Source organism: Bombina bombina, chromosome 4 (genome assembly GCF_027579735.1).
Source record: "Bombina bombina isolate aBomBom1 chromosome 4, aBomBom1.pri, whole genome shotgun sequence".
Taxonomy (NCBI): Eukaryota; Metazoa; Chordata; class Amphibia; order Anura; family Bombinatoridae; genus Bombina; species Bombina bombina.
The window spans coordinates 898,910,442-898,982,530 of NC_069502.1; positions in this window are offsets into that span (position 1 = coordinate 898,910,442).

Genomic DNA, 72,089 nt, shown 5'->3' on the forward strand with positions numbered 1-72,089 from the left:
GCGAACAGGGCAACTGCGTGAGGCACCAGTGGCACTTAGGGTTTGGGCTGGTTCTCATCGGAAAGCAGGAGCATTCAAAATAAGTAGATATATATATATATATATTGTGACACATCACTTTACTATAATAAAATAACTGCACACTTTCCCATCTGTATCCCTAAGGCTGATGGTAAAATAAATAAGACTTGCTGGCGCACTTATTTAACATTAATAGGACAGGAAAGGGTTAAGACAAAGGAAAATTACAATATTTGCATGAATAGCAGAACAACAATGAAGTGCAATGCCAGTAACTTTACAATGGGAAATGGCTGAAATCACAACTAATTACCTGTAATTGTGCTTTGTAAGTAGTAGTGAATATATTATAAAGGATGTCTCTTAACAGGAGGAGGTCACTCTTGGTCCTATGTAGTCAGAGAAAAATAATATTGGTGGGGGAGAAAATCAAACAGATTTAAGCTAGGGTTTCATGAGTGGGAACATAAAAAGCAATTCAATTCTCTATCCAGATAAGAAAAGCTGAAACCCATTTATGCAATATAGTAGGGTTATAAATCCCTATTCATGTATTTATGGGCCTTAATGGGACATTAAAGGGACAGTCAACGCAAAAAATTGTTATTGTTTAAAAAGATAGATAATGCCTTTACTACCTTTTCCCTAGCTTTGCACAATCAACATTGTTATATTAATATATTTTATAACCTTATAACCTCTAAATTTCTCTCTGTCTCTAAGTCACTAAAGACAGCCCCATAATCACATGCTTTTTTATTAGCTGTTCACAACAGGGAGTGCTAGTTCATGTAAACCATATAGACAACATTGTGCTCACGCCTGTGGATTCTAACAACATAGCACTAATTGGCTTAAATGCAAGTCACTAGATAATAAATAAAAAGTCATGTAATCAGGGGGCTGTAAGACGATGCTTAGATACAAGGTAATCACAGAGGTAAAAAGTATATTAATATAACCATGTTTTCTGTGCAAAACTGGGGAATGGGTAATAATAGGAGTATCTAGATTTTTAAACAATAAAAAATTTGAGTTGACTGTCCCTTTAAACACTAAGGCCTAGATTTAGAGTTCGGCGGTAGCCGTCAAAACCAGCGTTAGAGGCTCCTAACGCTGGTTTTGGCCGCCCGCTGGTATTTGGAGTCAGTGATTAAAGGGTCTAACGCTCACTTTGCAGCCGCGACTTTTCCATACCGCAGATCCCCCTACGCCATTTGCGTAGCCTATCTTTTCAATGGGATCTTTCTAACGCCGGTATTTAGAGTCGTTTCTGCAGTGAGCGTTAGAGCTCTAACGACAAGATTCCAGCCGCCTGAAAATAGCAGGAGTTAAGAGCTTTCTGGCTAACGCCGGTTTATAAAGCTCTTAACTACTGTACCCTAAAGTACACTAACACCCATAAACTACCTATGTACCCCTAAACCGAGCTCCCCCCACATCGCCGCCACTCGATTAAAATTTTTAACCCCTAATCTGCCGACCGCCACCTACGTTATACTTATGTACCCCTAATCTGCTGCCCCTAACCCCGCCGACCCCTATATTACATTTATTAACCCCTAATCTGCCCCCCACAACATCGCCGCCAGCTACTTAAAATAATTAACCCCTAATCTTCCGACCGCAAAGCGCCGCCACCTACGTTATCCCTATGTACCCCTAATCTGCTGCCCCTAACACCGCCGACCCCTATATTATATTTATTAACCCCTAATCTGCCCCCCTCAACGTCGCCGACACCTACCTACACTTATTAACCCCTAATCTGCCGAGCGGACCTGAGCGCTACTATAATAAAGTTATTAGCCCCTAATCCGCCTCACTAACCCTATCATAAATAGTATTAACCCCTAATCTGCCCTCCCTAACATCGCCGACACCTACCTTCAATTATTAACCCCTAATCTTCCGATCGGAGCTCACCGCTATTCTAATAAATGTATTAACCCCTAAAGCTAAGTCTAACCCTAACACTAACACCCCCCTAACTTAAATATAATTTACATCTAACGAAATAAATTAACTCTTATTAAATAAATGATTCCTATTTAAAGCTAAATACTTACCTGTAAAATAAACCCTAATATAGCTACAATATAAATTATAATTATATTATAGCTATTTTAGGATTAATATTTATTTTACAGGCAACTTTGTATTTATTTTAACTAGGTACAATAGCTATTAAATAGTTAAGAACTATTTAATAGTTACCTAGTTAAAATAATTACAAATTTACCTGTAAAATAAATCCTAACCTAAGATATAATTAAACCTAACACTACCCTATCAATAAAATAATTAAATAAACTACCTACAATTACCTACAATTAACCTAACACTACACTATCAATAAATTAATTAAACACAATTCCTACAAATAAATACAATTAAATAAACTAGCTAAAGTACAAAAAATAAAAAAGAACTAAGTTACAGAAAATAAAAAAATATTTACAAACATAAGAAAAATATTACAACAATTTTAAACTAATTACACCTACTCTAAGCCCCCTAATAAAATAACAAAGCCCCCCAAAATAAAAAATTCCCTACCCTATTCTAAATTAAAAAAGTTACAAGCTCTTTTACCTTACCAGCCCTGAACAGGGCCCTTTGCGGGGCATGCCCCAAGAAGTTCAGCTCTTTTGCCTGTAAAAAAAAACATACAATACCCCCCCCCCAACATTACAACCCACCACCCACATACCCCTAATCTTACCCAAACCCCCCTTAAATAAACCTAACACTAATCCCCTGAAGATCTTCCTACCTTGTCTTCACCATCCAGGTATCACCGATCGGTCCTGGCTCCGATATCTTCATCCAACCCAAGCGGGGGCTAGACATCCACTGAAGAAGTCTAGAAGAGGGTCCAAAGTCTTCCTCCTATCCGGCAAGAAGAGGACATCCGGACCGGCAAACATCTTCTCCAAGCGGCATCTTCGATCTTCTTCCATCCGGTGCGGAGCGGTATGTGGGTGGTGTGGTTGGTGGGTTGTAATGTTGGGGGGGGGGTATTGTATGTTTTTTTTTACAGGCAAAAGAGCTGAACTTCTTGGGGCATGCCCCGCAAAGGGCCCTGTTCAGGGCTGGTAAGGTAAAAGAGCTTGTAACTTTTTTAATTTAGAATAGGGTAGGGAATTTATTATTTTGGGGGCTTTGTTATTTTATTAGGGGGCTTAGAGTAGGTGTAATTAGTTTAAAATTGTTGTAATATTTTTCTTATGTTTGTAAATATTATTTTATTTTCTGTAACTTAGTTCTTTTTTATTTTTTGTACTTTAGCTAGTTTATTTAATTGTATTTATTTGTAGCAATTGTGTTTATTTAATTTATTGATAGTGTAGTGTTAGGTTAATTGTAGGTAATTGTAGGTAGTTTATTTAATTAATTTATTGATAGGGTAGTGTTAGGTTTAATTATATCTTAGGTTAGGATTTATTTTACAGGTAAATTTGTAATTATTTTAACTAGGTAACTATTAAATAGTTCTTAACTATTTAATAGCTATTGTACCTAGTTAAAATAAATACAAAGTTGCCTGTAAAATAAATATTAATCCTAAAATAGCTATAATATAATTATAATTTATATTGTAGCTATATTAGGGTTTATTTTACAGGTAAGTATTTAGCTTTAAATAGGAATCATTTATTTAATAAGAGTTAATTTATTTCGTTAGATGTAAATTATATTTAAGTTAGGGGGGTGTTAGTGTTAGGGTTAGACTTAGCTTTAGGGGTTAATACATTTATTAGAATAGCGGTGAGCTCCGATCGGAAGATTAGGGGTTAATAATTGAAGGTAGGTGTCGGCGATGTTAGGGAGGGCAGATTAGGGGTTAATACTATTTATGATAGGGTTAGTGAGGCGGATTAGGGGCTAATAACTTTATTATAGTAGCGCTCATGTCCGCTCGGCAGATTAGGGGTTAATAAGTGTAGGCAGGTGTCGGCGACGTTGTGGGGGGCAGATTAGGGGTTAATAAATATAATATAGGGGTCGGCGATGTTAGGGCAGCAGATTAGGGGTACATAGGGATAACGTAGGTTGCGGCGGTTTACGGAGCGGCAGATTAGGGGTTAAAAGTGTAATGCAGGGGTCAGCGATAGCGGGGGCGGCAGAATAGGGGTTAATAAGTGTAAGGTTAGGGGTGTTTAGACTCGGGGTACATGTTAGGGTGTTAGGTGTAGACGTAGGAAGTGTTTCCCCATAGGAAACAATGGGGCTGCGTTAGGAGCTGAACGCTGCTTTTTTGCAGGTGTTAGGTTTTTTTTCAGCTCAAACAGCCCCATTGTTTCCTATGGGGGAATCGTGCACGAGCACGTTTTTGATGCCGGCCGCGTCCGTAAGCAACTCTGGTATCGAGAGTTGCATTTGCGGTACAAATGCTCTACGCTCCTTTTTTAGAGCCTAACGCAGCATTTGTTTGAACTCTCGATACCAGAGTTAAATTTATGGTGCGGCCAGAAAAAAGCCCGCGGAGCGTTAACAGCCCTTTTACCGCCGAACTCCAAATCTAGGCCTAAATAACTCTAGATAGAATGATGCATTCAAAGAAAATAATTGTCTGAGAATAACATGTAACTGTATTTTTAAAAGTTTAATTAGCGGGGGCGGAGCCTGGAGGAGCACAGTGATGGACGCCTAATCACTGAGCTCCGTGTATACAAGGCAGGAAAAGTGTTTACTACAGCTTTACAATTAGACAAGCTGACCTAAAACATAGAGGAGAAATCCCTTAACTTACTGGCACCAAAGTTGAGCTGAAACAAACTGGGAAAATAGAGAGCCGCGTGAGACACTCAGAGCATACACGCAGCTCATAGCGTGGCAGATCCGCCATCTTAACAGAAGCCTGTTGCAGTCAGCAGAGGAGACTAAAAAGCAGATGCCGTAAAGGAGCAGTGGAACACACAAGCCTGTACATCGCAACTGCATCCACACTCGGTAAGCAACAGGGCAATTCTGTCTTAACTTAACACGCTGCCGATGGCCGTGAAGAGGAGAGGTGATGATACACTGTTCACTGAGACGCCATTTTTACAGACGCTCACTACGACTACCTCAGCAAATGAAACAGTCTGCTTCACAAAACCACAGCAACAAGACAAAATAAAGAACACCCCATATTAAGAACCTGCACTTATAAGCAGCGGGAAAACTGTGATAAATAGATGTATCGCCAAACTTTAAGGCAAACTAGAGCAGGGACTTCACACAATACTTGAAATATAATGGCATGACGCGCCCCATACACAAAAGAGCAATGCAACTAATCTGGGTACTTTATAAGGATGTTCAGAGTTGAAAAACTCACAAAAGTTAATTGAACTACAAAATTAAGGGGACATTGAGCTAACGTTTTTTCTATCGCCATTTTATTATGGAGTTCATAACGCGTCTATTAAATGATTTGGCCATCCAACTTGATCTCCACCATGCGGACTGTGTGGATTCGTTGAAATCTGCAATGAGCTCACCCCTGGTTGCGGTGGCTACCGAAGCTCTACTTACCACCAACAAAGATGCACTGATTGTACGGGAAGACGCTGTAGGGCCCCAGCGTCAACCTTAAGCTGTGGCATGTACAAATATCTATCACAAATCACAGAGCAGAGAGTCTGAGCTTAGCGAAAATGTGACAGAGAGGAAGGCAATAATACCAGTAGGTCTTCAACTTGTCAGCTCCATGAAAGCATCACCAGATCTCGAAGTTTCTCAGTTGCCCACAGAGACATATTCCCCATATCAATCATCCAGACCACACAGGCGCTGATGTCTCAGCGCGAGCCGTGGTTTCCCCTCATTGGGCAAGAGCCTTTCTCCCTTCCTTACTCCAGATCTATTTAACAGTAAGTGACCCAGGCAAGGGTTGCTGATTGGAGTTCCAGAGCTACAGGATATCACGATGGGGATTGCCTTATACAGCCAGCTGGTTTGCTGTTAGAATACCAGCCTGTATCTACAGGCACAATAGAGTGCCTTCACGTTTGTGAGTACCCTGTATCTTGTCTCGTTTGGTTACTCTTGGTCCTTATTGATCTACACATGTGGCGCCTCTGTTTCTGTTTCCATTACAGTTTTCCATCATAATTGTGTGCTGTCTCTGAATTGAGGTATGTGTAGTCTTGGACTCTATCGGCTATGATGGTCTGCTATTGCACATACACATCTGGGACTCTAGTATATAGAGACTTTATATACTTAATATTTTCCAAACACATGACATAAGCTAGTAGACTTTCCAAATGATGACCTGATGGTCAGAGAAAAAGGGAAGACCTTTGGCTCAAGTTGAGTCCGTCTCCGCTGACCTGCCTGGTATTTATACTATTCAGAACATTTACATAACCCGCTATATTGGCAGATGCCAGTCCTTCTGCAAACTCGTCTACATACTTCTGGAGGAGCAGATTGCGCCTCGGAAAACTGGTATAGGCTAAGAACTAAGGATACCAATATAATATGGGACATTGCCTAGCTTTAAACAGGCTATAAGCCTTCCTACATTGTTAAATATAGTATGGTTATAGTGTTGCCTAATATTTACACATATATTACCATCTTACTGAGGTCTACAAGGCATGATAGTTTATTACTTATTTAAAGGCAACTAGATTGTTTAATGGTATCCTTTTGTTCACTGATATATATCAGAGACCCCATTATAACAATTATAGCCTAGGCATTTGCATAACTTACTATACACTCTCATTCTGTAACACATAAGTGATCAGATTTTTGTCTGCTCTTCTGTATGCAAAGGATCTATAGAATCTGCAAAGTCCTATTTGCTGGTTTTAATTATTGTCTAACCATTTTCCCCTGTACTTAGTCCTCATTACTGGATGTTCGATACAGGTTACACAGTGTTTAATAGCTCAGGGGTTTATATTCACTGCAAATCAGTTGTTGCTATATATCTGATATTGTATTTAGTACTACCTGTATAACCATTTAAGCTAAGACTCATTAGCATATATGTTTTTATATTACACCACAATCAAATTGACTTAACAGTATTGTTCTATATTTTACCTATTATTATCCTAACACCTACTGATCCTGAACTGAGATAAAGAGAGTCACATCCTTTATACCAGTGTCCTGATATACACCTTTTCAATGCCTACAGCAAGGACCTCATTAAGTAAAATTTCACATGTACCATACATATTTCCCAGGTAGGTTATATATATGCTTTAATACAAATGATTTTAGGAGAGTCGTATTGTTTTACATAGCAACCTGTATTATATATAAACCTTTTGTGCTGTTACTGTTCACAGGAATTACCTAGTTAGATAGACATATTTCCTACCTCTTCTAGGATTTGGGTTCTAGATTTAGGCTATAATATTCATGTCTTTCTCAAATGTGTAACATAGTAATATGTTAAACTTGACATGATTGGCTTTGAAAGAGTTATGCACATTGTGAACCCCCTATACTGTTAAGTTCATATCCTACTATTTTAAGAGTTTGTAACATATTTATAACCCCCTTCCACATAGTCTGCTACATACATAGAGGACTTTATTGCTATACGTTATTTGTCTGATTCCAAACATGCTAAAGTTGAATTACGTCTAGTAATCCGTCACTCACATCACTTCTCTACATTATTAGATTACACTTTTGCAGAGGCCTGATATAGGTTATGCAAACCCTCTATTTAACAGTTTACCTTTTACATAAGCTAGTACCTAGTTGTTGGCCCAACTTATTGCATTGCCTTTTTCCTTTACTTTATGATCTGTTATGCATTTATCTGTGTAATCCAGCTCTGATCATATATAAACTACACCTATGACAGACCAAATAAAAGCCCAACATACCCTACTCTACCTGCTTAATTCCTTTTTGCCCTTTATAGGATATGGACGTGTACCTGTCCTTCAATCTCCTTTACCTTATAAGGCTACTACAACCCAGACTTGACAATATAGGGCCCATTTATCAAGCTCCGAATGGAGCTTGGGGGCCCGTGTTTCTGGCGAGTCTGCAGGCTCACCAGAAGCACCAGTTATGAAGCAGCAGTCTAAAGACGGCTTCTTCTACAATGAAGGTTCCTTTAAATGACGCCATCCAAGATGGCGTCCCTTAGATTCTGATTGGCTGATAGAAAACTATCAGCCAATCGGAATTAGGGTTGAAAAAATCCTATTGGCTGATGCAATCAGCCAATAGGATTGAACTTCAATCCTATTGGCTGATCCAATCAGCCAATAGGATTGAGCTTGCATTCTATTGGCTGATTGGAGCAGCCAATAGAATACGAGCTCAATCCTATTGGCTGATGAATAGTATAGTGGCAGCGACGTTGGGGACGGCAGATTAGAGGTTAATAAATGTAGGTAGGTGGTGGCGATGTTAGGGGCGGCAGATTAGGGGTTAATAATATTTCACTAGTGTTTGCGATGTGGGAGTGCGGCGGTTTAGGGGTTAATACATTTATTATAGTGGCGGTGATGTCCGGAGCGGCAGATTAGGGGTTAATAAGTATAATGTAGGTGTTGGCGATGTCAGGGGCGGCATATTAGGGGTTAATAAGTATAATATAGGTGTCTGCAATGTCGGGGCGGCAGATTAGGGGTTAATAAGTATAATGTAGGTGTCGGCGATGTCGGGGGCGGCAGATTAGGGGTTAATAAGTGTAAGATTAGGGGTGTTTAGACTCGGGGTTCATGTTAGGGTGTTAGGTGTAAACATAAATTTTGTTTCCCCATAGGAATAAATGGGGCTGCGTTACTGAGTTTTACGCTGCTTTATTGCAGGTGTTAGACTTTTTCTCAGCCGGCTCTCCCCAATGATGTCTATGGGGAAATCGTGCACAAGCACGTACAACCAGCTCACCGCTCACTTAAGCAGCGCTGGTATTGGAGTGCGGTATGGAGCTCAATTTTGCTCTACGCTCACTTCTTGACTTTTAACGCCGGGTTTATGAAAACCTGTAATACCAGCACTGTAGGAAAGTGAGCGGTGAGAATAACGTGCAAGTTAGTACCACACCCCTCGTAATGCAAAACTTGTAATCTGGCCGAAGGGTTCTTTTCAGAGCCATTAACCCCTAGCTTGCCAGTGATCACTACAAATCACTGGCTCTTGCACAAAAGCACTTTTTTGCTCTGTGAATTTTGTGTTGATTTTTTTTTAGTAATTTTTTCTCTCTGCTGAGGAGGCATATGCCATACTGTGTCAGAGTCAGACGCCTCTATGTTGGACCCAGACCCCAATTTTGACCCTGCCATATGCTCAGAAACATGATTAGATACAAAGGCCCATTTAGCCATATGGAGCTTGTGGGCCATGTATCTGGTGAGTCTTCAGACTTGCCAGAAACAGCAGTTATGAAGCAGCGGTCTAAAGACCGCTTCTCCATAACCCTGTCCGCCTGCTCTGAGCAGGCGGACAGGAATCACCACAATTCAACCCAATCTAGCATGATCGGGTTGATTGACACCTCCCTGCTGGCGGCCGACTGGCCGCGAGTCTGCAGGGGGCGGCGTTGCACCAACAGCTCTCGTGACCTGCTGGCGCAATGCTGAATATGAAGAGCTGACCTGATCTTAAGGACCTGATCCGCACTGTCGGATCAGGTCCGCAAGACCTTTGATAAATAGGCCTCACAGTCTCAACTGATAGTGATGTATCTGTGGCTGACACCCCCCCTGCTAGTCCCCCTGCCAGCCCCCCTGCCAGAAGGAGACGTGTTGCTCCAGCTGCCATTGCTGCTGAAGGGTGGGTAAAGCCTAATCTCCAGAGGCCAGATATCCCATCCTTCACAGCAAATCCTGGCATAAATGTGGATGTGGCCAGTTTAGACCCAGCAGTTTATGGAGGTGTTTCTGGGCGATGATGTATTGGGGAACATTGTTGCCCAAACTAATTTATATGCCCATCAGTTCTGTGCTGCAAAGCCTGACAGTTTTTTGGCAAAGCAGCCATGGACCCCCATCGATGTGCCAGAATTTAAAAAATTCTGGGCATTGACTATGCTGATAAGCATCATAAAGAAACCCTCCATCCACTCCTACTGGAGCAGTAGCCCCGTTTGCTCTACCCCCATTTTCTCCCGAAGTATGTCGAGGAAGAGGTATGAAATGATTCAACATTTCATGCACTTCAGCGACAACAGCCTGTGCCCCCCTAGGGAGCATCCCCAGTTTGACAGGCTGTATAAAATCCGCCCACTGATTACCCACTTTGCTGCAAGGTTTGCAGAGGCTTATACACCTGGAAGGAATATATGTGTGGATGAATCCCTGATGAAGTATAAGGGAAGGCTGGGATTCAAGCAGTATATTCCTTACAAGCACTCCAGATATGGAATAAAGGTATATAAGCTCTGTGAGAGCGAGAGTGGGTATATTCAGGCCTTTCGGTGTATGAGGGAAAGGATAGCCACCTTGACCCTCCAGGTTGCCCAGAACATATGGGAACCACTGACAAGATTGTCTGGGACCTGATATTACCCCTAATGAAAAAAAAGTACCACTTGTATTTGGATAATTTTTATACAAGTGTCCTTTTGTTCAAGCTACTGTATTTCTTTGATACAGTAGCTTGCAATACAATTTAAAAGAACCGCACAGGTATCCCAGGACAACTTGCACTCACCCAGCTACAAAGGGGGGAGACCTCAGCTCTGCACCAAGAGGAGCTGTTGGCACTTAAGTACAGAGACAAGAAGGATGTGTACCTTCTTACCACCATCTACAATGAGTGGACTGTGGATGTATCTGTACGTGGCAGAACTGAGAGCATAAGGAAGCCAGCGTGCATCAAGGCATATAACTGTCATATGGGTGGGGTTGATCTGGCAGCTGCTGTAGCCCTACCTAATTATGCGGAGGTCAAGGGCCTGGTACAAAAAGGTTGCAATTTACTTAATGCAGATTGCAACTAGAGATGGGCGAATGTTTCAAAAAATTCGAAATTTAAAACGAATTTCGATACATTTGTTCATTCAAATTGAATTTTGAATGTTTATTTAACATTCTAACATTCTATTTTCGAATTTTCATTTTCAAATTTTTCAATAAAATTAGAAAATATTCTTTTGAATAATAGAATGTTTAGCTATGTATTCATTCAATTTCGAAATGTAATATTCGAATTTGAATGTGACATTCAAATTCGAATGTGACATTCAAATTTGAAATAATATTTCTAGTCTACAACTGTGTTTAATAAATGTAATATTCAAATTCGAATGCTACATTCGAATTTGAATGTCACATTTGAATTCGAATGTCACATTCAAATTTGAAATAGTATTTCTAGTCTAATAATGTGTTTTAAATGTGATATTCAATTCGAATGTGACATTCAAATTCTAAATACTATTTCTAGTCTAATACTGTGTTTTATAAATGTAATATTCGAATTTGAATGTGACATTTGATTCAAATGTGATATTCAATTCGAATGTGACATTCAAAATAGTTTTTCTAGTCTACAATTCTGTTTTATAAATGTAATATTCGAATGTGTGTGTAAAAATGAAAATTGAAAAATTACCACCATACACTTTCTCCAAGTTTTTTGGCTAAAACGCTTGCATCAAAGGCATCAGAGTACTCCGTATACAATACCTTGGGGTGTCAACTTTTCAAATATATGCACATTCATGATAATCAAATAAATTGGGGTATGTAAAAAGACCCCAAAAAGACAATAGGCAAAGAAAATATGTTGAATGTGAAAAAAAAATCACAAATGCATGTCAGATATTTAGCATTGCACCCCCCAAACAAGCCAATAAACCTATGCATAGGTGATATAACTGTACTCAGGGAATGTTGGTGAATACATATAGACACATCTTCTTTGGCAGTAACACATAACAGGAGCTGAGAATCCATGTCTAAAGTACAATGTGTGTGAAAACTAGCACAACAAAATGACTGCCCAATAGTTTGACAAAGACTGGTGGTTGAATTAGTGCAAGGAAAGTGTTAAAATTCCAGCATTTGAAATACCCTAGGGTGTCTATTTTTCAAAATATATGGTTTTTATGGGGGTAAATTTCATTGGCCAGCTTCAGAAATTTCCCAAATAGGACCTGGGTGCATGATGACAAATGTGAAAATTCCAAGTTGAAAAACTAGAATGTGCCCCCTAAAAATAAGGCCTTTTAGCCCCCAGAGAACCCGACACACCTATACATGGGGGTCTCACTGTACTCAGGAGATATTGTTGAACACATATTGAGGTGTTTTTTGGCAGTAACACATAACAGGAAATGAGAATCAATGCCTAAAGTACAATCTGTGTGAAAAGTTACACAAATAAATGACTACCCAAAAGTTTGACAAAGACTGGTGGTTGAATTAGTGCATAGAAATTGTTAAAATGCCAGCATTTGAAATACCCTAGGGTGTCTACTTTTCAAAAGGTTGTGAAAATTTCAAGTTGGAAAACTGGAATTGGTCCCCTAAAAATAAGGCATTTTAGCCCCCAGATAACCCAACACACCTATACATGGGTGGTATCACTGTACTCAGGAGATGCTGATGAAGACTTATTGGGGTGTTATTTGGCAGTAACCCTTAACGTCCTCATTAAATGTATTCTTAAATTGCTATTTCTTTTGCAAGATGTACCGAGTCCACGGATTCATCCTTACTAGTGGGATATTATCCTTCCTAACAGGAAGTGGCAAAGAGAGCACCACAGCAGAGCTGTCTATATAGCTCCCCCCTTAACTCCACCCCCCAGTCATTCTCTTTGCCGGCTCTAAGCAGGAAGGGTAAAGGGAAAGAGGTGTTAAACTGTTAGTTTTATTTTATCTTCAATCAAGAGTTTGTTATTTTTAAATGGTACCGGTGTTACTCTCAGGCAGGACATAGATGAAGATTTCTGCCTGGAGAATGATGATCTTAGCATTTGTAACTAAGGTCCACTGCTGTTCCCACTGAAGCTGAGGAGTACAGGAAAACTTCAGTGTGTGGAACGGTTTCTAGCTATACAGCAATGAGGTATGTTCAGTCATTTTTTTCTGCAGAGACTGTGTTAACTCAGAAAGGCTGACAGTATCCCCATTAGGGGAAGGGTAAGCAGTAATCCTAGTTTTATAAGGGGCATTACTAGCTTGCATAAAGGGTTAATCTTATGGTCACTCAGTTTGTATATGATATATTAGGCAAACATTTGTGTGTTCTGGGAGTACTGTTTTTATTTCTTATGGGACATCTGTTTGAGGGTACACTTGGCTTATTTAGGGGTTTTTATAACCCACATGGCTTACAAAAAATGTTTGGTAGATTTTGTGTAGGCCCTAGCAACATCGAGTGAGATGGGCGGGGCCTATTTTCGCGCCTCAGTTGCGCACTTAGTTTATGCATACAAGCAGCAAGCAACATCTCCAGAGGTCCTGGTACATTTCTGGGGCCTAATCAAAGCTTTATCCCCACATTATCGTTCCCTAAGGGCAGGTAGGCGCCACAGCAGAGCTGTGGCAAGGTGCTGATAGGGTTTTTTTACCGGTTTTGGACATTTGTCAATCCGTTTTTTTTCATTTGGGGGTTTATTGCTTAATTATTTGTGGTGTAATCTTACTAAAGCTTAGTGGGTGTACTGTAAAAATTTTGGAAAATTTGAGGCAATTTTAAGCAGTTTTGCAGTTTGTGTATGTCTTTTTTTTTCTCTTAAAGGCACAGTACAGTTTTTGAAAATTGTGTTTTTTTCATTAAATAAAGTGTTTTCCAAGCTTGCTTGTCTTATTACTAGCCTGTTTAACATGTCTGACATTGAGGAAACTCATTGCTCAATTTGTTTAGAAGCCATTGTGGAACCCCCTCTTAGAATGTGTCCCACTTGTACTGATATGTCTATAAATTGCAAACAGCATATTTTGACTTGTAAGAGTTTGGCATTGGATGATTCTCAGACAGAAGGAAATCAGGTTTTGCCATCTAGTTCTCCCCAAGTGTCACAACCAGTAACGCCCGCACAAGCGACGCCAAGTACTTCTAGTGCGTCTAATTCTTTCACCTTGCAAGATATGGCCTCAGTTATGAATACTACCCTCACAGAGGTTTTATCTAAACTGCCATGGTTGCAAGGGAAGCGCAGTAGCTCTGGGTTAAGAACAAATTCTTAGCCTTCTAACGCTTTAGTAGCCGTATCCGATATTCCCTCACAATGTTCTGAGGTAGGGATGAGGGATTTGCTATCTGAGGGAGAGATTTCTGATTCAGGAAGGATGTTCCCTCAGACAGATTCAGATATGGCGGCATTTAAATTTAAACTAGAACACCTCCGTTTATTGCTCAGGGAGGTTTTAGCGACTCTGGATGATTGTGACCCTATTGTAGTTCCAGAGAAATTGTGTAAGAGTTCCTGTTTACACCGATGTTTTTTTCCGGTCCCTAAGAGGATTTCGGACATTGTTACTTAGGAGTTGGATAGACCAGGTATTCCGTTCGCTCACCCTCTTGTTTTTAAGAAAATGTTTCCCATATCTGACACCATGAGGGACTCATGGCAGACGGTCCCTAAGGTAGAGGGAGCTATTTCTACTCTGGCTAAGCGTACAACTATACCTATTGAAGACAGTTGTGCTTTCATTGATCCTATGGATAAAAGATTAGAGGGTCTCCTTAAGAAAATTTTTGTTCATCAAGGGTTTCTTCTTCAACCTATAGCGTGCATTGTTCCTGTAACCACTGCAGCTGCCTTTTGGTTTGAGGCTCTAGAAGAGGCTCTTCAGGTGGAGACCCCACTAGATGATATTCTGGACAGAATTAAGGCTCTTAAGCAAGCTAATTCTTTTATTACAGACGCCGCTTTTCATCTCACTAAGTTAGCGGCAAAGAATTTAGGTTTTGCAATTTTAGCGCGTAGAGCGTTATGGCTTAAGTCCTGGTCGGCTGATGTGTCATCAAAATCTAAGCTTTTGACCATCCCTTTCAAAGGTAAGACCCTATTCGGGCCTGCACTGAAAGAGATCATTTCAGACATCACTGGGGTGAAGGGTCATGCCCTCCCCCAAGATAAGTCAAATAAGACATTGACCAAACAAAATAATTTTCGTTCCTTTCGAAACTTCAAGGGTGGTCCCGCTTCCTCTTCCCCTGCTGCAAAGCAAGAGGGGAACTTTGCTCAATCCAAGCCAACCTGGAGACCTAACCAGGCTTGGAACAAGGGTAACCAGGCCAAAAAGCCTGCTCCTGCCACTAAGACAGCATGAAGGGGTAGCCCCCAATCCGGGACCAGATCTAGTAGAGGGCAGACGCTCTCTCTTTGCTCAGGCCTGGGCAAGAGACGTTCAGGACTCCTGGGCCGTAGAAATTGTAACCCAGGGGTATCTTCTAGATTTCAAAGATTCTCCTCCAAGGGGGAGATTCCATCTTTCTCAATTGTCTGTAAACCAGACAAAAAGAGAGGCGTTCTTACTCTGTGTAGAAGACCTTTTTACCATGAGAGTGATCTGCCCAGTTCTGAAAGCAGAACAGGGACAAGGTTTCTACTCCAATCTGTTTGTGGTTCCCAAAAAAAGAGGGAACCTTCAGACCAATTCTAAATCTCAAGATCCTAAACCAATTCCTAAGAGTTTCATCCTTCAAGATGGAGACCATTCTGACTATTTTACCAATGATCCAGGAGGGTCAATATATAACCACCGTGGATTTAAAGTATGCGTATCTACACATTCCTATCCACAAAGATCATTACCAGTTCCTCAGGTTTGCCTTTCTGGACAGGCATTATCAGTTTGTTGCTCTTCCCTTCGGGTTGGCCATGGCACCAAGAATCTTCACAAAGGTGCTAGGGTACCTTCTAGCGGTCCTAAGGCAGTGGGGCATAGCAGTGGCGCCTTATCTAGATGACATCCTAATTCAAGCGTCGACTTTCCAACTAGCCAAGTCTCACATGGACTTAGTGTTGGCCTCTCTAAGATCTCATGGGTGGAAGGTGAACGTGAAAAAGAGTTCTCTTATTCCTCTCACAAGCGTTCCATTCCTGGGAACTCTGATAGATTCAGTGGACATGAAAATTTTTCTGACAGGGGTCAGGAAATCAAAGATTTTAACTACCTGCCGAGCTCTTCATTCCATTCCTCGGCAGTCAGTGGCTCAGTGTATGGAGGTAATCGGACTTATGGTAGCGGCAATGGACATAGTTCAGTTTGCTCGCTTGCATCTCAGACCACTGCAACTATGCATGCTCAAACAGTGGAATGGGGATTATGCAGATATATCTCCTCAGATAAATCTGGATCAAGAGACTAGAGACTCTCTTCTTTGGTGGTTGTCACAGGATCACCTGTCCAGGGGAATGTGTTTCCGCAGGCCAGCGTGGGTTATAGTGACGACAGACGCCAGCCTACTGGGCTGGGGTGCAGTCTGGAATTCCCTGAAAGCACAGGGTTTGTGGAGTTACGAGGAGGCCCTCCTACCAATAAATATTCTAGAATTAAGAGCTATATTCAATGCTCTTCAGGCGTGGCCTCAACTGGCTTTGGCCGGATTCATCAGATTTCAGTTGGACAACATCACGACTGTAGCTTATATCAATCATCAGGGAGGAACAAGGAGTTCCTTGGCGATGATAGAAGTTTCCAGGATAATCCGATGGGCAGAGACTCACTCTTGCCATCTATCAGCGATCTATATCCCAGAGGTAGAGAACTGGGAGGCAGATTTTCTAAGTCATCAGACTTTTCATCCGGGGGAGTGGGAGCTCCATCCGGAGGTGTTTGCTCAACTGGTTCAGCTATGGGGCACACCAGAATTGGATCTGATGGCGTCTCGTCAGAACGCCAGACTTCCTTGTTACGGATCCAGGTCCATGGATCCTCAGGCAGTACTGATAGATGCTCTAGCAGTACCCTGGTCATTCAACCTGGCTTATGTGTTTCCACCTTTCCCTCTCCTTCCGCGTCTGATTGCCAGAATCAAACAGGAGAGAGCTTCAGTGATTTTGATAGCACCTGCTTGGCCACGCAGGACTTGGTATGCAGACCTGGTGGACATGTCATCTCAGCCACCATGGACTCTGCCACTGCGACAGGACCTTCTGATTCAAGGTCCGTTCAAGCATCCAAATCTAATTTCTCTGCAACTGACTGCTTGGAGATTGAACGCTTGAATTTATCAAAAGTGGGGTTTCTCTGAGTCTGTCATAGATACCTTGATTCAGGCTCAAAAGCCTGTCACCAGGAAAATCTATCATAAGATATGGCGTAAATATCTTTTTTGGTGCGAATCCAAAGGCTACTCATGGAGTAAGATCAGAATTCCTAGGATTTTGTCCTTTCTTCAAGAAGGATTGGAGAAAGGATTGTCAGCTAGTTCCTTAAAAGGACAGATATCTGCTTTGTCTATTCTATTACACAAGCGTCTGGCAGATGTCCCAGACGTTCGGGCTTTTTGTCAGGCTTTAGTTAGAATCAAGCCTGTGTTTAAACCTGTTGCTCCGCCATGGAGTCTAAATTTAGTTCTTAATGTTTTTCAGGGGGTTCCGTTTGAACCCATTCATTCCATAGATATTAAGCTTCTATCTTGGAAAGTTCTGTTTCTAGTTGCTATCTCTTCAGCTCGAAGGGTTTCTGAATTATCCGCATTACAATGTGACTCGCCTTATCTTGTTTTCCATGCTGATAAGGTGGTTTTGCGTACCATACCTGGGTTCCTCCCTAAGGTTGTTACTAACAGGAATATCAATCAGGAGATTGTTGTTCCTTCTCTGTGTCCTAATTCTTCTTCTAAGAAGGAACGTTTATTGCACAACTTGGATGTGGTTCGTGCTTTGAAGTTCTATTTGCAGGCAACCAAAGATTTTCGTCAATCATCTTCTTTGTTTGTGGTCTATTCTGGAAAACATAGGGGTCAAAAGGCTACGGCTACCTCTCTTTCCTTTTGGCTGAAAAGCATAATTCGTTTGGCTTATGAGACTGCTGGACAGCAGCCTCCTGAAAGAATTACTGCTCACTCTACTAGAGCGGTAGCTTCCACATGGGCTTTTAAAAATGATGCTTCTGTTGAACAGATTTGGAAGGCTGCGACTTGGTCTTCGCTTCATACCTTTTCCAAATTTTCCAAATTTGATACTTTTGCTTCTTCGGAGGCTATTTTTAAGAGAAAGGTTTTGCAAGCAGTGGTGCCTTCCGTATAGGCTCCTGTCTTGTCCCTCCCTTCATCCGTGTCCTAAAGCTTTGGTATTGGTATCCCACAAGTAAGGATGAATACGTGGACTCGGTACATCTTGCAAAAGAAAACAAAATGTATGCTTACCTGATAAATTTCTTTCTTTTGCAATGTACCGAGTCCACGGCCCGCCCTGTCTATTCAAGACAGATAGTATTTTTTATTGAAAACTTCAGTCACCTCTGCACATTATAGTTTCTCCTTTTTCTTCCTTGGCCTTCGGTCGAATGACTGGGGGGTGGAGTTAAGGGGGGAGCTATATAGACAGCTCTGCTGTGGTGCTCTCTTTGCCACTTCCTGTTAGGAAGGATAATATCCCACAAGTAAGGATGACTCCGTGGACTCGGTACATCTTGCAAAAGAAATAGCAATTTAAGAATATATTTAATGAGAACGTTAAGGGTTACTGCCAAATAACACCCCAATAAGTCTTCATCAGCATCTCCTGAGTACAGTGATACCACCCATGTATAGGTGTGTTGGGTTATCTGGGGGCTAAAATGCCTTATTTTTAGGGGACCAATTCCAGTTTTCCAACTTGAAATTTTCACAACTTTTTGAAAAGTAGACACCCTAGGGTATTTCAAATGCTGGCATTTTAACAATTTATATGCACTAATTCAACCACCAGTCTTTGTCAAACTTTTGGGTAGTCATTTATTTGTGTAACTTTTCACACAGATTGTACTTTAGGCATTGATTCTCATTTCCTGTTATGTGTTACTGCCAAAAAACACCTCAATATGTGTTCAACAATATCTCCTGAGTACAGTGAGACCCCCATGTATAGGTGTGTCGGGTTCTCTGGGGGCTAAAAGGCCTTATTTTTAGGGGGCACATTCTAGTTTTTCAACTTGGAATTTTCACATTTGTCATCATGCACCAAGGTCCTATTTGGGAAATTTCTGAAGCTGGCCAATGAAATTTACCCCCATAAAAAAACATATATTTTGGGGTCTTTTTACATACCCCAATAAAGAAATTTATCAGGTAAGCATAAATTTTGTTTTTGTCAAAAAATCACCACTTTTTTTTTTCAAACTTTGACATAGATTGGTGGTAAAATGGTTGCATTGAAAGAGTCAAAATACCCCATGTTTAATACCTTAGGTTGTCTTATTAAAAAAAAATAAAAAAAAAAAATATATATATATATATATATATATATATATATATATATATATATATATATATATATGTGTGTGTGTGTGTGTGTGTGTGTGAAGGGTTATTCAGGGATTCCTGACAGATATCAGTGTTACAATGTAACTATTGCTAATTTTGAAAAAAATGGTTTGGAAATAGCAAAGTGCTACTTGTACTTATTGCCCTATAACTTGCAAAAAAAAAGCAAAGAACAAAATTTAGAAACTATTTAGCATGGGTGTTTTATGGTGGTTGTAGATGTGTAGGAGATTTTGGGGGTCAAAGTTAGAAAAAGTGTGTTTTTTTCCATTTTCCTTCATATTTTATAATTTTTTAATAGTCAGTTATAAGATTTTATGAAAATAATGGTATCTTTAGAAAGTCCATATAATGGCGAGAAAAATGGTATATAATATGTGTGGGTACAGTAAATGAGTAAGAGGAAAATTAAAGCTAAACACAAACACTGCAGAAATGCAAAAATATCCTTGGTCCCAGACGGTCAACAAATTGAAAAGTGATCTGGTCACTAAGGGGTTAATTAGCTGTTTAAATTATATTGACAACATAAATGTAAAATTGTAGGGTCTATAAAATAATGGGAGCTGTCATGTGGTAATTTAGGTTACCTTCTCTGCTGTGGCCAATTAGAGACAGTTACAAATAGGTCAGCCAATGGCTGTGTGGAATAGAACAGTGTTCTGCATTTCTAACAGGAACTGAAAAGCTCACAATTTCAGAATGGAATTACAGGAAAAGAGGACAAAATAAATAATCAAAGTATATTGCAGAGTATTTTCTATTTATACGATTTATAATTTTATATTGCCCTCTCAAAGTGTTTGATGTCCTTTTAGTTGAAATATATTTTTATTAACCACACTCCTCCAACAGCAAAGAAAATACAGACTTTCAATCATTAAATAGCATCAGTGTTTGGGGAACAGTAATCATATTTCAAAAAGAGTGTCTTTCAATGTCACTTCTGATTTCAAAAAGTCTCTCCTGTATTTGAAAGTACATCCATGTTGCTATATTAAGCTGCTACCAAGAACAGTAGACGAATTTCCACTCTTTAATTTTGACCAGGACAGTCCCCTTCGCTTTGTGGAGTCTGCTGTACATTTTCAGGCAGAAGTGTGTTGTTTAAACATAAACCCATGATCCCCCAAACATTTTCTTAACAATGCCCATCATATTTTATCCGTTTGGAGGGCACGTGATATGTATGAGGCATAACTATAGAGGGTTCTCAGTCCCTATAACAAAAAACTTTAAAAACTAAAACTGCGTAAACATAAAAACAATAACCATCAATGCACGATTCAAACTCAAATCTCAATACTTCAGCGTTGTATTTTGTCATTTTAACACTCTAAGGAGTTATTTGCTCATCTTGTTTTGCTCCTAATCTAACCAGCTGATTCTAATTCCCGCCACCCCTCCTCTCCTCTTGATCAGTGCCTCTCACTTCCTCCCGCTCCACTTCCCCCTCAGCTACTGCCGAGGTACGGCCATTATCCCCAGACAATATCCAATAAAACCATACTTTCTGAAATTGGACCTCTGTTTGATGTCCTTTTAAGAGACAAAAATTGAGCACTAAGCAGGCAGGTTCACCAGTGACATACTTATAAGGAGTTCTTAGTAACAGAGAAGAAATTAACATTATAGTTCTATTAACCAACAGTTATATGAAAGCTGGGGGCTGTCAACTTATGTGTAATAAGAAAAAAAGAGTCGGAAAATATATAATTAGCTTGTGAGATAAACTATTACCTACTACTATGAATTACATATACTAAGCTGCCCCGGCCACAGGCAGTTCAGCAGTAGATCAGGGAGACTTTTAGACAGTAGGAATATGATTGAGAGTATTTAATAATTATTAGCTCTTAGCAACAGGGAAATCTATTTAGCATAGATATGATATGCATAGCAGTACAATTAAAAAGGGATGAAATATATGTTCACAGGCTAAAAAAGCAGTTTTTATGTAACAAATACTAGAGAAACAGGAGAACTTGTGAATGTATGTCAGTACATGCTATTAAAGTCTATATACAGTTTGAGAGTTATTGTAACATAAGTATAATAGCTTTTCCCCTATAGCTATCAAAATGCAGTGAGTCCAAACATTATAAATCCATTTGGTTTCTAGAGAGTAATTGTTAATTTAAAATAAATAAGCAGATATATTATAGGTAATTTTGGAGAGCAAGCTGCAGCGACAGCTAAGAAATGAAATATAAGATTGAAATGTGACCCCTCTACTGTTAAGCACTGGATTGCAAGCATATTGACATAGATACTATGGCCTATAGTTATCAAGGTCTGGCGGACCTGATCCGACAATGCGGATCAGGTCCGCCAGACCTCACTGAATACGGCGAGCAATATGCTCGAGGTATTCAGCATTGCACCAGCAGCTCACAAGAGCTGCTGGTGCAACGCCGCCCCCTGCAGACTCACGGCCAATAGGCCGCCAGCAGGGGGTGTCAATCAACCCGATCATACTCGATCAGGTTGATTTCCGGCGATGTGTGTCCGCCTCAGAGCAGGCGGACAGGTTATTGAGCAGCAGTCTTTGTGATGACTCGCCAGAAAAACGGGTCATCATCAAGCTCCATACGAAGCTTGATACATATGCCCCCATGTCTTCAGATAACATTGATCAGAGCATAACCTTAAATGGAACTTAGGCAAAGCATTAAATAGATAACAAACTAGTAAAGAGCAGATAATACTCAGGTACTATTCATATTTGGAGGGAAAAAGTAATAAACTGGCATCAGTTTAACTAGTTTCAGACCTCTTTATGACCAAAGAGGATGCAGGCATTTTTACAAGCAAAAACTACATTCTGGATAGCAGCAGTGTCTTTGTAATGAGCCCAGGGGCATGGGAGTACGTGGATATTGAAGGGTCACATAGTCTGCACATAGGAGAGTCTCATATTGCAAGTCTGATTCTTTATTCTTTATATCGTAGGGCAGTAGCTGCAAGCTGAAATTCTCCCTGATGCATAGCATGTGATCCAAGAAGGCAATACAATTGTGGAACTCATTACTAAAGGAGGTAGTGAATGCCAATACCTTAGATACATTTAAAAAATATTTAGATACATTCAGGGATATGATTACTTATGTTAAATAGGTCCCCTTTTAATAGGATTAATTTAACCCCTTAATGACCAAGGACGTACGCCACACGTCCTAAAAAAAAAGACAGTTAATGACCGAGGACGTGTGGCGTACGTCCTTGGTCTGGAAAGCAGCTGGAAGCGATCCTGCTCGCTTCCAGCTGCTTTCCGGTTATTGCAGTGATGCCTCGATATGGAGGCATCCTGCAATAACCCCCCTTGGCCATCCGATGCAGAGAGAGCCACTCTGTGGCCCTCTCTGCACCGGACATCGGTGGCCGGTATCGTTGGTGGGTGGGAGCAAGTCTGGGAGGCGGGTGGGCGGCCATCGATGTGCCGACTGGAGGGAAAGGGGGGCGGGATCGGGGGCGGAACCGTCGGGAGCGCTCACGGGAGCGCGCGCGTGCACGGGGGGCGGCGGGCGGGCGCGTGCACGGGGCGGGAGCGGGAGGGAACCGCTACACTACAGAAAAATGAAGCTGCTAAAAGTTAAAATAAAATGTTTGTTAAAAGTTAAAAATGAACAGCTAAGGGATCTGGAAGGGGTGGGGGGATGGTCTTGGGGGGGGGGGGGAAGCTACACTACAGAAAAGGGCATTTTTTAAAAAAAAAAAAGGCACATTTGTTACTAAACTGGGTACTGGCAGACAGCTGCCAGTACCCAAGATGGCGCCCATTAAGGCAGAGGGGGAGGGTTAGAGAGCTGTTTGGTGGGGGATCAGTGAGGTTGGGGACTAAGGGGGGATCCTACACAGCAGCATATGTAAATATGCCAAAAAAAAACCCAAAAAAAGCCCAAGTATAGCTTTTATTTTAGTACTGGCAGAGTTTCTGCCAGTACTTAAGATGGCGGGGACAATTGTGGGGTGGGGGAGGGAAGAGAGCTGTTTGGGAGGGATCAGGGGGTCTCATGTTTCAGGTGGGAGGCTGAGCTCTACACTAAAGCTAAAATTAACCCTGCAAGCTACATAATTAACCCATTCACTGCTAGCCATAATACACGTGTGAAATGCAGCAGCATTTGGCGGCCTTCTAATTACCAAAAAGCAACGCCAAAGCCATATATGTCTGCTATTTCTGAACAAAGGGGATCCCAGAGAAGCATTTACAACCATTTGTGCCATAATTGCACAAGCTGTTTGTAAATGATTTCAGTGAGAAACCTAAAATTGTGAAAAATTTAACGTTTTTTTTAATTTGATCGCATTTGGCGGTGAAATGGTGGCATGAAATATACCAAAATTGGCTTAGATCAATACTTGGGGTTGTCTACTACACTACACTAAAGCTAAAAGTATCCCTAAAAGCTCCCTACATGCTCCATAATTAACCCCTCCACTGCTGGGTATAATACACGTGTAGTGCGCAGTGGCATTTAGCAGCCTTCTAATTACTAAAAAGCAACGCCAAAGCCATATATGTCTGCTATTTATGAACAAAGGGGATCCCAGAGAAGCATTTACAACCATTTAAGCCATAATTGCACAAGCTGTTTGTAAATAATTTCAGTGAGAAACCAAAAGTTTGTGAAAAAATTTGTAAAAAAAGTGAACGATTTTTTATATTTAATCGCATTTGGCGGTGAAATGGTGGCATGAAATATACCAAAATGGGCCTAGATGAATACTTTGGGATGTCTACTAAAAAAAAATATATACATGTCAATGGATATTCAGAGATTCCTGAAAGATATTAGTGTTCTAATGTAACTAGCGCTAATTTTGAAAAATAATGGTTTGGAAATAGCAAAGTGCTACTTGTATTTATGGCCCTATAACTTACAAAAAAAGCAAAGAACATGTACACATTGGGTATTTCTAAACTCAGGACAAAATTTAGAAACTATTTAGCATGGGTGTTTTTTGGTGGTTGTAGATGTGTAACAGATTTTGGGGGTCAAAGTTAGAAAAAGTGTGTTTTTTTCAATTTTTTCCTCATATTTTATATTTTTTTTTATAGTAAATTATAAGATATGATGAAAATAATGGTATCTTTAGAAAGTCCATTTAATGGCGAGAAAAATGGTATATAATATGTGTGGGTACAGTAAATGAGTAAGAGGAAAATTACAGCTAAACACAAACACAGCAGAAATGTAAAAATAGCCTTGGTCCCAAACGGACAGAAAATGGAAAAGTGCTGTGGTCATTAAGGGGTTAAACTCAATTGGAGCTTTTTTATAAGTATATTAGATTTTTATAGGTTGAACTCAATGGACTTCGGTCTTTTTCAACCTCATCTACTATAACTGATAGAAGAGCAGATGGATGACTTCAAGGTTAACTGATTCTTGGTAAAAGATCATCTTCTGTTGCTGAGCTTCCAATTTTGCTGCTATCCATGTCAGCTGCCTGGGCATGCCCCCCCCCCACTTTTAGTCTTTTTAACCCTTATCTCTGCCAAGTTTTTTTAACCCCTTCTTTCTTTCAATTTTTTTAAACTCTTCTCTCTTTCAAGTCGTTTAACCAATCCCTATGTTATATTACCTGTAATCTCTATATAACAAGTTGTGGTACTGAAAAATAATATATATTTATATTACCCCTGAAATTTTTCATTTAATTTTGATGCTTAAATAACATCAATTTTACCCCTTCTTTCTCTCTTCCATACCTTCTCTCTACTTTTCTGTCTCTATGTACCTGTTTGTGGGCATGTGGTGTCTGGTTTTGTTTATGTTAGTTAATATGTGTGTATGCTGTGGATATCAGTGGATGCTTGTTTGTTTGTGGATGTCTATGGGTGCATGTAGATATATGCATGTTGATGTTTATGGGTACCTTTGTGGGCATGTGCAACTGGGTGTCTGTAGGGGGGGGGCACATTTTGGAATTTCTCTCTGGGAGCTAGTTTCATTAGAAACTGCCCTGGGTGTTCCGTCAATCACCCCTAACAAGCCAAGTTCAAATTGCATGCATTGGTTGGTCATCTGCTCACTCACTGTTACTGACTCACCAGTACTCAGATATTGAAATGCTTATAATCTGGCTAGCTAGTGAGATTTGAAAACTGGAGCTGAGATACACTTATATAAATTTGTCACAGGGAAAATACCAGATAAAGTGTATAGCACTGTGAAAAAGTATCACAAGACAGAGGACCTCAGTGATATGGGCACCAAAAAAATATTCACAAAATCAAGATAATAATAATAATAATAATATATATATATATATATATATTTATATCTACAAAACATGGAAGGGGACTGCACTCTCAGACTGGACTGGGTACACATCCCATGACCCTGCAACATGCTGAGCCCTGGGTGCTCACTGGCACTCACAGAAAGCTTTGCTGTCCGCAGAGTCACAGGCAATCATCTGCAGGGGGATTACCATACAAGGCAAGGGGAATGTCGGTTCACTGGCTTGGCTACCTGCCAAACACCGACCACAAAAGCTACAGGCATATCCCTTTTTCACAGAGGGCAAGATTACAAGTCGCAAGGCAAATCAGTTGTGAAAACACAGCACACGTTATGGCTTTTTTTGCATTTGGGGTTGCGCAGCTATTACAAGTTGAGAAATAACTTATTTTGTGTGCCCGTTAAGCCACGTAATGCAAACATCCAAATCACCTGTGCGTTTATGTATTCCCCATAGAAGTCAATAGAAAAAAAAAATACACAAAAACTCAAATTTTTTTGCGCACAGCCCTTGACGTATTCTCCTTGAAAAGTACATGAAAATGTGATTATTTCATATTGCGGAAATGTTTTCGTAACCGAATATGTTCTATTTATTTCTAAATAAATATTTCTCTATATATGTGATGATTATTTGACTAATATATCTATTTATAGCAAGATATGTATATGAATATACATATATATATGTCTAGATATCTCAAAATCTATATGCGAATATCTCTTTGAAAATCCTGCTGGGATATTGTTTAATGTGCATAAGATTATAATGTGAAATATTTTCATTATGTTCAAAGTTAAACATATCTCTATACATATAAATTCATGTTTCTCTATGTATGTGTATGTATGTCAATGTAAAATCCCTGCTTCACTTAGACAGTGTAACTGTACTTTGTAATGTATATTGGAAGTGTTTAGTAAAACTTTTATGTTGCGCAACATAAACTACAGTTCTCGAGCATGGAAAGGATTGTTGCATAAAAGGCGAATGCGCATGCAATTGGGATTTTTCAAAACTTGTAATTACTGTGCAATGGAAATTGAATGTGAAAAGACAATATCGCATGCGGAAAAGTCATAACGCCCAACTTGTAATCTTTGCCCAGAATTTTATAAATAATGGGATAAATTATTATCTACTAGTTCCCATATTTCTTCTCTAATCTCACCAATGACGCCTCTTCTGGAGAACCCGGACTTACCTTACATACATGGAAGAACAGCACAGATTGGCAATTACCAATTGCAACAAGGCATAATACATTCCATCATGGAAAGGGGCAAAATTGTATCCTGTCATTTCCTCATCCTGGTTTGAATAGCATCAGCTCCAGTTCTATATAACTACACAACAATGCAAACAGTTCTTCTATAGAGAGGTCACAACATTCAAAAAGCTATGTCTATTACATCCCCACATGCATACAATTCCTCTCATTTAAAGCCTGCTACTAGTTCCTGTCACAGACTATCTACCTTCTTACACCCGTAGCTGGCATAGGGAACTAGAATAAGAACTGACTAGCCAAGAGTGGGTGAACCTTTTTCAGGCTGCCAAAAAGATTTCTGTCTTGGCCAGAACCAGGAATCACACTATAAATTAATAAAAAGATAGAGCACTACTGGACTGAAGTTTTAAGGACAATAGATGGTATAGAAGTCACTGTTCCAAATAACCTTCTCAGATTGCTGTTGCACAAACTTCCCAAAATTAAACATGGGGCTAAGGCCTCACTGATGGTGCACTGCTGATGCTGGCCAGTGCTAAAAGTTTGATTTCCAAACATTGGAAAACACCAATACCTTCCACCAAGACTTAATGGGAGAACCGGGTCACAATTACTTTACAATTGGAAATCTTCCATTACTACAAAATAGGTCAAAAAGAAATACACACACTCATGCTACAGCTATGGAACAACAGAGGCTAATGATGTTGGTACGGTCATTCACTCTTTCTAACCCACTTTTTCTCTTCTTGAACTACCACTCCCTTTTTTATTTTTTATTTTCACAAGTACCTGCTTATAATAATGTACACATCTTGCTGACTATAAGAGGTAGATTTAACAAGCAGTGCATGCTGCTTTCATCCCCCGAAGTTTCAGGTCCACCTGAAACTTAAGTTAAGAAGCAGTGGTTGTAAGACCGCTGCTCCTTAACTTGTCCACCACCTTTTTGGTGGTGGACTGCAATCATCCCGATCTGATACAATCCACCCAATATGTGCCCCCGCTGTGATTGGATACTCACATATGCTGCACACTATAATGCAGTGCAAGTAGTGCAAGCTGGTATATCAGAGTCTAGCAGCTGACTCCCTCCAAAGAGCAGGATCCACAGTCCAACAGAGGATATGAGACCCCAAAATAAAGCTCACAAACCAAATAAAATAAATTAAAATATCCCAAGGCAAGGGATATATTTTATTAAAAAGTAGTATAAAAACAATACAAGATATTCTGCTACGCATTTCAAGATGCTACTGGCACCTTTTCATCAGGCAGTGATGCAGTGGTGAAGAATCAAATCAGCCAATAGGAATGCATAGTATGCCATTTTGAAATGGCTACCTTGCATTCAACTTCAGTGTATGGTGGTGACCGTATGAAGAGGACGCTTCACGCAGGATGGGAGAGGCTTCCAGGATGGCTCCGCTCCACACCACCGGGATGAAGATAGAAGACATCCCTGAGATGGATGAAGGTGTCACTGCCTGGATGAAGATGGATGTCTGGACTTCAGGAACCGTAAGTAGATATTCTGGGGTTAGTGTTAGTTTTTTTTTTTCTGTTTTTTTGGGTGTTTTTTTTTTTTTTAGATTAGGGCTTTATTTGCTTTTATAAAAAAGCTGTATGCCCTTTTAAGGGCAGTGAAAAAGAGCTGAATGCCCTTTTAAGGGCAATGCCCATACAAATGCCCCTTTAGGGGCAATGGATAGCTTAGGTTTTTTTTTTAGAGTTAGGTTTTTTTATTTTTGGGTGGTTGGTTGGGTCATGGGTTTTACTGTTGGGAAGACTTGGGTTTTTTTTTACAGGTAAAAGAGCTGTTTAACATAGGGCAATGCCCTACAAAAGGCCCTTTTAAAGGGACAGTATACACTAATTTTCATATAACTGCATGTAATAGACACTACTATAAAGAATAAGATGCACAGATACTGATATAAAAATCCAGTATAAAACTGTTTAAAAACTTACTTGGAACCTCTCAGTTTAGCTCTGTTGAAAAGGTAGCTGGAAAGCCCACTGCAAGTGGGAAATAAGACACTCCCCCTCCCCCTTCTTTTGCATATGAAAAGACCCTTTTGTCAGGAAAATATTCTCTCTCACCCTGTAACCTATTACAGACTTGCTTCTTTAACCCTGCCTACTTCCTCTACTTAACCTGCTCTCTGACGTCACGCAGGTGCTTAGTTATTGTGTTTGTAACATTGTGCTGAGCCATATGTAGCTCTCTCTTTTGGAAATTCTACTATCGTTTCAACCCTATTTGGATTACAAAGTTTTCCCTGAGCAGCCTTTGTTTCTCCCCAGAGAGGATTTTCTTATCAACTCCTGTTTGCTACGTGCCCTGAAACATATCTACTGCAAGTTACTTATATTATGAACTATTGTGATATCTTCCTCGTGGGGAACGCTGTTCTGACTCTCTGCCTCAATACTTTGTTCAGGTACAGACTTCCTTGTTGGTTATAATGAGCTAATCCTCCTCTTCTATAACTTTGTTTCCCAGAATTACCTGGTTCATATTTTTTCCGTTACCTTACTTTGACACACGCTCCTGTGACGATTCTCTGTTGTCTGACTTTATGGCTGCATTGTTTTCACTCCATTACCGGAGTTTGAGACACCCGCCTCTGTCGTCATCCTTTGAGTTTGGTTACCGGAACATACTGTCTCTCCACTGGAAGGAGTTGTAACCAGTTATTTGTGATACTGACTTCTAATTACAGCTACAAACTGCTGTGTGTATACTTGGGATTAACAACTTGTTGTATATATATATCACAATCAGTTTTGCATTTCTCACATAGATTCTCCCAAACTGCAACTGTGTCTAATCATTTGGACTCTCTGTTTTCCATACTATAACGGTTATAAGTAACTTTCACGCCTGAGCCAACATTATATTTAGAAGCAAGTTGATACTTGTTTCTGCTAAAAGTATTACATTGTTCAAGTTTATCAATTCACTTAAAGCACCTTTTTTGCCTGATAACCTTTACACTGAAACCCAAAACCTATCCCAACAATAGAAAAAAGGTTTTAACAATTATATTGTTCCTAAGAGGAGAGCCACGGGTCTGGGCGGATTCCTTCTATGAATCCAATAACCCCATAATATCATTATTGACAGATTTCTTGGCAGCTATGGATGAGTTGTATTTAGACACAAATTTACAATTAACTGCTGAAATTAAAATGAGAGCCTTAAAACAAGGCAATAGACCCGTAGAGGCATATTTCACAGAGTTTAAACAGTATGCAACTGACTCTCAATGGAATGCAGTAGCATTAAGGAACCAGTTTAGACTTGGTATATCAGACCCAGTAAAAGATGAGTTGGCCAGGACTGAACTACCCAATAATTAATGAGACTGTCTTTGCAAATAGACAGAAAACGTAGGGAAAGGAAAAGTGAACGCCACTATACTGATCCTACCTATAAGAAGTACAATAACCCAGTACAAAATTTGAGCACTGCAGCAAATTCTTAAGGACCTATGGATATAGAAATGTTGAGAGGTCCATAAACGCCTGAAGAGAGTAAATTGTCTTTAACTACTACACTCTTTACTACTACTACACTCTTTGTACAAGATAAGCCTGATTACTGTACCTTGTCTCTGTATTTACAGTGGGATCGAAATCGCATGACGTCTGAGACAATTATTGACACAGGAGCCTACAGAAACTACATTGACTTAAAACTTGTTAGAATTAGTAAAATACCACTTGTGCAAAAATATATGCCTGTGTTTATCCGTGTAGTTGATGGTTCTCATATTTCCGGGCAACTGTATGAAAGAATTTGATACAGTCCTTATTTAAAGGTATATTCAGTGCCACCATATCCGGAAACATTGCTGGTGAATATTGGTTCCTATTAACTTAATTTCGTTAATAAATGTATCTTTACAATAAAAACTTTTCTGTTTCTATTTAATTGTATGTAACAATTAGTATTTAAGCAACATAATAATTGCTTCATTGCAACCATGCTGGTATTTATTTACATAATACTTTTAACCTTAAAGTTGCCTGTTAATGTAGAAACTGGCTCTCTCTCAGTGACAATGATTGGAAAAATGATATAAAATCATAGAAAGTGTCCTAAATTATTCTCTTCATTCAGGCCATGGGGCGTAAGGGTTCTCAAATTAAATATCCACTTGCTTTCTCGCTGTAGCAATATTTTATCTATATTGCCACCACGAATGCCCAAATTGTCCTTGTCAATACCAATAAGCCTAAAACAGTTTGGAGAGGAATTATGATATTCAGTAAAATGTCTTGCCACACTTGAAGTCGTGACATCGTGTTTAATGTCTCTTACATGTTCGAGTGTGCGATCTCGTAGAGCCCTTGTAGTTTTACCCACGTAATATTGGGGACAATTACACTTGGCTAGATATACCAAACCCTCCGTTCTACACGTTTTTTTAGAACAAATCCTATAAATTTTACCTTTTCTGTCTGAGAAAAAGCGTATTCTTTCTATATGGTTGCAGGCTTTGCATTGTTTACATGGATAACACCCTGGCTCCCTACTCCTCCTGTCCAGCCAGTTACCATCAGACTGGGGCCGAACATGATGACTATGTACCAGGCTATCACACAGATTTGGTGCCCTACGTGTAGTCATTAATGGTTCAGGGGACAAAATTTCACATAATTTAGTATCTGTCAATAGAATATGCCAATATCTACGCATTATTTTCCTCAAATCCTCCCAGCTTTCATTATATCTTGATATATATCTTATTGGCCCTCTCTGCTTTTTTGATTTCTTAGCAGAAACATCAAATATACTCTCTTCCTGTGTTCGTTTATACTGACGTTGGTAAGCTGTACTAATCATTTTTTTAGGGTATCCTCTGTCCCTAAAACGCTTTGTCAACTCTATTGATTCTTTAATAAAATCATCATCTATTGTACAGTTCCTTCGTGCTCTAAAAAACTGTGACACGGGGATTCCCCTTATTTGATGTTTAGGGTGAAAACATTATATTTGGCAGCAAGTTGATACTTGTTTCTGCTAAAAGTATTACATTGTTCAAGTTTATCAATTCACTTAAAGCACCTTTTAGATTATTTTCTGTGAATTAATTTTGTGCCAAGTGATACATCTAAACAATTTTAAGATCTGCAGTTGAAGATCCAGTTTGAAATTACACAGATACTGGTAACCTTACAGAATAACTAAGCCTAATTATGGATCCAGCAGATCTCCCACAAATCGTTTACAACCTGATCAACTAGGTCAGGGATTCAGAGACTTACAAGTCGAGAATGAGACTCTCAGAAAGGTTATCAGAGATTCAGTTTCTGTCAAAACCACTCCTTCTTAGTTCATTCCCGAACCTCAGATTTCATTACCAGATGTATTTACTGGTGACAGGCAAGTATACCGCCAATTCAAAAATGTTTGCCTGATAACCTTTACACTGAAACCCAAAACCTATCCCAACAATAGAATAAAGGTTTTAACAATTATAATGTTCCTAAGAGGAGAGCCACGGGTCTGGGCGGATTCCTTCTATGAATCCAATAACCCCATAATATCATTATTGACAGATTTCTTGGCAGCTATGGATGAGTTGTATTTAGACACAAATTTACAATTAACTGCTGAAATTAAAATGAGAGCCTTAAAGCAAGGCAATAGACCCGTAGAGGCATATTTCACAGAGTTTAAACAGTATGCAACTGACTCTCAATGGAAGGGATGAGATGAAAGTGCTAAGAATAGTACTACTAGAAACAACTGAGATAGCCATGGGTAACGGTCCCCTATGGACACCTTTATCCTTTAAGCCAACCTTAATTGCTTCATCTAAAGACTTATTTAGATGAAAACTTACAAAAGGGATTTATTAGGCCCTCTGTCTCACCTGCTGGAGCAGGTATGTTCTTTGTTAAGAACAAGGATCAAACATTATGTCCTATCATCGATTATAGGGAGCTCAATAAAATAACAATAAAAAACAGATATCCGTAGCCATTGATCACAGAATTAATCGAGCGGTTACACCAAGCAAAAACTTTCACTAAATTAGATCTGAGGGGGGCATACAATTTAATTTGTATTAGGGAAGGCAACGAATGGTTGACTGCTTTTAGAACCAGATATGGTCTCTTCGAGTATTTGGTCATGCCATTTGGGTTATGCAACGCCCCAGCCACCTTCCAGCACTTTATTAATGATGTTTTTAGAGATTGCCTTGCTAGTTGTGTAGTGGTGTACCTTGATGACATCTTAATATATTCCCAAAATTTGGAAGAACATATCAAACATGTTAGCTGGGTCCTTTCTAGACTCCAAGTTCATCAACTATATGCCAAAGCTGAAAAATGTCTCTTTCATACTGATAAAATATCTTTCCTAGGTTATTCCATATCTCCCAACGGTATCCTGATGCAGGAGAACAAGGTAGAAGCTGTTAAAAATTGTCCCACACCCACCAATCATAAGGAATTACAACAGTTCCTAGGTTTCAGTAATTATTAGAAGAAGTTCATAAAAGGGTTCTCTAAAATTGCTAAACCTCTTACCTCCCTTACGGTTTCTACAACGCCATTTCATTGGGATGCTAAGGCTACTCAAGCTTTTGAATTCTTGAAGGATTCATTCTCTACTGCTCCCATACTCCGATTCCCGGATCTAGATTTGCAGTATTTCCTAGAAGTGGACTCTTCAGATTACGCCTTAGGTGCTGTGCTCTCTCAAAGAAAAAACCTAATTGAACCATTGCATCCTGTATCCTATTTTTCCAAGGTAATGACTCCACCTGAGATGAATTATCCTATAGGGGAAAAAGAGTTACTAGTCATGAAGGGATCTTTTGAACACTGGAGACATCTATTGGAGGGAACACTGTTACCTATCATCATTTATACGGACCATAAAAACCTTGAATTCCTACAAAGGAATAAAACTCTTTCTGCAAGGCAAGTACATTGGAGTTTATATTTCAGCAGATTTAACTATCAAATAATCTACAGACCAGCCTCCAAAAATGGTAATGCTGATGCTTATCTCAAAGAGACCAGAAACCGATATCTTGCCAAACCTCTAATTCCATAATCCCATATGAAAACTTTCTGGGGTTAATACCAAATTTCACCTCCAAAATCCAAAAGGCTCTACTAACTGACAAACATCTACCTAAAAATATAGTAAAGAACTCTAATGGTCTCTATTATTTTGGTAGTAAAGTTCATATACCTGAAGAACTCAGGTCCGACTTAATAAAACAACATCATGACTCTCCCTTGTCTGGACATCCAGGTTATAAAAGGACACAAGAATTACTTGGAAGGAATTACTGGTGGCCCAAGATGTTTAGCGACATACAAGATTATATACAGGGTTGTATCACTTGTACCACTTCAAAATCTGAAAAGAAACCTCCTTATGGTGTATTGATGCCCATACAGGTTCCAGAGAAACCTTGGAGTCACTTGGGTATGGATTTTATTGTTGAACTCCCGGTATCCTCTGGAAAAAATACTATTTTAGTCGCGATTGACTTATTAACGAAGATGGCTCACTTTATACCACACCACAAACTTCCATCCTCTGCCGAGATGGCTCAACCTTTCCTTGACTACATAATGAAAATCCATGGCATTCCATCTATTCTCACCACTGAAAGAAGCATCCAGTTTACCTCTCTATTCTTGAAACATCTCTGTATAAAGATGCAAGTTGATCATCGCTTCAGTACTGCTTATCACCCCCAAACTAATCGGCAATCAGAACGTTTAAACCAATGGTTGTAACAGTATTTGAGGTGTTACTGTGCTTTCCATCAAAATGATTGGATGAATTACCTCTCTATGGCTGAATTTGCTTATAATAATACGCTCAATTCTCCATCTAACATGACTCCTTTTTTTGCTAATTTTGCTTATCATCCTAAGATGTCTTTACTAACAACAGAAACGTCCCCTTGCCCAAGTGTTGACGACCTAGTTGACAAATTAACGGAAAACTTTCTCCATAAAAATATACAAATAGCTCAAAATAACCAAAATAAATACTATGACCTTAGAAGGAGGTCACCTCCTCAATATACTGTTGGTCACAAGGTGTGGCTATCAACTAAGAATCTTAAATTACAAATATTTACCAAAAAATTGGCCAGCCTATTCATTGGACCTTTTCCGATCACACGTATTATTAATCTCAATGCTGTTACCCTTCAACTCCCCCCATCACTTACAATTCATCACACGTTTCACGTTTCTCTGCTTAAACCAGCTACTGATTCTGGATCCTCCAAATCCGTGTTGCCCTCAAAACCTGTTCTTCTGGATTATGATGTTTATGAGGTACAAGATTTATTAGACTCCTGGATACATGATGGAGAACTACAGTACCTAGTCCATTGGAAGGGTTATTCCCCTGATGATGATGATACCTGGCAACCCTCATCACATGTTAACGCCCCAAGATTTGTTTCACAATTTCATAGGAGATATCCTCGTCAACCTAGATTGCAAGCTGTAGGACGGCTTGCTTGATGGGGGAGTCATGTCAGGAAAATATTCTTTCTCACACTGTAACCTATTACAGACCTGCTTCTCTAACCCTGCCTACTTCCTCCACTTAACCTGCTCTCTGACGTCACGCAGGTGCTTAGTTATTGTGTTTGTAACATTGTGCTGAGCCGTATGTAGTTTTCTCTTTTGGAAATTCTACTATCATTTCAATGCTTTTTGGATTACAAAATTTTCCCTGAGCAGCCTTTGTTGCTATCCGGAGAGGATTTTCCTATCAACTCCTGTTTGCTACGTGCCCTGAAACATATCTACTGCAAGTTATTCAGATTATGAACTATTGTGATATCTTCCTTGTGGGGAACGCTGTTCTGACTCTCAGCCTCAATACTTCGTTCAGGTGCAGACTTCCTTGTTGGTTATACAGAGCTAATAATCCTCTTCTATAACTTTGTTTCACAGAATTACCTGGTTCATATTCTCTCCGTTACCGGACTTTGACACACCCTCCTGTGAAGATTCTCTGTTGTCTGATTGACTTTATGGCTGCATCGTTTTCGCTCCATTACCAGAGTTTGACACACCCACCTCTGTCGTCATCCTTTGAGTTTGGTTACCGGAACATACTGTCTCTCCACTGGAAGGAGTTGTAACCAGTTGTTTGTGTTACTGACTTTTAATTACAGCTACAAACTGCTGTGTGTATACTTGGGATTAACAACTTGTTGTATATATATATATATATATATATATATATATATATATATATATATATATGCCACAATCAGTTTTGCATTTCTAACATAGATTCTCCCAAACTGCAACTGTGTCTAATCATTGGGACTCTCTGTTTTCCATACTATAATGGTTATAAGTAACTTTCACGCCTGAGCCAACATTATATTTGGCAGCAAGTTGGTACTTGTCTCTGCTAAAAGTATTACATTGTTCAAGTTCATCAATTCACTTAAAGCACCTTTTAGATTATTTTCTAGGAATTAATCTTGTGCCAAGTGATACATCTAAACAATTTTAAGATCTGCAGTTGAAGATCCAGTTTGAAATCACACAGATACTAGGTAACCTTACACCTTTACACAAACAGGAGCAAGCTGGAGGAGGTAGCTGACAGTATTCTCATAAAACTTTGGGGCTTGGTTAGGAGTCTGAAAATCAGAGCAATGTTATTTAAAAATAAGCAAAACTGTACATTAAAAAAAAACAAAAAAAAAAAACTTTATGGGCTATATAAATAGATCATCTACAAATGTGGTTACTAACCTTTCCATTTTTGCTTTTAAATCTTAGCTGAGAGCTTGTAAGTGAGTGCTGGACTTTCTTTGTGTGTTGTATTTTTTTTTTTTTTTGTAATTTCCCTATGGTTCTTGCACCCAGACCTGTCTGGGGTTAACTTCCTTTGACTCTAGGGACAGCACAGCTTCCTGTGAGTGCCCGTGAGCACCCAGGGCTGAACATGTTACAGGGTCAGGGGATGTGTACCAGGTCCGGTATGAGAGTGCAGTCCTCTTCCGGGTTTTGTATATGTCTAGGGTGATTACATAAGCCTGTGCACCCTTCCCTTGTTCTCAGTTTGTTTGGATTTGAGAGCTTGCATTGTGTGACTGTTTTAAGGTCCCAGGTAATTGGAAAGGACCTTGATGTGGTACCTGGGCTTGTTCAATTTGGCCAAATGCGGTAACTAACCTTTCCATTTTTGCTTTTAAATTTTAGCTGAGAGCTTGTAAGTGAGTGTTGGACTTTCTCTGTGTGTTACACACACACACACACATATATATATATATATATATATATATATATATATATATATATATATATATATATATATATTTATACATATACAACTTTAGACATGTATATGTATGTATCTCTATGTTAAAGCCCTTTCCTAACTTTTTTTGTAACACCGGAGTCCTCATATCTGAGTCCTTATAACTTTTTTGTGCAATATTTTTTTGAAATGTTTATTAAATGGTGTTATTATGAGTGTAACTATACTTTGTAATGTATTTTTCATGTGTTTTGTGACACTTTTCTGTTTCACGAAATAGTTAACCAGAGCTTTCAGCTTGTAAAACAAGCGCAATTTAGCCTGCGCTCAAACGTTTGCGAAAACCCAATATCGCTTGTGCTCCATTCATAATCTGGCCCTAATTGTTTTTCAATCCATACTGTTAATGTTATCAATGATTGCATGTTGTAATGCTTATTTATATCCTTAATAAAGCTTTAAAAAAAAAAAAAAATAAGATTATTATACAAGACTGGCTGGACGGCTGTGATGAAGATGAGAAGTGTTATATCCTTAAAGGGACTGTAAAGTTAGAATTAAACTTCAAATAGAGCATGCAAGTTTTAGATATTTTCTAATTTACTTCCATTATCTTATTTGCGTTGAGCTGTTGGTATCTTTTGAAGAGTTAAGCTAGGTAGGCTGATAGTAGGGATGGGCGAATGTGTTTATATTCTAATTCAAATGATAATACGAATGTTATTGTCTCAATTCGATTGACATAATTGAATGTTGACAAGAACGAATATTCTTAAAAATTCTATAATTGAATGCTATTTACAGTTTTCGAATGTCACTTTCGAATTCTAATGTTCATAATAAGAGTGAATGTCCACTCTCAAAATTTTGAATGTAACATTCGATTTAACAAATACTATTCAGAAGTTCAATAGTTGATGTGGTAGGGAATTTTGTAAATTGATACATAATAGATACAAATATATCAATTTTAATGTTTCTATTTTGAATATTGCATAATTTGAATATTAATTTTAGAGAAAGCATTAGAAATACTATTACAAATATATAAATTCAAATTTTTCGAATTAGAATATTGCACAATTCTAATTGAATTATTAGACAATTTGAATATAATACCACATTTAAAGAAAGTATTAGAAATACTATTACATTAAACAAATGTTAGAATGTTGTTGTGAGAATTCACTTTTCCTTTGACTATTGCGCTATACCTTTAAGGAATTACCACCTCCCTATAAAAGACACATCCTTCCTTTACTTCATTGCTGGATTAATGAAGTCTGTGTCATTACTACAGTCACTTCCTGTTCTACTCACTACAGAAATTAACAACCCTCTTGTTTTAGGTCTCTTCACCTTCCAGAGACTTACGCTACCTCCTGAAGTAATTTCACCTACTCATCTGCATTCCAACAGCAGCAACCGCTTCCCCGCAGACAGCCGACACATCGGCTAAGGCGCCTACGTCATCAGCTACGGCCGCCTCATCGCTGCTGCGCCTCTCCCCTCTCTGAGAAGCCGGGAAAGCTCCGTTACTTGCAATCTTCGATCTGAGCCTAAAGTCTCTCTGCAACAACCGAGTGGGTAAATACTTAACGTATAAGTACAGTATATTTGAGGTATGAACTGTTAAATATCCTAAGCCGTGTATTATCATACTGTTGTTTAAACAACCCTGACTATAGCTGATACTCCAACGGCTATATTAAGTCACCTTTGTAACTTGGGAAAATCCTTATATTTAGTTACTTGCGTGACACACTAACAACTTTTCATAATATTATTGAGTTATAACAAATACTTCAGAGTAAATATATGTTCTAAGATATTACAGTTGTACAAACATTCAAAATTTGAAACAAATGAACGAATGTGTAAAAATGCATTTCATTTTTTCAAATGGTGCTTAACATTCGCCAATCCCTAGCTGATAGTAGCTAAGCACATGTCTTTTATGGCAGCAGTTTTTGCAATTATATATAACATTACAAGAAACATTGTATCAAACAATGCTGCCAGATGGCTAAAAGGGACATGAAATAGAAAGCTCAACACATTGGTAAACCAATGATAAGAGTCATATATGTGCTGCCACCAATCAGAAGCTAGCTCCCAGCTTCTAACCCTACATAAGGGTGCTTTTCAACAAATGATACCAAAGGAACAAAGTAAATTAGATAACAGAACTAAACTGGAAAGCTTTTTAAAATTGTATGCTCTGTCTGAATCTTGAAAGAAAAAAAATGGGGTTGCATGTCCCTTTAAGACATGTGCACGCTCCTAGGATCCCCTTGGACTACTCTTTAACAAAGGATAGCAAAATTGTTAATAGAAGTAAATTGTAAGGTTGTTAAAAATGTGATGCTTTATCCAATCAATTTAAGATTAATTTTGACTTTACTGTCTCTTTAAAAGAAAAATATCTGGTATAAAATATGTGTTGAAAATAAAATCTAAGAAAAGTTTATATTTAATACGAAATGTCTGAATGATACGTCGTTTTCTCCTCAGTTGGATGGTAAAGAAGAATCGTAAAATATTTTGGCCCAGATTACGAGTGGAGCGCAAAATTGCATTGGTATTTGAAATTAGGCACAATGTGAACGCTCAGGAAGCGTGCTTCCATAGGCTCCAATGGGAGCCGCGTTCTCATGCCGATAGTCATGGCAGAGAACCTGCTATTTGTATAAAGCTGTGTGAGAAACAATTACTTATATAAGCCGTGCCGGCACTGTTAGCTATGAACAAAGGGGGTCTTCCCTCTCACTCACACAATTACTTTGGCACTGGTCCAAGAACGCCCTTTATCCGTCGCGGAAGTGGCCCTTCCACAGGGAGCACTCATTGAACTCTAGCCGTCTGCTTAGAAGCACCGATCCATTCGTAATGAAACTTTAAAAGGCTTTTATTCTGAGTTCATACAAACATCAAGTAAAAGCTGATGTACATGGTTCGTGACAAAGTGGGTGACAAAAGATACAAACAATGAACAATCCTCTGGCGCGTTTCAGCCCTTCTGGCCGTAATCATAGCTGGTGTTCATAACCCCAACAACGTTTAAATACACCTGTGTGTTATTATGATTGGATAAAAACATTATCCTGGGCATAATCCTTTGTACACACCCACATTCATGCTCTAATTAGAAACATATACAATTGTTTCAAAATACAATTTTTTTATCATGAATGAAAAACGTCAAACACTTATATTTACACAGTCAAAAATAAGCGATAGTAAATTAAACTTTCTAGTCAAAATTGGCTTTGATTTTCTTGGCGCAAAAACATCACAAATTAAAAGTCGGAATATTTCAACCATTATACACAGAGTAAAGACTGCTGCAAAATAGTGATAACTACAGTTTAAATACAATTCCCTCTTGTCTTAAGAAATTAACCTCTTAGGGATAACAATAAACAAGGGTATTAGAAACTTTATAGTTAAACTTTATAGTTAAACGCTGCCCCATTTCCAAACAGGAGAGAGAGAGGCCCCCTGATACACAGTTAGACTCCACTACTCCCAATAATTTATAATATCGAATTCGGAATTTAACCCTTGGGGCACTCTGGTTCTTAATCTGTGTATCCAAAAGGCCTCCCTCTTGGCCAATAATCTGTCTCTATCTCCTTCTCTTTTTTTACATTTCACTTGTTCAATAATGGTCCACCTAAGTGAATCTGCACTTTTGTTATGTTTTAATTTAAAATGTTGTATTAAAGGAGTAGTTAATTTGCCTGCCTTAATATTATTCACATGTTCACGGATCCGGTCCCTAGTTTCTCTTTTGGTGAGACCTGTGTACTGTACACGACAGACCTCACATGTTAGCAAGTAGACCACATACGTGGTTCTACAATTAAGGCAAGAAAAGTGATTGAATCTCTCCCCTGTTTCTGTGCTAAAGAAACCTTCTCCTTCTTGGCAGAGAACCTAGCACAGCGAAGGGGTTAAGTTGTGCAGTGATGACCAGCAAAGTGTAATACATATATATTTAGGTGTTAGTTCACACTGTAAATGCACTTTTCATTTTTTGTCTAACATTAGTTCAAGGGATAGTTTAGTGAATTTGAATTTTGACAACATTATAAATTTGTTATCAGAAATTCTTTAAACCCTTATTTCTTGACATGTGCATTCATTTTGTTATAAATGCACATTTGTTAATGAAATATGAATATTCATCTTGTTTTTGCTAAATGAATATTCGAACCAATGCACCACAAAACTTAAAAAAAAAAAGAATGAATAATGACAAATTTGTCAGTATTCATTAATTTCCTATAAATAGTTAAAATACTCACCTTTAGCGCACTGGAGAGCAACGTTAATCCCTTCCTCTACTTCGTAAATTCCAAGCGGTGCTAAAATATAGGAGGATTAGAGTGGCACCTCCCAGGGCCTGCACTAAAGGAGAATCTTTAAATCTTATAAACAATTCAAGTGTTTCAATGTAGAACATGTTTTTAATATGTAATATTTACATGTATAGGAATAGTTGTATATTTTATAGAAATATCAGTATGTATTTAAATATTAAACTCTATGGCCTAGATTTAGAGTTCGGCGGTAGCCGTCAAAACCAGCGTTAGAGGCTCCTAACGCTGGTTTTGGCCGCCCGCTGGTATTTGGAGTCAGTGATTAAAGGGTCTAACGCTCACTTTACAGCCGCGACTTTTCCATACCGCAGATCCCCCTACGCCATTTGCGTAGCCTATCTTTTCAATGGGATCTTCCTAACGCCGGTATTTAGAGTCGTTTCTGCAGTGAGCGTTAGAGCTCTAACGACAAGATTCCAGCCGCCTGAAAATAGCAGGAGTTAAGAGCTTTCTGGCTAACGCCGGTTTATAAAGCTCTTAACTACTGTACCCTAAAGTACACTAACACCCATAAACTACCTATGTACCCCTAAACCGAGGTCCCCCCACATCGCCGCCACTCGATTAAAATTTTTAACCCCTAATCTGCCGACCGCCACCTACGTTATACTTATGTACCCCTAATCTGCTGCCCCTAACACCGCCGACCCCTGTATTATATCTATTAACCCCTAACTTGCCCCCCACAACGTCGCCGCAAGCTACTTAAAATAATTAACCCCTAATCTTCCGACCGCAAATCGCCGCCACCTACGTTATCCCTATGTACCCCTAATCTGCTACCCCTAACATCGCCGACCCCTATGTTATATTTATTAACCCCTAATCTGCCCCCCTCAACGTCGCCGACACCTACCTACACTTATTAACCCCTAATCTGCCGAGCGGACCTGAGCGCTACTATAATAAAGTTATTAACCCCTAATCCGCCTCACTAACCCTATCATAAATAGTATTAACCCCTAATCTGCCCTCCCTAACATCGCCGACACCTACCTTCAATTATTAACCCCTAATCTGCCGACCGGAGCTCACCGCTATTCTAATAAATGTATTAACCCCTAAAGCTAAGTCTAACCCTAACACTAACACCCCCCTAAGTTAAATATAATTTTTATCTAACTAAATAAATTAACTCTTATTAAATAAATTATTCCTATTTAAAGCTAAATACTTACCTGTAAAATAAATCCTAATATAGCTACAATATAAATTATAATTATATTATAGCTATTTTAGGATTAATATTTATTTTACAGGCAACTTTGTAATTATTTTAACCAGGTACAATAGCTATTAAATAGTTAAGAACTATTTAATAGTTACCTAGTTAAAATAATAACAAATTTACCTGTAAAATAAATCCTAACCTAAGATATAATTAAACCTAACACTACCCTATCAATAAAATAATTAAATAAACTACCTACAATTACCTACAATTAACCTAACACTACACTATCAATAAATTAATTAAACACAATTGCTACAAATAAATACAATTAAATAAACTATCTAAAGTACAAAAAATAAAAAAGAACTAAGTTACAGAAAATAATAAAATATTTACAAACATAAGAAAAATATTACAACAATTTTAAACTAATTACACCTACTCTAAGCCCCCTAATAAAATAACAAAGCCCCCCAAAATAAAAAATTCCCTACCCTATTCTAAATTACAAATATTACAAGCTCTTTTACCTTACCAGCCCTGAACAGGGCCCTTTGCGGGGCATGCCCCAAGAATTTCAGCTCTTTTGCCTGTAAAAAAAAACATACAATACCCCCCCCCCAACATTACAACCCACCACCCACATACCCCTAATCTAACCCAAACCCCCCTTAAATAAACCTAACACTACCCCCCTGATGATCTTCCTACCTTGTCTTCACCATGCCAGGTTCACCGATCCGTCCTGGCTCCAAGATCTTCATCCAACCCAAGCGGGGGCTAGACATCCACTGAAGAAGTCCAGAAGAGGGTCCAAAGTCTTCCTCCTATCCGGCAAGAAGAGGACATCCGGACCGGCAAACATCTTCTCCAAGCGGCATCTTCTATCTTCTTCCATCCGATGACGACCGGCTCCATCTTGAAGACCTCCAGCGCGGATCCATCCTCTTCTTCCGACGACTAGACGACGAATGACGGTTCCTTTAAGGGACGTCATCCAAGATGGCGTCCCTCGAATTCCGATTGGCTGATAGGATTCTATCAGCCAATCGGAATTAAGGTAGGAATTTTCTGATTGGCTGATGGAATCAGCCAATCAGAATATAGTTCAATCCGATTGGCTGATCCAATCAGCCAATCAGATTGAGCTCGCATTCTATTGGCTGATCGGAACAGCCAATAGAATGCGAGCTCAATCTGATTGGCTGATTGGATCAGCCAATCGGATTGAACTTGATTCTGATTGGCTGATTCCATCAGCCAATCAGAAAATTCCTACCTTAATTCCGATTGGCTGATAGAATCCTATCAGCCAATCGGAATTCGAGGGACGCCATCTTGGATGACGTCCCTTAAAGGAACCGTCATTCGTCGTCTAGTCGTCGGAAGAAGAGGATGGATCCGCGCTGGAGGTCTTCAAGATGGAGCCGGTCGTCATCGGATGGAAGAAGATAGAAGATGCCGCTTGGAGAAGATGTTTGCCGGTCCGGATGTCCTCTTCTTGCTGGATAGGAGGAAGATTTTGGACCCTCTTCTGGACTTCTTCAGTGGATGTCTAGCCCCCGCTTGGGTTGGATGAAGATCTTGGAGCCAGGACGGATCGGTGAACCTGGCATGGTGAAGACAAGGTAGGAAGATCATCAGGGGGGTAGTGTTAGGTTTATTTAAGGGGGGTTTGGGTTAGATTAGGGGTATGTGGGTGGTGGGTTGTAATGTTGGGGGGGGGGTATTGTATGTTTTTTTTTACAGGCAAAAGAGCTGAAATTCTTGGGGCATGCCCCGCAAAGGGCCCTGTTCAGGGCTGGTAAGGTAAAAGAGCTTGTAATATTTGTAATTTAGAATAGGGTAGGGCATTTTTTATTTTGGGGGGCTTTGTTATTTTATTAGGGGGCTTAGAGTAGGTGTAATTAGTTTAAAATTGTTGTAATATTTTTCTTATGTTTGTAAATATTTTATTATTTTCTGTAACTTAGTTCTTTTTTATTTTTTGTACTTTAGATAGTTTATTTAATTGTATTTATTTGTAGCAATTGTGTTTAATTAATTTATTGATAGTGTAGTGTTAGGTTAATTGTAGGTAATTGTAGGTAGTTTATTTAATTATTTTATTGATAGGGTAGTGTTAGGTTTAATTATATCTTAGGTTAGGATTTATTTTACAGGTAAATTTGTTATTATTTTAACTAGGTAACTATTAAATAGTTCTTAACTATTTAATAGCTATTGTACCTGGTTAAAATAATTACAAAGTTGCCTGTAAAATAAATATTAATCCTAAAATAGCTATAATATAATTATAATTTATATTGTAGCTATATTAGGATTTATTTTACAGGTAAGTATTTAGCTTTAAATAGGAATAATTTATTTAATAAGAGTTAATTTATTTCGTTAGATAAAAATTATATTTAACTTAGGGGGGTGTTAGTGTTAGGGTTAGACTTAGCTTTAGGGGTTAATACATTTATTAGAATAGCGGTGAGCTCCGGTCGGCAGATTAGGGGTTAATAATTGAAGGTAGGTGTCGGCGATGTTAGGGAGGGCAGATTAGGGGTTAATACTATTTATGATAGGGTTAGTGAGGCGGATTAGGGGTTAATAACTTTATTATAGTAGCGCTCAGGTCCGCTCGGCAGATTAGGGGTTAATAAGTGTAGGCAGGTGTCGGCGACGTTGTGGGGGGCAGATTAGGGGTTAATAAATATAACATAGGGGTCGGCGATGTTAGGGCAGCAGATTAGGGGTACATAGGGATAACGTAGGTGGCGGCGGTTTACGGAGCGGCAGATTAGGGGTTAAAAGTGTAATGCAGGGGTCAGCGATAGCGGGGGCGGCAGAATAGGGGTTAATAAGTGTAAGGTTAGGGGTGTTTAGACTCGGGGTACATGTTAGAGTGTTAGGTGCAGACGTAGGAAGTGTTTCCCCATAGGAAACAATGGGGCTGCGTTAGGAGCTGAACGCTGCTTTTTTGCAGGTGTTAGGTTTTTTTTCAGCTCAAACTGCCCCATTGTTTCCTATGGGAGAATCGTGCACGAGCACGTTTTTGATGCCGGCCGCGTCCGTAAGCAACTCTGGTATCGAGAGTTGCATTTGCTGTAAATATGCTCTACGCTCCTTTTTTGGAGCCTAACGCAGCATTTGTTTGAACTCTCGATACCAGAGTTAAATTTATGGTGCGGCCAGAAAAAAACCCGCGGAGCGTTAACAGCCCTTTTACCGCCGAACTCCAAATCTAGGCCTATGCAAGCACATATCTACAAAATTTAAACTAGACCTATGCCTATGGCAGCAATACATATTAAATATATCAATAAAGTGGAAAATATAATTATAATTAAAAATTGTATTTGCTTATAGTTAAAAAATCTGTATTATAAATAAGTGTATATTTGTTTTTGTTTCTCTTTACAGATGATCTTCACAGGTAAGGAGCGCAGACGCTAAATGTAAATTTTATAGTGTAAGGTCAGGTTACCTTAGCAACTAACTCGGTTTTCAAGAAATACGATGTTGGATGGTAGCGTTAACACAACGTTAATTTACACCTACACAAAAAGAGCAAATACACGCAATGCACAAAATATTTTTTGCTACTAATAAAGAGTTTGCTCCTTAGGGCCTCGATCCGATATACAGCGTCGCCCGCAGAAGCCAGCGACGCCAAAATTTGCGCGGGTTTGGTATCATATATTCGGCGTAACCTAGAAGTTACGCTCGTAATATTTCTGCCTTCGCCCGTAGTTTTTTGGGCCATAGGCAGGTATACCAAACCTGCGCAGTTTGGTATCCAATATACAGCGTAAGGACTTACATGGCGAAAATTGAGAAATCTTACTCCATTTTCACCTCGCCACAAAATGCAGCCGTAGTAAGAAATAATTACATTGTAGCTATTTTAGGGTTTATAGTTATTTTACAGGTAACTTGGTATTTATTTTAACTAGGTACAAAATAACTATTTAATAGCTACCTAGTTAAAATAATTACCAATTTACCTGTAAAATAAATCCTAACCTAAGTTACAAATACACCTACACTATCAATAAATTAAAAAAACTACAAATATCTAAACTAAAATACAATTAAATAAACTAAACTAAATTACAAAAAAAACAAACACTAAATTACAAAAAATAAAAAAAGATTACAAGATTTTTAAGCTAATTAAACCTATTCTAAGCCCCCTAATAAAATAATAAAGCCCCTCAAAATAAAAAAAATTCCCTACCCTATTCTAAATTAAAAAAAGTTAACAGCTCTATTACCTTACCAGCCCTTAAAAGGGCTTTTTGCGGGGCATGCCCCAAAGAAATCAGCTCTTTTGCCTGTAAAAACCCCCCACAATACCACCCCCCAACATTACAACCCACCACCCACATACCCCTATTCTAAACCCACCCAAACCCCCCTTAAATAAACCTAACACTAACCCCCTGAAGATCTCCCTACCTTGTCTTCACCCAGCCGGGCCGAACTCTTCATCCGATCCGGGCGATGTCTTCAATCAAGCGGCAGAGAAGAAGTCTTCCATCCGGGCGATGTCTTCAATCAAGCGGCAAAGAAGAAGTCTTCCATCCGGGCGATGTCTTCAATCAAGCGCCAGAGCAGAAGTCTTCCATCCGGGCTATGTCTTCAATCAAGCAGCATCTTCAATCTTTTTTCTTCGCTCCTCCGATGCGGAACATCCATCCAGCACGACGACTTCCCGACGAATGAGGTTCCTTTAAATGACGTCATCCAAGATGGCATCCGTCGAATTCCGATTGGCTAATAGGATTCTATCAGCCAATCGGAATTAAGGTAGGAAAAATCAGATTCAAGTTCAATCCGATTGGCTGATTGGTTCAGCCAATCGGATTGAACTTGAATCTGATTGGCTGATTCAATCAGCCAATCAGATTTTTCCTACCTTAATTCCGATTGGCTGATAGAATCCTATCAGCCAATTGGAATTCGACGGACACCATCTTGGATGATGTCATTTAAAGGAACCTCATTCGTCGGGAAGTCGTCGTGCCAGTTGGATGTTCCGCGTCAGAGGAGCGAAGAAAGAAGATTGAAGATGCCGCTTGATTGAAGACATAGCCCGGATGGAAGGCTTCTGCTCTGCCGCTTGATTGAAGACATCGCCCGGATGGAAGACTTCTTCTTTGCCGCTTGATTGAAGACATCGCCCGGATGGAAGACTTCTTCTCTGCCGCTTGATTGAAGACATCGCCCGGATCGGATGAAGAGTTCGGCCCAGCTGGGTGAAGACAAGGTAGGGAGATCTTCAGGGGGTAGTATTAGGTTTATTTAAGGAGGGTTTGGGTGGGTTTAGAATAGGGGTATGTGGGTGGTGGGTTGTAATGTTGGGGGGTGGTAATGTGTTTTTTGTTTACAGGCAAAAGAGCTGATTTCTTTGGGGCATGCCCCGCAAAAAGCCCTTTTAAGGGCTGGTAAGGTAATAGAGCTGTTAACTTTTTTTAATTTAGAATAGGGTAGGGAATTTTTTTTATTTTGGGGGGTTTTATTATTTTATTAGGGGGCTTAGAATAGGTGTAATTAGCTTAAAAATCTTGTAATCTTTTTTTATTTTTTGTAATTTAGTGTTTGTTTTTTTTGTAATTTAGTTTAGTTTATTTAATTGTATTTTAGTTTAGATATTTGTAGTTTATTTAATTTATTGATAGTGTAGGTGTATTTGTAACTTAGGTTAGGATTTATTTTACAGGTAAATTGGTAATTATTTTAACTAGGTAGCTATTAAATAGTTATTAACTATTTAATAGCTATTGTACCTAGTTAAAATAAATACCAAGTTACCTGTAAAATAAATATAAACCCTAAAATAGCTACAATGTAATTATTAATTACATTGTAGCTATTTTAGGGTTTATTTTATAGGTAAGTATTTAGATTTAAATAGGAATATTTTAATTAATAATATTAATATTAATTAGATTTAATTTAATAAGTATTTAGTTAGGGGTGTTAGAGTTAGATAGGGTTATTATACTTAATATATATATAATATAATAACGATGGGGGGCGGAGCTTGGCCGTTCAGGGAAATGGCTGCGTGAAGAAATAGCTCCTAGGCCCTAAGTCTCTAAACCCAGCAGCCATCCACGACCTCAACCTCTATGAACCCTTAACCGCAATGGTGATGGTCCCCTGACCCTGGTGCAACACTCCAACGGCAGCAAACCCCTTATAGTCAGACCGTGCGCGCTCATATCATCAGGCGCCGCACGGATCTGAGGGAGAAGACATCGCGCTCCTGGGCCTTATTAACGTCAGGGCCGGGCCCGATCAGATAAGAAGCCACGCACGGACCTAGCAGCCGCTGTTCCCCACCAACGACCTTCTACAATCGCTGCCGCGATCACAGCCTCTTACCGCCTCACAAGATTGGAGCGCCTTCAGGGCGCAGTGCACGCTTCATGGCCACGAGGTGAGACAGTCCACAGTGGGGGCCGCGAAAATTAACATCCCAAGCTACTTACCGCTCTGCTGCTTGGCCACCCATCGCAACACAGGGGGGCTAGGCGAGCAGACACCTCCCAGGGGAATACATAGTTAAACATCTGCAGCGGGAGATAGGGCAACCCCGCCACATTCAGATAAGCTGTGAGACAGCAGGCACTATAAAGTCACACCATAAAAATACCGCCAGTGATCAGATCAGTATATGGGGCTTGCATCACACAACTCACAACAGCCCCTGTGAAGCTCCCACGCTGCACACATCTTGGGGTTACATTTTCTTATCACAACAAGCAACACCACCCTTCACTCCCAAGACAGCCACAACTCCTGGAAAGTCTCAGTGCTGCACTGCTGTAGGAGCAGATCACTTGATTACAACTTTTGGCAGTATATAGAGGGAACCAGCCCAAGCTTCAACCTAAATATATCTGAACTTTTACCTATACCTCTAGCCCATAATAACTCAAAAAGGGCACACTCTCACCACTAGCACCAACCCCCACCATCCCATATAAATATGCCAGGGAAAAAAACAGCCAAGCTGGATAACGTCTTACAACCTAGAACTATGCAGCAGTTCCTAAAACAGCCTGAATCCACTTCAAAACAAGCTCAACACATCTCTGACAGCACCATGATCGCACCCAACCCCCAGCCTGGGGCCCAGGTTGCTAACCCTGATCCTGCTCCTGCCAATAATTCATCAATCACTAAAGAAGATCTAAAATCTTTATGCACCAAAGATGATTTCAAAGAGATGCTCACTGAAGTAAAGGGCTGGTATGGTGACCTCAAAAGGGACTTAACAAGGGTGACGCAGAGAGTTACCAACTTAGAAGAAAATCACAACCAGTAACGACATCACTCATATGTCCCGCCTCCTCTATGATCAAGAAGAAACCATATACAATCTGCTAGAGAAGGTTGAAGACCTCGACAACAGGGGCAGGAGGAACAACCTGAGAGTGCGGGGAATTCCGGAATCTATTCACCCAGGAGCCCTGGAGGGTTGCCTACAAGCTTTGTTCCGCACGTTAAAAGGTGATGAAAATGCTCCAGAGGTAGCTATTGAAAGAGCACACAGAGCCCTCAGGGCAAAGCCACCACCTAAAGCACCTCCCAGAGATGTAATCCTAAAGCTACTGCATTTCAAAGACAAGGAAGACATTCTAAAACACTCAAGACAGAAACCAGACTTCACACATGCAGGCATCCGCATCCAGATCTTTACAGATCTGAGCCCTACAACACTCCAGAAGCGGAGGGACCTGAACCATATAACCACAGTGCTCAGAGAGAGGAAGATCGCCTACCGCTGGGGATTCCCGGTCAGCATCATCGCCACCAAAGGCAACACCACAGCTATCTACAAAACCCAAGATGACTTACCTCACTTTTGTGAGGCCCTGCAGATACACATCCAGACAGATGCCTCAACAAAAGATGGCACAGCCTCGAGGCTTCCTTCGGGGAGCCGGATGAGATCTACACCCACAACCTCTGTTGAGCGGGGCTCCCATAAACACCCCTCGCTAGTGACTGTTGCTGATGATGTGGAAGAACCACATCAACAAATGGACTGCTCGCTCCTACAGCCCAGGTCAGGGAACAGCTCCTGAATCCAGGCGACAGGTCGTATGTGATATAATGTAATGTTACTCTTAAAGTTTACTTTTTCAAATGCTGGGTTTATTGACGGGGATATTACCCTACTTGTCTAGTTATTCATTGTCATTGATCACTGTTTGTATAGTTCTTTAGAGTTAAATATACCTATCTAACATTAGCTCCCACGGCAGAGTAGCCGAATTGTAAGTATATTATAACTGTTTGCAACTTTATTCTCCCCCATCCTTTCTAACCCCCCCCCCCCCCTCCTCCCTTCCTACCCTCCTCCACTCCTTCTATCTCCAACCCACCTCCCTCCTACCATTGCACATCGAAGCAGAGAGACCTAGAAACTACACACTCCACAGACTTACAAAAGAGTAGGGTGCGTAAGGTAGCCAGACTTTGTCCAGCCCCAGGCACACCCGCACATAAACAGATAGATAGCAAATACTTGTCGTGCCCTGACACTACCCAATTAGATTCATTATACCTCAGCAACATGCAGCCGCACCCTATTAAATTCATAACAATTAATGCAAAAGGGCTCAATAGCCCTGAAAAGAGATCAATTGCTTTCACACAGTTACATAGGGCTGGAGGGGAAATTATCTGTATCCAAGAGACACATTTCAAAAAAGGGAGGGAACCCAGATACATCTCACATAGATATAACACCTTTTACCTCGCTTCGGGCTGTTCAAAGAAAGGCGGAGTGGGCATTTTCGTTAAGAATACGATCCCTTTCCAACCAACCCAGGTTCTTAAAGACCCCAACGGAACATACTTGTTAGTGGTGGGAACACTGTTCGGCTCCTACATCACAATAGCCAATGTCTATCTGCCAAACCAGGGTCAGCACACCACATTCAAACAGCTGACACAATTAATATTGGAACATACAAGGGGTATATTAGTTCTAGCAGGCGACTTTAATCTACCATTGGTCCCTTCCCACGACACCTCATCAGGGAAAACTAATATCCCACACAGAGTAATCAAAACTGTCAATTCGCAACTTCGCTCACTAAAACTACACGACATATGGAGGTCATTACACCCAGACACCAGAGACTACACCTTCTTCTCACACCCACATCATGTCTACACCAGAATTGACTACCTCATAACTGACCAATTAGGCCTTTCTTTGGTCAACAAAGCTGATATACTGCCAATCACCTGGTCAGATCATGCACCCGTGCAATGCACATTTGAGTGGCCAAATGTACCCATAAAGCCATATAAGTGGAGACTTGACGAACACACGTTAGATAATCCTTTGCATAAACTGGCAATTGACACAACCCTACGACACTACTTTAACGAAAACCCTTTGGACGCCCTACCTACTTCCACGACTTGGGAAGCACACAAATGTGTGGCGAGCGGCGAATTCATAAGGCTTAAAGCCACAGAAACCAAACAAAACAGACAATTTTTAAACTCGTCCCTATCTCAGATACGTTATTGGGAAACTGAGCTAAAAAAGAATCCCTCATCTACCACCATCTTAAAATCCCTAAACACAGTAAAGACTGATTTGAATAACCACCTTATCAAAGAATACCAGAGAAGGGCATCAATGCTTCAACAAAAATACTTTGAGATGAATGACAGAATAGGCTCCTCACTAGCTAAGGCGCTGAAGCGCAAACAATTAAGCACACACATATACTCGTTAACAGACGCATCGGGGCATATTCAAAAAGAGAGTGAGAAAATAGCCGAGACATTCCGACGATATTATGAGACACTGTACAACATCACGAACAACAGCACACAATCAAACATAGACACATACCTAAGAGACATACAACTTCCCACACTCTCTCAAGAGGACTCTGAGCAACTTGACAGACCGATAACAGCTGACGAGGTTAAACTAGCCATCAAGAGCATGCCAAATGGAAAGAGCCCCGGGCCCGACGGACTGGGGGTAAAATACTACAAAGACTTCATACATCACTTACTAACCCCTCTCACACTCCTGTTTAATTCACTGTTAAAAGAGGGTGGCTTCACAGAACAGATGCTCGAGGCAAACATCACTGTCCTCCCCAAACAGGGTAAGACCTCGGATATGCCAGAGAACTTCCGCCCGATCTCGCTCCTTAACGTGGACGTAAAAATCTACGCAAAGGTATTAGCTAACAGAATCAATCGGATCTTGCCCACGCTGATTCATTAGGAGGGTACATTGAAAGTATTATCTACACATTGTATATTCTCTTTCTCCACAGGTTTTTATCGATTGGAATATTTGTCTATTATTTCCACTGTTGTTTTTGTTTTTGCTTTTTACTTGGAGCTCAGTCTCCAAATTGCACTGTTTGACTTTATAAAGTTTTTTACATCACCAAGCACGCTGCTGGATATTTTTGCACAGGAGTGGAGTATTCTAAAAGAATTAACTTTCATCGCTACATTGTTTCCATCTTTTCCCTCACAGGATTGACATAATTTTTCCTTCATTTTTTCACATTTTTTCTTTCCTCACAGGATTGACATTCTTTTGTTACGTTTTTTTTGTTACATTTTTTAGACACACTATTTTTTGGTCACAGGATTGACAATTGATTTCTGGTCACAGGATTGATTTTGACTTTGAACTGTTTTTTTCTCTTTTTATCTGTTTTTTTTTCTCACCACTTGGACTCAGCACTCAGTGTGGGGCGCAAGCTCCCACACACACATCCACACATATCATTGTTGTTTATTGGAGCTACCTGTCTGATTGCTCTGTATATAGTGCAAGATCGTAAATACTATACCCTGTACTAAGTGTATTAACACAGTTTATTGTTTTTAACCATCATTGTTTTTTTTTTTTAGCAAGGATCCTTGCATTTTTTACTGCATTTTTTAACTGCATTTTTTAACAATTTTTGTCAGAAGTGTTTTATAATAGAATCATTATTGTGTAGAAGATTTGTCTTGATTAAAAATTCAAGTTCTAACTTTAGCCTTAGCCTCCATTGTTGGCGCCTGGATACACAACCCACGCTGATACACCCAGACCAAGTGGGTTTCGTACCCGGGAGAGAGGCGCGCGACAACACACTGAAGGTGTTACAGCTCGTATCGCACGGGCAGCATCAGCATACACCCCTTATACTGGTCTCGACGGACGCTGAAAAAGCGTTCGACCGGGTACACTGGTCCTTCCTAAAAGCGGTACTAGCTAGAATGAAGTTTAGTGATACCTTCATTAAACAGATTTTTATTCTCTATGAAAATCCCTCCGCTAGGGTAAAAGTTAATGGCCTCCTATCAGACAGATTTCATATTAGAAATGGGACCAGGCAGGGATGCCCACTTTCGCCGATTCTCTTTGCTATTTCAATCGAGGCATTGGCGCAGAAAATTAGAGAAGACCCCCAGATCTCGGGAATTAAAACTAAATCAAACATACACAAATTGGCTCTATACGCCGACGACGTCCTATTGACACTTACTGACATAGAGACTTCCCTCCCTAGGGTAATAGACACCTTTAGTGAGTACGGACAACTATCTAACTTCCACCTTAACGTAGCCAAATCAGAAATATTGAACATCACATACAACATAGAAGACTTGACTACAACATTAGGTGCCTGCCCCCTGAGACTCAAACGAGACAGTCTGAAGTATCTGGGGATATACATCTCCCCGGATGCTCAGACTGTATTCCGAGAAAATTACAAGAGCTTAGAAACCACGCTGATGGCAGATCTGTCTAGATGGAAGAATAAATCCATCTCTTGGCTAGGACGAATAAATGTCGTCAAAATGAACGTGCTACCCCGACTGCTTTATATCCTCCAAACAACACCAATCCCCCTTCCAAGGAACTTTCTACAAAAAATGCAAAATTTAATCGAACAATATATCTGGGGAGGGATCAGACCAAGGGTAGCCAGGAGAACTCTGTACTTACCTAGGGACAGGGGGGGCTTGGGGGTCCCAAACATACTAACATATAAACAAGCAATCACACTGGGTAGATTGCTGGACTGGTGCTCGAATGACCCCAACAAAGAATGGATACGACTGGACTGCGATATTTTAGACACAACCAACGCAGGCCTAGGTGCCTGGCTACTAGAAAAGGATAGGCACACAGCCACAAAAACGTATCCCCTCTTGGCAGATTTCTATTCCACCTGGGACAAGATAATAAACACTACAACGCATATAACAACTAAACATTCCCCACTAACCCCTACTTATCACAATGCTGCACTACCATGGAATTACCCTGATAATAGAGCCACCGCTGACACACCCTTAAATAACTACGTCATCAAGTCACTGACAGACGGACACAAGCTCAAGACATTAGCGGACATCCTGAAGGATCATCCTCATTTGGGGATGAACTGGTACTCACACATGCGGTTAAACCACTACATTGTGACACATAAACACAGACCTTGTTTAACCAGAGCGCCCACCACCTTCGAGACCTTGTGCCTGAAGGACTCACCAACTGCTCATGCAATCTCACTACTCTATAAACTGCTACTGTCAGATGACGCCCAGACACCCCCTTCCTACACGAAAATGTGGGAAAAGGAATGGCAAACTGAGATTGACCATGGGGACTGGCAGAATGCCTTTTTAGTGACCAAGTCAGCCTCAATCTCCATGAGAGTGCAGGAATCCAGTTTCAAATGCCTAGCAAGGTGGTACCTCACGCCCAGCAGGCTACAGAAGATTTATAAACAGGCCTCAGGCAAATGCTGGAGGGACTGTGGCGCAGCTGGCACACCAACACACATATGGTGGGAATGCCCCAAGCTAGATGATTTTTGGGTTGGCGTCCTTAATCACATGGAACTAGTCCTGGGGAAACCTCTGCAGAACAGCCCAAAAACATTACTATACCTCTCATTGCCCAAATTGCCTAGTAAAGCCAGTAGAGCACTATTACTGATTATGCTGAATGGAGCCAAATTGCTGATCCCAAGGCATTGGAAATCCAGCACCACTCCGACATTTAAGGAATGGCAAGAACAAGTAGATACGCTGCTACACCTAGAAAGATATCACCACATCCAGCATGGGACTGTGGACACACACGAGATGATGTTGGAAAACTGGGCGACACACAGACAACGGACAGACAACGGATAGTGTAGGGAAACTCTGACTACTGCACGGACCTCTGATCCATCCACTGACCCCCCCCCCCTCCCCCATCCTCCCTCCTTTCCCTCCCTCATACTTACCTATCCCCCCCCACCTAATCTTCATGAGATTTGCACAAACGAACCCCAAACAATCCCCCCCTCCTCTTTCCCCCCCTCCACTCTCTGCTTCCCACTCTCTGGTGATCCTAGATTATGTATATATAACTTAGTAGGAATGGCCGTAAAACACCAGGAAAAGTGCACTGCTGGACTTTTGGACTTTTTAACATACAAGTGCACATTGACCTGTGTTCTGATCTCTTTGGAGCTAAAACTCCACATGTTCTATGAGCGGCCAGTAATTTATCATGTTTAGGGGAGCTAGGGGAAGAATGGTTCTCACATGTTATTATTAGACATCGCAATTCGCAATGTATTGACCTCATAACTATGTTTTCACATGCATCTTTGAAAAATTTTAAAAACTTGTAACCTTTTGAATACCTTTCAATAAAGCTTTTTTGAAAAAAAAAAAAATAATAAAAAAAAAAAAAATAATATAATAACGATATTAACTATATTAACCCTAATATAATTAGGGTTAATATAGTTAATATATATATAATATAATAACGATATTAACTATATTAACCCTAATATAATTAGGGTTAATATAGTTAATATATATATATATAATATAATAACTATATTAACTATATTAACCCTAATATAATTAGGGTTAATATATATATAATATAATAACTATATTAACTATATTAACCCTAATATAATTAGGGTTAATATAGTTAATATAGCTGGCGGCAGTGTAGGGGGATTAGATTAGGGGTTAATCTATTTAATATAGGTGGCGGCGGTGTAGGGGGATTAGATTAGGGGTTAATACATTTATTATAGGTGGTGGCGGTGTAGGGGGATTAGATTAGATTAGGGGGTAATACATTTATTATAGGTGGCGGTGGTGTAGGGGGATTTAGATTATAGGCAAAAGAGCTGATTTCTTTGTGACAATGCCCCGCCAAAAGCCCTTTTAAGGGCTGGTAAAAGAGCTGATTTCTTTGGGGCATGCCCCGCAAAAAGGCCTTTTAAGGGCTGGCAATAGAGCTGTTTACTTTGGGGTAATGCCACGCAAAAAGTCTTTTTCAGGGCTATTTGTAGGGTTAGACTTAGGTTTAGTGGTAGGGATAGTTTAGCATTTTAGGGGTTAATTAAGTTAATATAGGTGGCGGCAATGTAGGGGGATTAGATTAGGGGTTAATTAATTTAATATAGGTGGTGGCGGTGTAGGGGGATTAGATTAGGGGTTAATTAATTTAATATAGGTGGCGGCGGTGTAGGGGGATTATATTAGGGGTTTATTAATTTAATATAGCTGGCGGCGGGGTAGGGGGATTAGATTAGGGGTTAATAATTTTAATATAGCTGGCGGCGGGGTAGGAGCTCACATTAGGGGGTAGGTAATATAGCTGGCGGCGGTATAGGGGCTCACATTAGGGGGTAGTTAATGTAGGTGGCGGCGGGGTAGGAACTCACATTAGGGGGTAGTTAATGTAGGTGGCAGCGGGGTCCGGGAGCGGCGGTTTAGGGGTTAATAACTTTATTAGGTGGCGGTGGGGTCCGGGAGTGGTGGTTTAGGGGTTAATGCATTTATTATTAGGAGAGTGAGGGGGGATAGCGGATAGAGGGTTAGACGTGTCGGGCTATGTTTGGGAGGCGTGTTGGACAGTACAGGTGATTTCATAACTTAGTCAGGTTTTGTAGGCGCCGGCAGTTTCTAAAGTGCCGTAAGTCACTGGCGACTCCAGAAATTTGTATTTATGCAGATTTCTGGACATCGCTGGTTTATCAGAATTACGGCACTTTAGCATCTGACGGTGCCGTATATGGAATAGCTCGAGTTGCGAGCTGAAACTATGGGCGGCGGGGGTTCCCTCACTTTCGCCGCAAACTACAATCTATATCGGATCGCGCCCCACATTGGAAGTGCAGTCATTTTGTGTCACACTTGATGAACAACTGGCTTTACAAATGACTGTATGCTAGAACAAGGAGTGCTGATCTATATGTGTTTACCTTTACGCAATACTAGTAAATATTTCCCAAACTATTTAATACATTTTTTAAATGTATTGTGTATTTGATTGATTGTGAATAGTTCCTGCAATGTTTTTCAGCTTAATTAATTTGATCATACAATAAATATTCTCATTTTAAGACTGTTATGCGCCTGGTGAAACAGCTTTTCATTTTTGAGGAATGCATGACATTTGATATATTTTCAATTAAATGTTCATAAAACCAAAGCTTTAGTAATTGATTTTAGAAAAAAAAAGTCTCTGTTACCATCTTCTCCGAAAATGAAAGATTGCATAGTAGACAGAGTTACATCATACAAATTCCTTGGCACAATAATTCAACATGATTTGTTGAATGTTTGTACTTCTTAAGGCAACTTAAAAATGTTGTCCGGTCTCAAAAACTTTTAACTTGTTTTTATTGAGCCATCATCAAATCAGCTTCATCATCCTCTGTTTTAACCTGGTATAGCTCTTCTATATTATCATTAAAGGAGAATCTAAACTGAATTGTGAGACCTGCGGAAAAAAATAGTGCCAAATTACAATTGGAGTGTAAAATTGCTCTTTTGTAAGCACAATATTTGCGCTCCATTCATAATACTAGAGCACGTAATTGAGCTCTGGTATTTGAAGTGGCCGGCAATGCGAACGTGACCTCATGTTCGCATTGCTGGAAAGCTATGTGCTCAATAAAGTGCGCTTCCAATGGGAGCCTTGTTCATGGCGTGAGCACTAGCGCAGCGAAGGGGGTAAGTTGTGCAGAGATGGGCAGCAAATATAAATATATATGTATATGAATATGTACATATATATTTATGTGATTATATACACAATTAACAAATAAATATATATGTATATAACTGCATCTCCACATATATATTTACTGGAAAAAAAACAGTTTCCATAGACTGCAATGTAAAGTTACTTTTCAGTGCCTTTTTTTTTTTTTTCTAATACCCGCCAACTGTAACCCCCAAAAACTGCCTGGTGTAGTTATTTTATTAAAAAATAAAACTTCTACAATTTGTTTTTTTAATTAGTTTTATTTAGAGAAAAGATCTTTACAATTGATAATCAAGAATAGACATCAAAATAAAATGTTACATTTACCATCTATATAATTGTCAACAGTACAGCCACACTTCCGTAGGAAGAGGTCCAATCTATTTTGTACATCTATTCTTACCTCTTTTTGTTCAGCGAACATTTGTAGCTTTAGCATGTTTTTTAAACGGGATAGTGGGTACAGAGCTTTTGTTCTGTTGTTTAAATATACATTTCCTAGCCATCAGGATCACCAGAGTCAATACGGAGGTAAATTCTCTAAATTGTGGATCCCATTGCATAAATAGGATAGTGTAGCGTATCATGTCCGCCGCACATCAATAAATGCCGACAGCATACACTGTCGGCATTTATCATTGCACAAGCAGTTCTGGTGAACTGCTTGTGCAATGCCTCCCTCTGCAGATTTGCAGCCATTCGGCCGCTAGCAGGGAGTGTCAATCAACCCGATCGTATTTGAGCGGGTTGATTTCTGTCCACTGCCTTAGAGCAGGCAGACAAGTTATGGAGCAGCGGTCCTGAAGACTCCCACAGAAACAGGGGCATCAAGCTCCATTCGGAGCTTGATAAATCAGCCCCATAGTGTAATAAGTGTGGAGATTCCAGAGAGCATTTTGCACATTTATTGGTCCAATTAGTGGCCCACTTGGCCATGCATCTTGGCGTCAAATACACCCTGTGGATTTTAACCACACCTGTGATTTCCTGAACATTGCAGACAAAGTAGTTTTCCTGTTTTTTTTCTCCATGATTTCCCACATCTCCTCCCAAGTGATTTCTCTAAGCCCCTCTCTCTTCCATCCCTTTAGTAAGTTTGGTTGTAATATTTGTTGACATCTGTGTAAAAGCACCTGGTATATCTCAGAAAGAGAGAATCTACCCATCTTGTACAAGGATTGTGTGAGATGAAATGTTGACCCATCCCAAAAGTCTGCATTGCAAGTCCCCACATAATAGCAAACCTGGAGATATGCGTAAAAATGAGCTTTAGGTAGGTTAAATTCTCTTTGCAAAGAAGGAAATGTTTTCACAGAGTGAGTGAGTGGTTCTATTAAAGAGTTGATGGTGTTCAAACCACGTGTCTCCCATTGTGCAAAGGGCTGAGTATCTAGTCCCGCTGGAAAATCTGGATTTTTGCCTATGGATAAAAATGTAGATGCATGACATGATTTTTTAAAAATCCTATGTGCTTGTTGCCCCCCTTTTAGAGGATCTCTATAAAGTAAATCTAAGCCCAAGGTTTTAAGACTTTTAAGGTTTGTTAAGTGAGGTAAATAAGCTACTGATATATTGCCTATTGCTTGTTCCAGATTATGCCTATAAAAATGATGTGTGCCTACCTGCCAATCCACCACTAGGCGGATCAATGCTGCCCAGTTATAAAATTTGAAGTCTGGAAGAGCCAGACCTCCATTCAGATAGTTTATACTCAGCTTATCTGCAGCTACCCGTGCCTTTTGCTCCCTTACACAATTTTTATTTTTTAATAAAATACACACCAGTGGATTTTGGGGGGTATTTGTTGGACATTTATAAAATTAACCAGAGATCTGATCTTTGGTTGATTTTATAAGCAGTAATTGCTACCGCAAGCTAGCGGTAGCAATAACCAGCCACTTGTAATGGCTGGTTATTTATCCCCCGCCCGCAAACGGGCCAATTTACAGGCACGCAATTAATTAACACTCAACTTGTAATCTAGCACATAAATGGGTGTCAACTTTATTCTCTTGAGAAAATTCACTTTGAAGGATAAATAAGAGTTGTAAAAATGTTATCTGATTCATCTCACCCTGGCCATTGTTTTTTTTTAATTGTCTATTTTTTTATTGTAGGCCAAGGTTGAGAGATTTTCAAACTCGGACAAACTATTTTCTGAATAGTTTTTCCCCCCAAGGCTTTTAAAACAACAAACATGAATACTTCTCTTATTTCACTTTTGGTATGATAAATTACACTTTAGTCACTCTTTATGAATATACTTGATGGTTAGTTTTTTTATATTGCTGAATGTATTTGTTTGTTCATTGTCATCTGATCCCTTTGCACCATGAAAAATTCCTTGTGTAATTTTCTTTCTTTATACTTGGCAAATAAATGAATCTATACTACTTTTCATTACGAATATTTAGGAAAATGTGTTTACCCAAATATTCAGTGGTTGCACTATTTGGTATTCATTTAGTTTAAAACAAAGTGAATACTGATTTTTTTTTTAAAACTAATGTAAATGTTTCAAAGCTACAAAAGGTTCACCAGTAGCTAAAATACTTACCTGTATGTGCATGGAGAGCACACTAAGGTATTAATCCATTAAAAAAATAAAGTTAACAAATGGATACTGATGATTTCTGTCAGTATTTCTTCATGTTCTCTAATTTTCATTGGTGCATTCATTTGGATATTCATTTAATAAAAATGAAACAATCCGCTAAGCGGATCATGTTGGACAGACACTTGGTAAATCGGCCCCAAAGTATCTTTATTGTGACATTTTTTTTAGAACTCTCCCCTTCCTCAGACCGAAATGTTAAAATATATATTTTTTTATACTGTAATATTTTCTGTAGAGAGAAATAAATATATAAAGGACATTAAACACTTCTTGATTACGTGTAAATGTTGCACTTTGTTACATGCTCCCTAGAGATGCCAAATAGCAAAACCATGTTTTCAAAATGCTGCAAATAGCCTATACCTGCTATTGATTTACAGTTTTACTTATTTTCAAGTTAATTGAAAGTCAAACGGAATCACTTACAACCTGAATAAAACCTACCTATTGAAATCCATGGAGACAATGACTACAAAGCTTGGTGCACAATCACACTGGAATAGGTAGCTTCAAAAAAAGTATGTGGTAATTACCCCAAGAAGTAAGGTCAATACTAAGGTCAATACTAAGGTCAATAAGGTCAATACTACAGCATATAAATCTATAAATCTCTTTGGCTTGTGAGATTCTATAAGACATATCACCAGTACTATGAAGCCCATATAAAGGCAATATTTACCTTGAGAACGTTGTGTCTCGCAAATGGGTTTTCTCTAGTTTTAAGTATGTGAATTTCATGCATAAATTACATTAGGGCTCCGAAACAATTGCAGAATTAAGAAACATATAAAATGAATAAATTAAATATTGAAATGAAAATATGCAGAAAAACACTGTTTTGTTTAATCACATTAAAAATCATAACAACATTGTCCTACAAAATAGTATTTTATAAAGTCACTAGGCGATACACAGAGGGTAGTCTATGTTTAAAAAATACAAACCCCAAAGCTAAAGTTACAAAAAAATAAAAAAAGTAATATTACAGAAAAAAATAAACATAGCTATCCAAAATAAAATAAAATTAGACCTAAACTAATACTCCTATAAAAATAAAAAATACCCCCAAAATAAAATCACCCCCTAATCTAATACTAAACTACCAATAGCCCTTAAAAGGGCCTTTTGTAGGGCATTGCCCTAAGTTAAACAGCTCTAAGTCCCCCCTAACAGTAAAACCCCCCACCCACCAAACCCCCTGAAACTACCCATTGCCCCTAAAAGGGCATTTGTATGGGCATTGCCCTTAAAATGGCATTCAGCTCTTTTACTGCCCTTAAAAGGCCAAACAGCTCTTTTTCAAGCCCAAAAAAACCCTAATCTAAAAAAAAAACACCAAAAATGAAAATAAAAAAAGCCTAAACTTAAGCCCCAAATAGGTACTCACTGTTCCTGAAGTCCGGTGGAGATGGTCTTCTTCCAGACGGATCCATCATCTTCTATCTTCGTCTGGAGTGAAGGCTGTGTGGAGCGGAGGTGTGGAGCTGTGTTCCCGATACCTGGATAAATAACTATGGGGTATGGGATCAATAAATATGGGGTACCTTGCATTTAATCTTCAGTGTGCGAAGGACGATCGCATGAAGAGGACCGCCGCCGCCGAGGACCGCCGCCAAGGACCACCACCATTGAGGATCCAGGTATCGGGAACACAGCTTCGCACCTCCGCTCCACATTCTCTCCAGATGAAGATAGAAGATGATGGATCAGTCTGGAAGAAGACCTTCTCCCCCAGACTTCAGGAACAGTGAGTACCTATTTGGGGCTTAGGTTTAGGCTTTTTTATTTTAATTTTTGAGGGTCTTTGTTTTTAGATTAGTTTTTTTTTTGGGTAGTTTAGTTTTTTTTAGTGTTAGGTTTTTTATTTTGGGGGGTTAGGAGGGTGGGGGGGTTTTACTGTTAGGGGAGACTTAATATTTTTTAGCGGTAAAAGAGCTGTTTAACTGAGGGCAATGCCCTATAAAAGGCTATTTTAAGGGCTATTGGTAGTTTAGATTAGGGTTTTATTTATTTTGGGGGGCTTTTTTATATTCATAGGGATTAGGTATAATTTTTTTATTTTTGATCATTTTGTTTATTTTTTTTCTGTAATGTTAGACTTTTTTATTTTTTGTAATTTAATGTTAGATTTTTTTAATTTGAATTATTTAATTGTAATTTAGTAGTAATTGGTGTTAATTTAGGGGGTATTAGGTTAGGGGGCTTAGTAATTAAATTAGTTATTTGCGATGTGAGGTGGTTGGTGATATAGGGGTTAATATATTAATTAGGGTTATTGCGATGTGGGGGTTTGGCGGTTTAAGGGTTAATAGGTTAATTAGGGTTATTGTGATGTGGGGTTTTGCGGTTTAGGGGTTATTAGGTTAATTAGGTTTATTGCGATGTGGGTGGTTGGCGGTTAAGGGGTTATCCCAGAATCTGTCAAAGCCTCAGAGTTGCTCCCCTATATCCAGAAACTGTTCAATACCCTACTGGATAATACAGAACCTGTTGAATTTCCTCTAAATAGATAACACTGGGCTCTTAGGCCCCTACCTAAGGACACTGCACCTCCAAAAGACACAATCCTTAAAGGGCCACTAAACCCAAAATCTTTCTTTCATGATTCAATAGAGAATACAAATTTAAACAACATTACAATTTACTTCTATTATTTATTTTGCTTAATTTTTTAGATATCCTTAGTTGAATAAAAAGCAATGCACATGGGTGAGCCAATCACACGAGGCTTCTATGTGCAGCAACCAATCAGCAGCTACTGAGCATATCTAGATATGCTTTTCAGCAAAATTATCAAGAGAATAAAACAAATTAGATAATAGAAGTAAATTAGAAAGATGTTTAAAATTGTGTTCTCTTCCTAAATCATGAAAGAAAAAATTGGGTTTCATGTCCCTTTAAGTTTGAGAGCTTTAGAGATAAGGAAAATATCCTTTCAGCGGCAAGAAAGAAATCTCTGCTTCAATTTGAAGGTCATCAATTACAAGTATATGCAGACCTCAGTCAACTGACCCTGGCTAAGAGGAGAGAAACAAGATTCCTTACCATTCACCTCAGAGAATTGGGGATCCCATACAGATGGGGATTTCCCTTCTGTTTAAAAGTCGTGAAAGACAACAAGACATTTTCTTACAAAACTCCAGAGGACCTAGATGATTTCTGTTCTCAACTACAAATCCGAAAACCATCTCTCCCGTCTCTGAAAGAAGACACCCAAAATATTGGACAACCCAAGTCACATCGACAAGAATGGACATCAGTCCCTTACAGAAGAAAGAACAAGACAATTACTGAAGCAGCGGCCGCTGCCCACACAGCATCTTCATCAACAGTCACCTGAAGATAAGAAGCGAAATTTGTTCATCTTGGTGCACTAAACAATGATTTCCCTTGAATATTCCTATGGGAATACCTTGTTGGACTCTTTGACGCTATTATTGTCCATTATAGAAGTAACATTTGGTTCATCTTCCTTCTTATGGACAGATTAGTTAACTTTGTTGCCACAGATTAGTGACTGCTCTTTGCCTTAAGGTCTACCAGCATACGTGCAAGTATAAGTCAATTATTTTTGTTAATTCTATCTTTAAAAAAAGAAAAGAAAAAAAAGGGGGTGTAGTATGCAACTTTTAATTTATTGCCTTTTATCTTTCCTCTATCTCCTTTCCACTCTCTCTATATACCTTCCCTCCCTTTCTTCTTTTTTCCCCCCTCCCTTTACCCACTCTCCTCCTCCTTCTCTCTCCCTTTCTCATTTCTTTGTACACTTTGTTATTATTACATGCCCGCTGATGGTTATGAATATTTAAATTGTTTTTACAAAGGCAGTTACAGACTGTAAATAAGTGTAGAATGTAACATTTCACTCACCACCTTTGATCTCCCCCCTCTTCCTCCTCCTTCTCTCCCTTTCCTCCCCTCCTCCTCTTTTTCTTTTCATTTTACCCACTCTCATATTCCTTCCCTTCTTTCTATTTTCGTTCCCTTTCCCCCTCCCCCTCTCCTCCCCCCCTCTCCCTCTCCCCCTCTTCCTCCTCCTTTTTCTTTCCTCCTCCCTCCCTGCCCCTTTTTTTCCTCCTCCTCCTCCTTACCTCCCTCTCCTCCCCTTGCCTTCAATCCCCTTTCCCCCCACCCTTCCTCCCCCTCTCCCCTCCCCCTCCTCCCTCTCCCCCCTTCCCTATTCCCCTTCTCCCTCCTCCCCCTCCTCCTTCCCTTCCTCCTTCCCTCTCCCCCCTCCCTCCTCCTTCCCTCCCCTTCCTCCTCCCCTTCCCCTCCCTTCCCCACCCCTGCCTCCTTTCCTTGCCCCTCACTTGAATGTGTTGTATAGCAAGATAGCCTAAAGCTATCAAAACCCAATTATTACTGTATCCTGTTTTATTAACATGAGCCGATCAGCTACCAAAAGTTGTAGCTTCCACTTGTTTCCCCTCCTGTTTTTCTCTTGCTACCATAGAGAGTTTCTATGGATTTGTTTGATATATTTGTTATATTTGTTAATATACTAACGTTATGTTTATGTTACCGCAGTGTTAGAACACATTTTTTGAGAACCGCTCCTTTTCTACCTTCTCTACTTCTCCCTCTTCCACTGTCTTCCTCTCGACCCAGCTGGACTCAAGCTCCCTACCTGTTGTATAGCACACTGGTAAGTAAAATTCCCCCCACAGTGAGCCACGAAGACATAATGAATGAGACTCTGTTGTATTCACCTATGTTAATTAATAGACACTTCAGGAACACTATATACCATGCAATGCATTCCACCTCCCTAACCCCTACCAATGGGACTGCAACCACTTAAACTGATCACACTCAACGTTAAGGGGTTAAACTCACCGACTAAGCGTTCGGTAGCTCTCTCCTGGTTTAAAAAATCAAAAGCAGATATCGTCTTCTGTCAGGAGACACACTTTTCTAAACTACAACCCCCTAGACTTTTTAATAGGGACTTCCATGTGGGACACTTTGCTTCTAACTCAAAGAAGAGGGGAGGAGTGGGCATTTTAATACACAGATCCACACCATTTCAATTAATATCGGTTGACTCTGACCCTGGGGGTAGATGGATTATTTTAGTAGGATTGCTTCAAAATCGACCAGTAGCATTAGTTAATATGTATACACCAAACACTAAACAAGATAGGTTCATTAAAACAATCACTCGTAAAATCTTACAATTACAAAAGGGGTCTCTCATTTTAGCTGGAGACCTGAATCTACCACTGGAACCTGTTCTTAACTGCTCCGCTGGTCGTAGTGGAATATCTTCAAAAACAATCTCGAGTGTCCACATAAATCTGATATTACTTATTCTCATAGATTCCTTGCGCACAAAACACCCAGGACAAAAAAACTATACATTTTACTCTAACCCACATAATAACTACTAACGGATTGATTATATCTTTGTTGACCAGCTCACATATAGTTTGCTCGATAGCTCTGACATAGATTCGGTTAGTAGGTCGGATCACTCTATGGTCAGTGTGTCCCTGAAATGGTCGGAATCCCTCTGTCCCCATTTATCTGGAGACTGGATGACACTATGCTTAAAAACCCTTTACTACTCAAAAAAACTATCTGAACACATAGAGGAATATTTTAAACTTAACGCATCACATGACATCTCCCCTCTGACTTTATGGGAAGCTCACAAACCAGTAATCCGAGGTGAGCTAATAAAATATAAGGCCTTTCTTACCAAAACATATAGAACGGTGTACGCCTCTTCACTCCAAACGATACGTGAATTGGAAATTCAACATAAAAGGAACCCTTCTGATAAATTGATAATGGGACACTTGAGAAGGGCCAGGAACAAACTCAACCACTTACTATATCGAGAAGCACAAAATAAGGCATACCGCCTTAAGAAAGTATTCTTCTCTGAATCAAATAGAATAGGGACACCCTTGGCCAGGACACTCAGACAGCGTAAGAATGACACCTACATACACTCCTTAAGATATGAGGATGGGCATAACCTAGTGAGTAGTGACCAAATTGTGGCCCAAATGAGAACATTCTACAGTAAACTCTATGACCTTCCCTCCCCTCCCTTGTCAAGGGTAGAAACAGCTAGTGAACAATATATAGCAGATGCCGTACTACCAGCTCTAGATGCTAAACTAGCTGACGCACTAGAGGAACCTATAACTATACAGGAGACCTTAGCCACCATCAAAACTCTCCCATTGCATAAAAGCCCAGGGCCAGATGGCTTTACGGGTCTTTATTGCAAACAATTTGCCCAACTTTTAGCCCCCCACCTCACAACGCTTTTCCAATCCATTAATAATCATCAATCCTGGTGAAAACAAGTTCTAAAAGCACACATAATAGTTATCCCGAAAACAGACAAAGACCCCACCAGACCCAAAAGCTATCACCCTATTTTGTTACTCAATACAGATATCAAACTATACCCAAAAATTTTAGCCTCACGAATTAACAAAATTCTCCCTCAATTAATCCACGCTGATCAATCAGACTTTATACCCAAAAGAGAGGCACGAGATAATATGATTAGAGTCCTTCACCTCATCGAACATTCCAGTCGGTTGAAGGAAGAATCTATTCTAATTTCAATGGATGCTGAGAAAGCGTTCGACCGACTGGACTGGAATTTCTTAAGATTATGTTTAAACGCCTTTGGACTAGGACCTAAAATGATCAACAGAATCTTTAGTCTTTATTCACAACCAATGGCTAGGGTCAAGGCCAATGGTACACTTTCTGATAGTTTTAACATTCAAAACGGAACGAGACAGGGTTGCCCCCTGTCCCTGCTCCTGTTCGCATTTTCAATGGAGGTATTAGCTTCACACATTAGAGGGAAAACAGATATTAAGGGCATACAGTTGGGTTCCTGTTCTTACAAGGTTATTAAAATGCGCCCTCTGATCCCTTCTAACTTCACTCTCCCAAGCGAAGTTTCCCTTTCCAGCAAACTCCATTACTTTCTATGGGAGATGTCTTGCAATTTGCAGCACATTTTTTATAGAATCCCCTATGTGCAGCCCCTTCGATTGTTGTCATGGAAAACCAGAGATGTTTTAAAATGATGCCCTTAGGGAGATGATATTTTTAACCCCTAACGGCCATTGTACAAACGACTTCTCCCCTAGTGTTTCTGTCCCTTACAGCCCCCCTATGGTTACCAGGTATTATAGTATACAACCAGGCAGTCCAGTATTTTTTATTTAATTTTTTTTTATTGAGGTTTTGCGATACAATTCACATACAATGATATCCTTATAAAAGCAAGGACATACATATCATTATGCAACAGTAAGAAAAAAGTTAAAAAAAACAAAGATAAATGCACAACAGGATATAACAACAAGCAAACTTCTGAAACCTCTATTTTATGAATATACTAGATAATTGGCTGACTACTTGAGAGGCCACTTATAGGCCAGTTGGTCATAAATATTGAAAATCATATGGTAGCCAGATTGATAGACACTTTTGGATTGCATAGCTTCTAAATAATAAACACCACTCAAAGGTGGCTAGAATTTAATTAACGGCTCTGAAATTCAAGAGTGGGGGGATAGTCAGCGGGTAAGCACCGCTCTTAATATAGGGAATAATGGGGGGGGCGGAGTAATCTATGATAGGCCAAAGTAATCAGGGGAGTGGTATAAGCTAACTGACAAGCATAAATGGGTATTTATATATTTATATCTAGTCGTAGGTCTCTATGGTAGGGTAAAGAAGAGTATTAATTATTTTACTTAGAATTATGTGATAAAAAAACCATAGTCTAGATACTTTAATGTGGGCCAGGAGTGGCAAAGTCTCACTAAGTACAGAGCCTTAAGCGTAGTTCGGGCCAGCCTGGTAGAGATCTCATATAGCATAGAACCTGAAGCGCCGAAAACAGACATAACAATGACAATAAAGCATTAAAATAAACCTTGACTGCCTGCAGGTGAGCCTAGAATTTATAATCTATACAATATGAACCCATAAGAACAGAACAAAGGGTTGTTTAAATCAGTCCTAAATTTAGTATGTGAGCTGTGTGAAAAGAAATGGCTGGACATAGCTAACTAAACAGAGCTGAGGCATACAATTGAACATCATAAGCTATGAAGAAGGAATAGTAAGCACATATAGGGTGCCAGTTTGCATTGTAAATTAGCTTCTAAGCCATGAAACACTGTATATGCAGCAGTTAACATATCAATTTCTGTCAGTAATGAGGGCTAAGAGCAAGAAATCATAAGTTAAAAACAATTACAGCTAGAGAATGGGACTGTGCAGATACCATAGTTCCCCTGTATATGGTTTAGTATATTAATATCTGAATACTCATAGAAAACATAGTAGATGTTTTGAACATAGTGTCATAGTGTCATAGGTCTATTACTTTGCCAGTGTTGACTCTGAACCAAATAAGTAGACTAAAGAATAAGGCTAAGATCTCTATTTGCTTTGAGATGAGAGCAAATCTATATCTTATGCTAATAAAAATACGCCGGCAATATAAACCCCTGCTGCATAATATGTGTACTCTGGGAACGCATCTCAAACTGCAAACCATGTATAATACAACCCTTGCGTGCATTAAGTGGAAAAGCATAGAATAGAATTAAATAGTTAATGCAGCATAGAAAAAGTTTACATTGCAGTCACATATATTACAGGAGAGGGGTAGGATACAAGAACAGTTAAAATAAACCATATTAACCATGCTGTGTGCCTTGAAATTTAACATACATATGTAAAACAATAGGCTAGATAGCTAATCTAACTTCTGTTAGCAAATTAACTGAATATACTGTACATAACCTACAATGGCAATACATATAGATAAGCCTTAAATAATATTGTGCTAAAGGCAGATCAAAGTAGTAGGACGCTGACATCTATCTTACCTCCCTGCAGAGACTCATAGTATCACAGGCAAATTAGTATATGGGCTACAGTCAGTCTCCTAAAGAACATGAAGGGCCCTCTCGTATCGCATGAAGGTGAAACAATTATCGGAGCCTATATTAACCATACAAGTTTAAAACAAGCCTAAATATGCCATAAGGATATAGATTCAATATATGTAGTGATGAAAGCTGGGATTATACAGCACAACATATGAGGACTAAACTATGCTAGCTAACCTGCACAGATCTACCACATGAGAACCAACTTGAGTACCATTGTGACAAAGGAAATGGAGCACCACATTATACGCCATCTCTGTCTAGACTGTATGTCTAAGGTAGTCTCGCAGCGCAACTGTCAGTGGCAGGAGTGTTAAGTGTGTGGTCAATAGAGCTCCAGATGAAATAGAATGCTTTGGTATTAGACCGGAACATGTAAAACAATAAACTATCTAACTAATCTAGTTCATGCTAATAAACTGACTTCATATACCATAAAATCCCTACCATGACCATGCATATAAACAAGTAACAAATAGTATAATAAGCAGTATTAAATTATACGTAGCAAACCTGACCCATATATGTTAACATCAATTGTGGGCACAAATATACCCTAATTCAAACTAATTTTTCACAAGCTATGTCCGATTTTCCCCTTAGTGAGATCATAGCCATATAACCTTCTGGAATGTGAGAACAGAGGAGTCCCATACCACATTTATTGAGAATGCAGGCTGTTGTCAAAAGCTATATAGCCGACTCTTCAGCCTATGCCCATAGCAAATGTTACCCCAGTATCTGGCAGTAGTCCTAGGAGGGCATGGGACCAAATGTGTAGGCACAACATGGTTCCTCCGTAACATAAGCCTGGAGACTGGTAAGCTTTTATCCACCATTGGAGCAGAGAGCAGGAATTATCTATGCGGATCTGCTTGTATGTAGATAGTTCCTTAGAATCTACCGCATGAGTAGTCACCTCTGAACCTCTGGCTTCCTCTGAGGCCAGTGTCCTTGTCCTGGCAGATGATCGTTCGCCGCGTGGGCCACGATGATATGCGCAATCTCCTTCCAGAATGGCCGTCACTGCCGGTGGTGCATTATTCTCCGACCTATGGTAAGGTTGTGAGCAGATTGCTGTTTCCGGTGTAGTTAGATTTCCCCACTCAGGATTCTCTGCATTGTCAGTTATCTTTGTCAAGTTGAGGATAGGGAGTTGACTCTGGAATCCAGCAGGTGTTGCTGAGGCATCCAGGCTGTCAGTGATGGATCCTGATTCCGCACCGCCATCTTGTATGACATGTGAGGTGGAGACATTTTGGAGTAGTTGCGCCAGTAGTAGGCTCAGTTCTGAATAGCTGTCTTCCAAAATCTCACAGACGTTCTCCTCAAACTTGTGCAGTGCCGCATCCATAGCCATGTAGCAATTATTATGGGGAAAGCACACTGCAATTGCAAGAAGAGGTCGCCTCCACACGGTCTCGTCGGATGCCATAGGTTTACACCTTTATGGTCGATAGAAAAGCTCCAAAATCAGCAAATAGCAGACTCTTGCTCCATAAAAGATTAAAGAATATAGTTATCTCTTATCTCTGGGGTTTTTAGCAGTTTAGCTTACTAAAAAATTAGCTATATATCCATTATTAAACAGTTTAAGCAGAGGAGCTCCTAGCACATACGTCTGTTCCCCTTGCTGGCAAACTCCGCCCCCTGGCAGTCCAGTATTTTAGCAGGTTATCCAGTAAAATCTTCACAAAAATTCTGGACACCTAAATGTCCATTTTTTTGTTAATTATATGACAGTTAATT